This window comes from Gossypium hirsutum, chromosome D11 (assembly GCF_007990345.1).
Source record: "Gossypium hirsutum isolate 1008001.06 chromosome D11, Gossypium_hirsutum_v2.1, whole genome shotgun sequence".
NCBI classification, from domain to species: domain Eukaryota; kingdom Viridiplantae; phylum Streptophyta; class Magnoliopsida; order Malvales; family Malvaceae; genus Gossypium; species Gossypium hirsutum.
This window is the reverse complement of record NC_053447.1, coordinates 23022448-23094536: the sequence shown is the minus strand read 5'-3', so window position 1 is coordinate 23094536 and position 72089 is coordinate 23022448. Positions and strand designations below refer to the sequence as shown.

The window sequence follows — 72089 nt, the reverse complement described above, 5'->3', positions numbered from 1 at the left end:
TAAAATAATTTTTTAAATTTTATTCTTTTGGAAGTTACAATTATGTTTTAAGATTGTTTTTATTGTTATCAAATTATTACATTTTGATTCTTCGGAAGTTACATTTTATCTGCTTTTATTTTTTATAAGATTTATAGAATTTTTTAATACTTAGTATTGTTTGATTTTTTTTTATGACCACTTCATTTCTTCTTCTTCTATTTTCTTTTCGTTTTTTTAGAATTGTAGCATTGTCTTGATTGAAATTTTTTGGTCATATTTTAATATTTTTCACAAATTGTGATAATCTTGATATAATTAATTAACTATTTTTTTATTTATGATTTTATATATCTATATATAATAGTATATCTTTCACACCTTTAGTTATAAAATTTTACATTTGATTACTTTTTACCAAAATTTGGTATTTATAATAAGTATTTTATGATGTTAATTTTAAATTTTATTATTGCATTTTATTTTAAATATTATTTTATTATTTATCAATTGTTTCTTATAATGTTTAAATTTTTATGGAAGTTACAATTATGTTTTAATATTTTTTTATTGTTATTACATGGTTGTTAATTATCTTTATTACATTTTGATTATTTGGAAGTTACATATTTTTTTTCGTCTTTATAGGAGTTATAGAATACTTTTTGTATATATAGAGTGTTGTTTTTTTTTTTTTTTGGATGATCCTTTTTTAGAATTGTAGCAGTGTCTTGATTTTCTTTTGTCATTTTTTATAAATTATGATTATCTTGATCTAATTAATCTTTTATTATTATTTTGTTATAGGTTTGATGAAGTAAAATTGGATCAGATCCATATGGAAAAGTACACAAATCTTCTCACTTTCAAAAATATTATTTTTAATCAATAAATAACACTTTAATTTTTATTGTTTTGATATTCAACTATATTTTTGTGTTCGTAAGATTGTAGTCTTTTAATTGAGAGAAAGAGTTGTAAAAATCCTAGTATAGTATTTGCAAAAGGCAATCTCGTTTCAGAAATATATTTTTATTTTTATTTTTTTAACTTTCCAGGATTTGTTTAAAATTTAATATTTTTAATAGTTCAAAGTATCATTTGTTTCAATTGGTTTTTTATAGCCATTAATTTTATTTGTGTACTGAATCATTGTTTTTCTCTTCTTAAGATTTTAGCTCTAAATCCACTTGCAATTAAGGAGAAAAATTCATCAAATTTCAGATATATAAACTTATTAAAATTTAAAATCAAAATAGGGTTAATATACTATTTTCCCCCAAAGTTACACTCAATTTAAAGAATTTTTTGCATCACCCCAATTGGTATCAGTTTGCCCCAATCGTTGATGTCGTTAACAAAAAAGGTAATGTGGTGAGCTTCTCAAATAGTTCTAAAAAAAAAAAGAAAAAAGTAAACAATCAGAAAAATTCTAATAAAAAGTTATTAAAAATTAAAGAAATATAGAATTATAAAAAAATCAAGAAATTAAAAAAATATTTTTTTTAAAAAAATTCATAAACACAAAAAGATAGAAAATACTAAAACTTGTTAATCAAATTTAGAAAAATCTCTGAACAAATTAAATCAGAAAAAAAATATATGAAAAGTTATATAAATTTTTCATAAATTTTAAAAAATATTTTTATGTTTAAAAATAAATAAATTTAAAAATAAAGAGAGAAATAATACAAAATACAAAAAAAAAATCTAATTTTGGTGTGATTTTGGTTTTTCCCTTTATTTTATATGGAAATCTTTAAATTCGATTATTATATTCAAAATCTGAATATATTACACTTTGGGTGAAGTGAAAATAAATTGTTTTCAATATTTTAAAGTTTTCCATATTTTTTTTCTGATATTATAATATTTTTCAGAGGTTTTTTTTTGACAATTTTTGTATTTTTACATTTTTTTAAATTTATGTTTTTTTAAAAGAAAAAAAAACATATTTTATTAATTTCTATAAATTTTATATAACTTTCCATTTATTTTTTATTTGTTAAAATTTTTCGAGATTTTTTTTAAAAATTTGGTTGACAATATTTTGTATTTTCTCTTTTTTTTTATGTTTTATGTATTTTAAAAATATAAAAATATGTTATTAATATTTTATCATAGTGAATGTGTATCAAGATCAATATAAGTCTGATATACACGAGGACTTTAACGTTTATTAGAAATTAATTTTTATATCATTTATACTTCTTATGTCTATAAGTATTGATTTTGGAGAAGCATTATAGTTATCCATATTAATTAATAAAATACGCATTTCTCTTGTTTTTACTCTCTCTAAACTTTTATTTCATAACAAAAGAAGTATTTTTTTTATTTTTGAGATTTTTATATAATTCTCTCTCTATTTTTTTTCTAATTTTTTATTTGTCCTATTATAACGATTGGAAAATTCTAAAAAATAATAAATTAATATAATATATTTTTAAAAAGTTTTTTAAAAAATGATGTGAATGGGCCTAAAATGGACTTAGGTTAACCATTTATAAATATAAGTAGACTTGAGCAAAATTTTAAGTTAATATTTTAAGTCGAATCAAGCTTTATAAAATATAAAATATGTTAATATCTTAAAAGCTTTTTCAAAAATTCTCATACCATTGCGGGTGGTGAAGCAGAGGGAGAGGAGGCCCTCACCCCCGGGGTGTTATTTCCTACTTTAAGCTTGACCCGAATCTAATTCGACTTGTTTCATGAACATAAAAATAATTTAATAGAAAAATATAATGTTAAAATCTTAAAATTTTCACGTAAATAGCACCAAAATTTCATATTAAGCCTGATAACATAAAAAAATAATATTGATATTAGAAATGTGTGATTACATAATATAATTTAAATATCATCATATTTGAATTTTATGCTATAATAATGACATCGGTTGTTCTTTTAATCAAGGAAAAACAAAAGTAGGTTATTCGTCATTGGTGTAATAAATCATTTTGGATGATGTGATAAGAGTAATGATTGTACAAAACTGTGATTTTATGTCATTTTTATTTATTTTTAATGGGAGAATGATAAATCAGATTTTTTATCCTGATTTTTAGTGTTTTTAGTTTGATTTGAATTTTTTTTAGGAGAAAAAAACTAAAAATCAAGAGAAAAATCTGATTTGTCATTCTCTCATTAAAAAAATAAGAATGATGTGGAATCATAATTTCATACAATACTTTCTCAGGTGATAATCAATTCAAATTATATAATTTCATTAGTATTTTAAGTAAAACTGTAACGAATTTCACAAAATGTTGAATGTAATTAATAAATGTAAATATTGCATAAAAATTTACAGTCGAAGTTGTGTTGTTAATAGAGTACAAGCCAACCAGACATTCACGCTGCTTTCAAACTTGGCCCCCACCATTATATTTTACCTTCAAAAACAAACACTGTCGTTGAAACAAAAAAACCATTGTAGTTAACTAGCCATCCCAAGCTCAAAAGATTCCTCCGATCATCCACCGCTATGACCGCCGCAGTGACCTACTACCTCTCCCAACACCCTTCCATTGTCACCTTCCGTTGGAGCCACACACAATCATGGGGATCCACCTGGTCATTCCTAGTCATCTCCATTGCTGTTTACCTCGCCCTCTCTTCCCTCCTCCACCTCATATTATCCCTCTTCGTCAAACGTGGCAGCAGGCCGGCCCCACTCACTCCGGTCCAGGCTCTTCACAGCCTAATCATGTCCATCATCTCCGCTGTCATCTTCGCCGGAATCCTCTTCTCCGCTGCCGCGGAAATCAACGAAACCAGATGGTTCTGGCGCCGTTCCAAAACCCCATTCCAATGGCTCCTCTGTTTCCCACTCGGAACCCGTCCCTCAGGCCGCGTCTTCTTCTGGTCCTACATTTTCTACCTCTCTCGCTTCCTCCACATGCTCCGTACATTCTTCGTAATCTTCCAAAATCGGAAGTTAACCGTTTTCCACCTTTTCAACAACTCCGTATTGACAATCATGTCATTTCTTTGGCTAGAATTTTCACAGTCGTTTCAGGTGTTGGCGATCCTGTTTACCACCCTGGTTTACTCCGCGGCTTATGGATATAGATTCTGGACGGAAATAGGGTTACCGAGAGCTTGCTTTCCATTCGTTTTAAATTGTCAAATTGTGTTGTTAAGCTGCAACGTGGTTTGCCATGTTGGGGTTTTGATGTTGCACGTCATGAAAGGTGGATGCAATGGAATTGGAGCCTGGGTCTTGAACTCCGTCTTGAATGGGATTAGTTTGTTACTGTTTTTGAAGTTCCATGTTCAAAGTAGGAAACAAGCTCCGGTTAAGGAAATTGTCAAAGTTCTATAATTAAATATCTGAGTAGATTACTAGAAAACCCTTGTTATTTTGTAAGAAAAAAAAGAGTGAAAATAAGGGTTAGAACTATGACATATAGCATTAGCTTTAAATTCTTAATTATTTAATTGTTTTCTGCTTTAATTTTCACGACGTCTGATGTGATGTTACATTGGAGAACCCACACCAGGTGCTCATCCTAGGAGTAATAATTTGTTGTCACTTTAAGAACCAAGGTTGAAATTGTGGTGTTGTAGTTCTCCTTTCATCAATTTTTAATTTGTAACACCTACTCGTATTCATGACTTATATTACCATTTTTTGGCCAGAATAGACGGTGTCTTTAATTGCTAAAAAGAAAAAAACATAGGTAAAATATGAGATTTGTTGTCAGGTGCTGTCATGAACTATGTTACCGAATAATGCAGAAAGAAACAGTGTTTTACAATGGTGTAACGGTGGATCAAGAAAGGAATATTTTTTGCTGGATGCTTCACAGAGTACTGATAAGGATGATTGTTTTGGTATAAACAAAGCGAACCCTTGAGGTTAGTCTTTTATGATACTGATTGATGACATAAAAAAAGAGCTACCATGTTGAGTCTCTTGGGACCTTATCTCATTAGTTGCAAGTGGGTTGGACAACAATTTTTTATGCACACACCACTAATTTTGATTTTTTTTATAAAATTAGTTCAATTAATTGAATATTTATTAACGTAGGTTGGAATTTCAACTTAATCTTATTTCTGTAATATCATTTTCAGCTTTAAAGAGATGGGGAACAACCTGAACCTACACCTAAACTTTTTTTTTTTTTGATAAAAATAATTATGATTAGTTTTCGGACATCAGGTAGAAAATTAAGAGTTGGTAAGACAAATGTTGGTCTGCCATTACAAGTTCCGATATGCTGTGTGGAAGTTCAGAATTTGAAGATCGAAGTGCTAATTCAATAAACTACGGGAAAGTCGCCCTATTTTGTATTCATGCCATTGCAACTGCACACCGTTTGGCAATTGTCACATAAATCCCGCCAGAGGCATCTTTGTTGTTACTTAAGACATCTTTGCTAAGGATATCTTTTAAGATCTGATTTTACTGTCCCTCCATCTAACCTGGTTGGTCAATGATCTCTCGAAATTTGTTTCACCAGATTATTAAGAGTATACAATTTAATTATTTTGACAAATTAGTCATTTCGACAAAATATTTATTGCTTACCACTTATATATTTTACAATTTGATCACTTTGCATCGCATTATCAGCTTAACAAAAACTGATGAATGATAGACCAATCTATAAGGAAGCACCACATAGCTTAAAAGGCTAACCCATTTATATACCTTCTACTCCTTAACAAAGGGGGTTATCTCCTTTTCTCCCAACTTAAGCCTTCCTCTTTCTTTCTTTCTTTCTTTCTACTCTAGCACTTCCACCTCTATCCTATTACTTTCTACCCTCATAGGGTGAATCGACTTTCACCTTTACGCCAAATCCTCATATCAACAACTAGTGCGATGTACGTGGACAAACATGACTCATTCTGACCTATGTGTTCCTGTAAATGAAGAATAGTCATAGCAAAACCCACAAGCTCAAGCTCAACTTGAAACGACTCAAAGCCAACCTAGTTCAAACCAGCACAAGGTAGCAATATCCTTAACAATAGTCAAAACTAGATAGCTAGGTGCTAGGGTAGAAATATTGATCTATGATTCTAGGTATTATTTCTCTAACCTTGCAACTATCCACAACATTAAAGAAATAAAAGAAATGACGGGCAACAATATTAGCAATGAAGGTAGATTGAAAGAGCTTCTTATAATAGGTTTGAAACTTATACACCACTTCTTGCTTCGCCAACTTGTATTCTTAGCTAGATAGAAAATTAAGGAATCTTAGAAACACCTTCACTGATGAAACCTAGTTACTTTAGAAGTTAATCAATCGATATGTGTCAATTTCATAACGCTCATGGCCATAGGATTGAGGATTGTGTACACCTAAAAGATGCAATAAAAGTTAAGCAACTAGTAATGTGAGTTATAAATGTAATTGTGGATAGTAATGAGGATTGGGCAAGATCTAATGGTAAAATAAAGGCATATCTGAAAAGTAGGATGTCTATTAATGCTTCATTAAAGAAGCTTCACTTATGGTAGGCATGGAAACATAGGCTTGAAGAGATAAATGAAGATAAACTTTTAGATGCAAATAACTATGATCATTTAATGGTAACAACAACCATAATAAGGTCTCAAGTGAAGAGAATATTAGTCGATACTGGAAGTGCAGTGGAAGCCTTACATTGGCAAGCATTTAAGTATATGGGTATAAAGGAATCATCACTCAAACATATGAATGGGATCTTCAAGAAAAGTCATAAGTGGTTTAAGGAGAAATATTATCTGGAACTGCATAGGAATTAGAGTGCACAACTAAAGTGTGGTGGTTGGTTTGAAAGGAGGAATATTGCACTTTGTGGCTAAGTGCTTGATGTGTCAACAGGGAAATTTCAGGGAAGAAATTTCTTTTTAGGAGGGGAGAATTGTCACACCCCCAAAATCGGGTTAGAAGAATCGAGTTTGTGAAAACCAAGAGTAGTGACGCCCCAATTTATAAGGTTATCTTTGTGCGTTTGTAAGTAAATCAAGAGTTTGAAAAGAATACTGAAATTAGGGTCATAAATAAATAATTAAAGTATTAAAATAATATAATCAGGTATTATTATAATAATTAATCTAAAATGAAACATGATTACGAGGTTTAATTTGAAAATAGTATGTTTTAATTGAATTAAAACCTAATAAAAAAGGGGTAAAATGAATTAAAATATTAATCATGAGACTTGGCTATGAGTATTAATTAATGTATATAAGCAAAAATTGAAATGTGTTAAAAACTATAAAGTTAAATAAATTAATAAGGAAAAAATTTTGTAAATGTGTAAGCTAATTAAGAATATGTAAGTTGAGCTCAAAATAAATATATACAATTAAGTCACTAAAATAAGTAAGAAATAAGATATAGAATGAGTGGTTAAATGTTAGCACCTACATCTTAGGAGTTTTAGGTTCAAACCCCATTCCTCTAATTTCTTTTCTTTAAGTTTTAGCAACTTAGGATAAAAGTCACACTAAAACAAATATTATTTAAAGTAAAATCTGAACAAGAAATAAGTTTAGGTCTAATGGTTAGCACGCTGGTTTCTTTCCCAATTGACCTAGGTTTGAATACCTCATTTCCTTTCTATTTCATAATTTCACCAAAGACACTCCAAAACTTATCTATATGATTAAGAATTAATTAGAAACTTATCAAGAAATAAGCAGTAGCCCAACGACTAAGGCTTCAGTTCCCCCTTAGAACCTAAGTTTAAGTATCCTTCTATAACAACATATTTTTCAGTGGTACCGGAAATGACAGTTTCGAAACTTCGTATTTCGATGATTGAGTCAGTAAATATTATTCAATAATATTTACGAGTTTATTATAGTATTTTATTGAGTTTTGATCTAATAATTTTTGTTAATTGGTCAGTTAGTCAAGGTACAAGTGGTGTGTACTGAAAGCCAGTGGTTTTGGAAAATGAGGTATCGAGACCTTGTTTTCATAAATTTATCTTATAAATATTAGTGTTAAATGTTTACGAAGCTATTATATAAATAGATTGAAGTTTTATTCGGAAATTTTGATGATTTGATATTTAATTGAGGAAAAAAGACTAAATCGTAAAAGCTGCAAAAGTTAATCACTATTGATTTTTATTGATTAAAAGGTTTAATTAGTAAATGTTTAGAGTTTGGATTGGAAAAAAGACATTTTACCATGATGGTGGATGGTTAGTAGTAGATTTTCATGAATTATGTATTAAAAAGTTTAAGTTATTTTTATTAAATAAAAATGGTAAAACATAAAATAAGTATGAATTGTCATCATTTTCTTCTTTCTTATTTCTCTACCACTGAAACCATCATTTTTGGAAAACCAAAGAATCGATAAAGCATCTTTCTTGTTGCATGATTGGGATTTGAACCAATCGATAGATAAAAGTGGAAAAGAAAAAATTGCGGAATATTCTTTAGAGTCGTGTTTGAGGCTGTTATGGTTAGGTAAGTTCGTATAAAACTTACTATGTTATTTTACTTATATTTGAATTATATTTAGTGCATATTAATTTATATTGTATGTAATATTTTTAGTTTTGTCATATGATGGATTAAATCGTAAAATAAGGGTTATATGCTAAATACAAGTATTTTATGGAATTAAGTGGATAAGAAATATAGTATAATTGAATAGTACATATATATTGATGTTAGAAAATTTGAAATGTTACGAAACCGAAAAATAGTATTCATTGGAATTTAATAAGTGTTATCAAAGTTCAAAAGAATTGGGTGTTTGATTAGGGATTCCATGATCGATGGTTTGAGATCCTGCATGTGTTACGAATTCTCTGAAGCTTGTGTGAGTAGCATCGAATCATCGGATAACGATGGCTTGAGGTCCAGCATTTATGTTGATTCTCTGAAGCTTGTGTGAGCAACATTGAATTATCCTTTACCAATAGCTTGAGATTCAGCACGTGTTACGAATTTTCTAAAGCTTGTATGAGTAGCATCGAGTAAAGCATGTATTGTAACCCTGGTCTAAAGCTTGTGTGAGCAACCCAAATAAGAAAACAGTAACTAAACAAAAATGAAACGGTTGAAAAAATTGAATATGGAATTGTTCGCTAAGTTATAAATGAGCAAATTGAATAACATGAGATAAATGATATGTTTGTTCTTGTAAAGCTATTGATAACTATGATATTTTTATATTAATGAACTAATCTCTTAGTTATTTTTGTTAAATCACATATGTATATATATAAGAATGCCAGGGGGGATACCATGTCATGAATAATTGTGTTTCAATTACTTACTTTAGTAACAATTGTTAAGGTAAGTTAAGTTGAATTCATATGGATTTTCTAAGCATTCATAATGCTTATCTTGTTTGCTTTTCTGTATCTGAATATGTTATTTGGGGGAACATGTCGGTCGGATCAACTTATAGCTCACATTATCCAACCTCTGTTTTGGTAGTCTTTTATTTATTCCAGATTCGGATATGTGGCATGTATATACGATTGTATTTGCATTTAAGTTATTTTGTGTGTTCATGATCTTGGTCTAATGATGTTAGATGATTTGGTATTATTAAGAGATATGAAGTGACAAGTGAATAGCTAATTCAAAATGTGATTTACTCAAGCTAATGAATATGCATATGTAAATAGGATTATGGTATTGTATATGTGTATAAGCACTTTAACTATGCTCATGCCATTTTGAATGACCATGTGTATAATTATTCAAGCTTTGGTGGGTGCTTGGTTATTGGTTGTTGAAATTATTTGTGCAAGTTTAGTATCTTTTGTATATTTGGCTTATTGAGTGTGTACGTATGGTTTAAGTAGTTTGGATTGTTTTATTTGATAATATAATTATGCCAAGAGAAAATGAAGCATAATTTTTGTTGGAATGGATAGGAAATTTTAAGTTGTTCATGCTTGAATGGTTAATGTTTTTATGTTTAAATTTGTGGTGCCATTGATGGTATATTGGTTACACACTTAGGTTGGTTTAAATGAGTATTATACGTGTTAAATGTGTACATATATGCATCTATGAACTAAGTTTTAGGTTTGGGCATGAAGTGAACATTTCAACTTGTGATTTTTGACCATTTTGATAAAAGTATCGATAAAATGGGGCAAAGTATCGACACCAAACCAAATGAGCAGATTCAAAATAAACATAATACAAATTTGGTATCGATTATTTCAATTAGTACCGATATTTTCTAATTTTTATTGACACCTTGAAAATAATATCGTTACCTTGATTTGACAAAATGCCAAAATGGTATCGATAAACATTTTCATATTAATACTCTTTATAAAATATCAACACTTATTTACTTGGTATCGATATTTGTCCAAATATTTAAATTTTTATAATTTAGCCCATATTTAAGCTCAAGTCTAAATTTTATAGTGTTTTAAAGCTCAACATAGTTTTATTTTCATTCTTATTAGTTGATGTTTGTGTATTGATGATTAATTGATGATTAATTTGAACAAGTTTAATCTAGTTCGTTTGTAGCATCTCGTAACTCGGGTTTGGTGACCGAATCGGGTATGGGGGTGTTACACCTCTTCCGCTCCTATTATTTTAATTTCAAAATTTAAGCAAAATATTGGGAAAATTATAGGTGACGCCCCTAGCGTTTACAAACCCTAGGAATTGACCCAATTCTTTCCTAATTAGAATTCATACATTACCATTTCTCAAAATTCCAATATAATTAGAATTCTATCATCTTTTTTATCTTCTTTTCTTAATTAGAATTTCAATTTGCCCTTTTTCAAATCCTAATAGAACTTGCCCTCCATCCTTTTATTTATTCTCTTTTTATCTTCTTTCTCTTTTTTTAATCCATATTTTCAATTTTCTTGCTATTGATTATTTTACTTTCCCGGATTAACAATATCCTCCATTCAATTGTTCTTTTTATCGAATTTGTGATTGACGTCAATAACATCTCTATTCTTGCCAAGAATCAGTATGTACATCTTGTTTCCAAGATTTAAATCCAAAATTTTCGTAATATTACTATCCAACTCCAATCTTATGTTCGATTAATCAATCCTTTAGGGTTCTTGCTGAAATCTTCCATTAATCTTAATTGAATCTTGATAGCTAATGTTTTCTCGTGTATAAATATCACTTGGAGAACCTGTTTTAGGTACCCTCTATCAAATTTGAACATGAGGATCATCGCTCGAGAACCCGGTGAAGTAGTGTGTTCTTTTACAAGTGAATTGAGGCAAAGCTGTGCTTAGGATAGGGCCACACGGCCATGTCCCCCTGAAACTCAAGGTTTATCAATTCTCACACGTCTTAGGACCCTCCACACGGTCTGCCACATAGTCATGTCTTCCTTGTAGGTTGATTTTGGAAATACCACATAGCTATAGTCTGTCACATGACCTAACCACACGGTTGTATAACCCCTCCACATAGTCCGATCTCACGACCGTGTGTCCCCTATTTTTTAAATTTTACAGATTTACCTAGAATTTTTTTATTTGTTCAGCTTAGTCCTTGATTGATTTTCGGACTGTTTTAGTATGTTATATTACCCAATTAAGTCCATGATATTATGTATTCTGTTAGAATCCATAAACTGACTGGCCAAATTAATATGATGTTTATATAATTGCATGAATTGTGAACAATACACATATGATTATTGCTTCGGTGTTTGCGATTGTATGTATGGTATGCTTTATGACATTGTTAAACCGAACACTTAATAAGCATGGATTTTACTACTGAGTTGATCTGTTATAAGCATATTACTTGCTACTTTATTGAACCGTTATAAGCATATTATTTGCTACTATATTGAACTGTTATAAGCATATTGATTGCTACCGTATTGCTCTGTTGAAAGCGTAATTAAATATTATCGTGTTGATCTATTTGAGCTTGCTTTATTGCATTACATGGGGTGGGACAATATGTACGAAGGAAGTGTTAGCAGCTTGTCTGCACCGTTTAGTGGTTTATCCACACCATGTTAGTAGCTTTTATCTGCACCAATTAGTGGTTTACCCATATCGTCTTAACAACTATAATCTGCAAATGTGTTGTGCATCCACAACCTACTAAAAACTTGTCTGCAAAACTTTTATAAAAAATCTCAATGGTTTATCCACCGTTTTTAATTATTAGTGGTTTCTCCACACCGTACTAGCAATTCATCTGCAACGTTAGTGGTTCATCCACACCATGGTGTAAAGGTAGAGGAGTTCTGGGGAACTCATACTATGGAGTTGGGTAGGACCTATTCTAATTAATTGAAACTGCATTGCATTCATAAGGCATATATATGGCTTTAAACACTGAGATATTATGTTGATGAATTAATCTGATTTACTGATACTCTATATTGCTAATTAATTGTGATTTATTTTATGAATTGATATTCCGTATGTTTTGTCTACTATTTGCACTGATTTCCTCATGATTGAACTCACACTGAGCTTCATATCTCACTATCCTTTTATTTCTATCTTACAGATAACCCCCAGGTTAGGACGCGAACGCGAAATCTGGAGGGTCTCGGCTCGAAATATTTTATTTTTTTTTATTAAAAATATTTTAAGATTATTATTTGATATTTTTAGACTGTATTATTTTATTTTGAATTGTGACATGAGATTTAGGAATTGAGTTTTTACATTGTATGACATTTAATTGTAGGATAACAAGTTATGATTATTAATGAGTTAGGCATGAATCCCCGGGTTTTATTTAAAAACAAATGAATGTCATTTTTCCGCTGTCAACTTAAGATTAAAAATTGTGAGTAATAAATAAATGGAAAATTAACTAAAGTTTTTCTTAAAGAAGACACTATTACTTAGGAAAGTTAAATTTTTTTTATAACTCGCTAGTTTCTTTGAAAATAAACTAAATTTTCTTCTGAGATAAATAAGTGTTTTAAATATGATTGCATTGCAAAAATTCCAATCGCACTAGATTATCTCAGTGACCAATGTAATCTCTTGAATTCAAGTCTAACGTCTAGACCGAGATGGGGAGGTTATACTCCCAAAACTCTCAGAATTGATTTTTTGGGTTGCGACTATACAAAATCAGAAAATAAAATTATTATGGGTCACTTTTTTCTCAACAATGTTATAAAAAAATTGGGTAAAATAAAAATAAACCAATTCTTCTTGTTATCAAATTCTATGCTGCGAAAACCCAATTACTGCAAGAGTAAATTTCTCACTTTTCAAATTAGTTTATAATCCATAAAAATACTAAAAATCTAAATTTTATATTTTCATCCATATTTTTATATAATTTATTTTACCAATGTTGAAAATTTTCAAATCCGACACAAATTGATACCAAACTAATTGAAGGCGATGGCCAGGTCACATTCTTTGATCAACATTATTATTTATTTATCTTAAACATAATAAATAAAAATATAATGACGCATCTCTTAAGTAAAAAAAAAGTAAATTACGAAATGATTGGCATTAAAAAAGCATTGGCAATATGAGATGACTATATGAACAAAACAAAATGATTGAAGCGATGGTGAGCTTCCAAACAACACCAACCAAATATTATAACTAAATATCATGTTTAAAATTTGTATTATGCCCAAAATAACCTTTCAAATTATGGCTCATGGCATTGTAAATTTTGATGACTTCAATCTTCAAATACGACCAATAGCAATGGCGTAGAGTGAATCCAAAATACAAAAACCAAAAGCAACTTTTATTTATTTATTTATTTATTTTTACAAAATTAGGCAAATATGATTTATTTGTTATTTGACAATTCGTACAAGTGTTTTTGTACATTTTTATAAATTGGTAAAGCCAAAATTCCCATCTCACTGTGGGAGATTACTTGAGGTTGAGGAGTAAGTTTGAAGTCAGATTTCACAGCCCACAAGTTATGTTAAACTCAAAATCCATTTTCAACAGATCTTTCATGACCTTAAAATTGTAACTTGTTTATTGGGATAGAAGTTAGAAACACAAAAACTAAAGGTAAGTTAGTGCTATGGAGTTGGTATTCAAATTTAATGACAAAAAAACTTCATTTATTTCTTTTATAAAGGATAATGACTTAGGATATACAAAAGATTAAATTTGAGATTTGTGTCTCACCAAATTATTTCTTATAAAGCTAAGCCTTCCTTTGGGGTTAGGATTAACAACGAGTGAGAAGACTTTGGGCTTAGGCTTTGGTCTGGATTCCTGCAATTCAAGTGGGCCAACACCATTATTAAGTTCTAGGATTTTTATTGAATTTAATGAATTCATTTCGTTTTTGTACTTCAAAAAGGAAAATGAATTCATTTGATTTCATTATTAGATCGGTTATCATAAGGGTTTTAGAAAGAAAATATAGTTTTCATTTAATCTACTTTCAAATCCAGGTTTATTATGTTGGATTTGGTGCCCTGAGCATAGCATATTCGTTTGTAAATTTGTAATTTTTTCTAATAAATTAGTTAATAAAAAAATTTGTTGATTATATTAATATACTTTGTATATGATTGTGCTCATATGGTTTTTACACGCAAAGCAAAATGAAAGCAAATGTTGACTCACTTGTTGTCTAATGTTTAACTAATACTAAGCGGTATTATGTGGTTGGATCGTAATACGGAAAGGCAACTTGTATTAGCAGACTAACTTAAACATGTCATTAGTCTAATCGAAAATTAAGAAAATGATTGAAAGACTAATATGTCATCTATCAAGTCCAATTGGGAGATGTTTTGTCTTAAGCATCGAAGCGGATGACTACTAGAAGATAGAGACATAGATGTGACTAACTAAACTGACTGTACATCAGACTGGACCCAAGAATAATAGATCCTTAATCCGTTTATGGATTTACTCATTTGTGACATTCATAGTGTGGCATACCTAAGTCCTAAGCAGATGACAGACTATGTATGCGTGACTCGTATACTTTGATGTAAGTAAAAGCTTTAGTTCAAATAGATAAGGAATCAAAAGTTGGTGCATTGGTGTACAACTTGTGCAGTATTTAGTGTCATTTTCAACAATGGAATTCATAGCCCGATACATGGGTAAATGATATCCTCTCATTGGCATTACATGGTTGATGAAAACTAAATGTGACCACGGGTCGTTCTTTTTTGTAATGAATGACTTGATTACTATTTGATAGTAATTGACTTTTCATGAAAGAAGGTATAATGGTTAACATGAGATAAAATAGTATCATATTAGGAGAATGAATATTATCCCAAAAAGATCAAGGATATCCTATTAGGGTAATACACTTATAACAAGGTCATTGGACAAGCATTGATCGAGTTGCTTTCGTAATGGTATGCTGTTAAGGAGAGCTCAGTCACGATACTATAGTGGAATGACTTTGTGACTAAATGAGTTTATAATTAAAAGGCAAAAATCTGGAACTTAATTATAAATCATTTGAGCTCTAATCACATATGTCCAATCAGTCCATTCGTTAGCTCGTTGAAACTAGAAATGAATTGCATATTCAAATGAACAGAAAAGAATAGAAATGGTAGAAATAGAAAAATTGAAAACATTTGGAAATTAAATATTGTTTTCTCCAAAATGAAAATGAAAATGAGAAATAAAAACATTTGGAAATTAATGTGGTTTCCTTCAAAATGAAAATAAAAATGAAATTTTTTTTCGAATTAAATAAAGTTCGAAAATGGAAATAAATCATTTGGTCATAGTGAACCGTTGAATGTAGAAATATTAAATATATTTCCTTATAGATTCTTTTATGGAAAAGTTGTCATGATTTTAATAGAATTGAAATTGGGTTGAGAAGATTATTTAATTGGAAAAATATTGAAATGTTTATTTTGGGAAATAGAAACACAAATATCGGGTTGGATCAAATTATAAAGTACTGGGTTAAAAGTCCAAGAAGTACTTATAATTGGACCCGATACAGGAGATGCCCAAAAGCCCCTCATGTTAATTGAGGGGGACGACAAACCCTAGTATTATTAACTAAGGTTGTCGACCCCTATACTCCTAGATAGACTAGGAGTGCATTTTTCTAGTTGAGGTACATATAGTCTGTCACTTATTCAAGATTGAGGTAAGTTACATTATGAACGTCTCAAGTGAATTAATCCATAATTGGATCTAGGATTAATTCGACTTAAGTCTTGTCCAATGTATTGTCAATTCGGATAATCACATCTATGTCTTTTAGGAGTCAACCACTACGATGTCCAAGACAATATATCTCCCTAATTGGACTTGATAGATGACATAATTGTCCTTTAACTGATTTGCTCAATTTAAATTCATCAGACTATGGACCTTTTTGATAACCTACTAATACAAGTTGTCTTCCTACATTATGATTCAGCCACATAATGCAATTTAATATTAGTTAAACATTAGGTAATCAGTAAGCCAATATTTGCTTACATTTTGGTTTGCGTGCAAAAACCATTGAGGAAAAATACAAACAATATTAATGTTGATAATGGAAGTTTATTAAACAAACATGTTTGAAAAATTACAAGTGCAAATGATGAATAAAGTACATTTAGGGCACTAGAGCCTAATAGATATGTGACGTTATGCAGTTTAGCTTGGGGAGATTATATTCCAAGAAATCATCAAGCATCGTTTGTTGTGTATGTTCTCCTATTTTGTGGTTTTGTTCAAAATTTTACCAAAGAGGGAGATTGTGGAGATAGTTTTGAGCAGTGCCAAGTAGCAGTTCCCACTAGTGTACGACACTGCTCAACTCAGAAACTTTCCATGTTTAGTGTTAGCATATTTTGATAACAAAATCATTGGGTTTTGATTCTTGTTGGTATTTTGGATGATTGCAAGTCCATTTATGATATCCAGACCTTTTATTACAACATATCCTGAAGATTGGTTTGGATTGGTTCAAGGAAATCAACTTCCCAACTTTGATGAGATTGGATCAAACTAGGTAAAACTTGGAAGCATATCTTGAAGATTCAAGACTTATCCTAAGCTTATCGAAGATATTCTTCATGTTTATTATCTTAATAGTTTATGGGAGGGTTGATTGTAATTGGTACAATATGTTAGCAAGCCTCGGTTTAATTTCTTATAAATTGAGGAAACTTGTATAGGTGATGTACTGAACAGAGAGCACTTATTCTTGTTCATTGAGGAAACATTCTTGTGAGTTCATTGAGTGCGAAATCAAGTGTGTTACTTGGTTACTGTCCTTAAAGGCGAGTTGTCTAGATCTTAGGGAAAAATTGGTTAGGGTGTCAGTCCGGAGAGAGGGGTTAGATTAGTTAATCTGCAAATTGCTCAAAATCGGTTAAACTGATAGTTGAAATAGTTCTCTATATTTTTCAATTATTTTAAAAATTTTATGATTTTTAATAATTTATTTAGTTAAACCGGTTGAACCGAGAATCAATTATCCGAACAGTACTTTGACCATCAATTTGATCATGAAAACTTTGAAGAAAAAAACCTTCCGTAGTTGAGCATTAATCTAAATAAGGAATAAATGGATTGATATAGGAAGAAAACTCTAGTGAAAGATTACAGGGTTTAGAAGAAAAGAATTTGGTGCACTTATTTAGTTGCCAAATAATGGAAAGCTACGAAAAATGAAAGAAACTCTAATCTGTCTAAACACTATTCAAAACAAGCAAAGAATGGGGATGAATTTGCTGTAACCTTCATTGCCAATGTCTATTTCTCCTTTTGCTTTCTTGGTTCTTGGAATTTGTCAAAAATTTCAAGAAATAACTGTGAAATTCTGACTTAAAATGTAATGTTTTTATTTTCCTTCCTTTCATATTTGAGATTTGTGCACGATGCCATGATCTCGTTAGGGGTAATAACCTATCAAGCCTTTTGATTCACTTTTTATTTAAATACCACAACACGCATTATTTGGTGAAAATTTTATTTAAAAAATTTTAGTTTTAATTAAATTTGTAAAAATTATTGTGAATAAATTATATTAAGGTTATCTTAAAAGTTTTTAATTTGTAGGCATTAATAAAATATTATCACATTATCACTACAAATTCCCATTTCCCAGTTGTTTGCTTATAAACTTTTTTTCATTTTTTATTTTTTATTTTTTATTTCAGGATTTTCAATTTTCATATTTTTACATGTTTTTATCCTCATATATTTTCTAATTTTCAACATCTTTGCTTTTTTTTAAAACTAATTATTTTTAAATAATTTAATTAAAATTAAATTAAGTTTAAGAAAATATCATATATATATGAGTGTATAATAATACTTATATGTTTTTAAAAATTATTGATTTGTTACAATTGTATTGGTGCCTAAAAATTATATATTTTAAGATGATCTTGATTTAATTAATTTTCAAAATTGTTATGTCTTAAGTTTAAAAGCTCATAATTCTCATTGTATTTATCTTTTTAGATTTATTAAAATATAGAAAAATATCCTCAAAATAATATTAGTTGTTTTGTAAAAAGAAATAAACTTTTGGTAATTACACAATTGAGTTGAGACTAGACGTACTCATGGGTCGGGCTAGGCTGAGCCCAACAAAAAATTTAGGCCCGTTTGCTAGGCTCGAGCTTGACTCGGCCCAAAAAATGGGCCTAAAATTTTGCCCAAGCCCAGCTCGGATAAAAATGCTAAAACCTGGCCTGCATGTCTTAACTTTTTTTATATTATTTTTTATATAATTTATAAATATATATAATACATCAAAAATACTAAAAAAATTAAAATAAATATTTCCCAACAAATTGAGAATAAATGTTAAAAATATGTATACTTAATAACACTAGATACATACAACTTAACAAGCAAATGTCTCTAAAATAATAACAAAATTAACAATAAAACAAATGTTATACAATATCCAAATAATAACAACAAAATAGTAGTAACATAATAGTGAAATGATAGCAAAATACGGAGAAAACAACAAGAAAATAGCATTAAAATAACAAAAAATAGCAGTTTATTTTTGTATTTTTGTGAATTCGAGTCGGGCCGAGCCCGGGCCAAAATGGCTTACCTGAGACCAACCTATTTTTTTAAACAGGCCTTAATTTTTTTGCCTAAATCTATTTTCGGACTTATATTTTTGCCCAAACGCTCCCATTTTTCGAGCGGACGCAAGTCTAGTTGAGACTTAGTTAACGGATAACACCAATACAATTAAGCACATTATAATAGTATAGATATCTGAATTTATTTTTACTATAATAATTCTCTAACTAAGTTGATATCCAATTAATTTATGACTCCAAAAAACACATATAAATTTTAATTTTAAAGGCATAAGTATATAATTTTTCATAATATATGATATATAATCTTAAAAAAATTAACAAATTGTAATAAAAATACTTACAAAATTAAAATATAAGTTAAATGTTTTTATAAATTTAATGAATTATAATTAAAACTATTTATAATATTAAAACATACTTTTAAAAATATAAAAATAATTAAAGATATTGTTTAATGAAAAACCTGATATTTTCCACCTCAAAATCGGATTAAAAAAAACAGTTGATAGTTTGTGGATAGTAAAAAAGATGATTTCACTGTTTTTTTACAGGCAATTTGCTTAAAAATCAATGGGGATAAGGTTTTTATTAGTTCCAATCTTTCATATGTTTAAACAAATGAAAAACTCTTCAACAGAATGTTACAGAAAGCCGCGCCTAATCCTAAAACAAAATTGTGTTATTTTGTATTCATCTTTTTGTTTTTGCTTTTTAACATGTTTCGGATCATCAATGGTCCAAAGCACCAATCTGCATCTTTTCAGAATAATCAAAGGAGGCCGCCGATGAGACCTGTAATTCTTCTTCCACTGTGGATGGGAACATTGCCTTGAGCTCATTATACCTCTGGATATCAAAATTGTATGCCTTGATCAGCTGCCTTTGCTTTGTGCTGAACCTGCTCTTATAAAACCCTTCAAAAGAAGGTTCTTTGGACGTCCTGAGGAAAAATGCATATCCAGCCATGAAATACATGGAGGTGACGTAGAAACAGATGGGTTCCATCACGTCCCAAGTGAGTTCCCAAAAGGTTAGCCTCATGAACCCGGCTGTTTGGACCACCATGAATGCCAGGCCAAGCCAGAGTTCGCGACGGACCAGGGAATCGGCTTTTGAATCGATTATTGCTTTCTCCTTTTCTAACGCAGCCAGTTCTTTTCTTCTGGGATCATTCGGGTTTGATCTAGATAAAGGAATTAGACCACCAAGTGCTTTTGCTACCTGTAGTCACAAAGTGGAAATCTCTGTTGGCTCAACTTGAAAGAAACAAAAATTGACTCATTCTTACCAATAATTATGACTATGAAGGATGATGAAAGCAAGTAAACAATAAAAAGTGACTAATGCTTATGTCAGGTCAAGTTGAAGCCCATCCTTATCATATGAGGCCATTCCAGCCCCTATTCCTCCACCAACCATTTTCCTTGTTCGGCAACGCCACCTTTCGGCTCAATAGTTTCGTACATCTCCTCAAATCTAAACATCCAAACACATCTTCCCCAATTCGTTGCCAATTAAAACATAACTCCCATCATCACCCCTCACCCTCCACAGACTCAAAAGTTGGAGAATATGCATGCAAAACAAAATGTAGAAACATCCAAGGGCTTTATTTATAAAAGCCTAGGAGATGAACTGTGAAAAAAAGTTGTGATATTTGTGGTCACACTGTAGAAACATCCAAGGGATTTATTTATAAAAAATTTGGGTCCTCCAGTTCAATTCTCAGAAACCATCTCAAATGTGAGACGTTTCTAGAGACCTGTCGTAAAAAAAAAATTCCTGTTGAAATTAGCAGAAAAAGAAACCCAGAAATTCAGTTTTCGGTAGCTTCTAATGCTAATAAGTGAATTCCTGAATTCGGGACCTACTTTTCATCACCATCACGTTAAGCATGTAATTTTAATGTATACATATATGCTATCGTCTGTAAGCCAAAACATAAATAAGATCTTATCTGCTTTCAATATAAATTTTCAAGAGATAATAAATAGAGAAAAAAAATTTATCTACCTGTTCCGATCGTAAAACGACGATGTTTCCTAAAACGATGACGGTTCCTGATTCATCTAGCAATTTCGCGAACTGCAATCCTTGTTCATGACCCGAACAACTTTCTCCGCAAATCCGAAGAAAGTCGGAATAAGAAATCCAGATTTTCCCTGTCTCTCTCAGCTTCGTTTTCACCACCTCCAACTGCGCCACCTTTAACAACTTCTTCGCTTCCTGAACCGACAGTGCAGGCAGCTCCGAAACCGCCGATTTCGCCTCCAAGTGCGAGCTCAACCCGTCTAACCGGATGCGATCCCTGGACACATCGATTTCCCTTAATCTCTCCATTAAATTCTCCCCCATCGGTAACTTCCTCATCGGCGGTGAAGCCATAGATCCTTTATGAAGAAACCGCCTGAACATGCCATTGCCGTTACTCTTAGCATCTCCTGGATCCACCGTCATACCGGTTGCTGCTTTCCCCGTTTTTCTTGCGATCCGCTTCTGAACCGTCGGTGAGGAAATCCGGCAGTTAGTAACAGCTTGCGAAGAAATTTTCGAAATATTAAAAAGTTTCTCTGCCAAGGTTTTCCTAAACGCCATTGCTAGAAATTAAAGAAGCTAACTAATTATCAAAAAGTTGTTTTTTTTTTCTTTTTTCTGGGGTGGGGGGGGATAGAGTTTAGAAGATTTGAAAGCTTTGCTCGCTTGGTGTTGGCACAATCAATGAAGGTTTTGGCCCGTTTTATAGGGTCCAACAATGGAGGGAAGATAAACAGAAAAATAGAAATTTACAAAAAAAAAATGAAAATAACGCGAGAATTTGAGAGATTTGAAAACATACTTCGCACTTTAGATTACTCCCTGCCTTACATTTTCGAAACATGCTTATAGAATCATCTCGTTAGGGGCGATTCTTTTCAATTTATCGGAACGAGAAATTGGAGAACCGATTTCACGAGAGGAAATATCGAAGAGCATGAGCTAATCACACTACACGTGGAGGGTTGAGCTTGAACTACAAATGACCTTTTGAACCGTCAGATCATATGAAAATTTATCATTCGCGCCTTTCCTGATGTTGACTTTCATTTTGTAATTCATAAATACTGATTTGTTGAACACGTGTAGCATTATTAGCGGAAGAAATCTAGAAGGTGAGAGTAAATAGAAGGGTTTGGATTACATGGGAAAATTTCTGTGTGTTTGACGGCAGCGAAGACAGAAGTGGAAAGCAAATCAAGTTTCCTTTTTGGTGTTGGGTGGATGACTATAAACGTTCACACAAACGTGTCGCCACATATATTTTGGTATTTATGTAATAAACAAAATCTTTAAAGTTGTTTGCGTTCACGATAAATCCTCAACATTTTATTTTTATTTTTCTTTGGGTGACAAAATTTTCGTCAAGGAGTTGATTTAACGATTGCCACCTGGTGACCGTAAGATAAAAAAAAAAACACAGTATCACAGTCAAACCATTTCACGAGTTAATTAATAAGATTTCATGGTTAAAACTAATTTGAAATAATCGTTTTTATTTCACTTTTTAATCCCTTAATTATTGAACATTTTAACATAATTATAGCTCACGACTAATTCTAACTCAAATCCTCCCAAGCATTTGTAATCCGACCATATTCTTTTGGTTTGATTGTGGATTCCATATTAACTTAGTCCTTTTAATAACGATTAATGCTAACGATAATAATTTAGATGTACAAAATAATATTATTTGAAACTAAAATAGTAATGAACGTGAAAAGGTAAAATGCAGGTAACTATTGAGACTATGACCAAATTATTTTCATTATCCATCAAATGATGAATATATGTTATTTATTTAAGGATATAGGAAGGTGATGTGGTGCTTAGATTTTCCTTTTTGTTGTTGTTCAAATGTTGGGGTTTAGATTAGATAATAGATTATTGGCATAACCAAATTTGATTCTAGATTGGCCAAGTTTTTGAATTCAACACTTATTTTAAAAGATAACATAAAATAAAAAAGAATTTAATCCCATGATTAATGTTTTCATCTAAAAAATACATATTTTCTGCATAATTTAAGATAATATATTAAAACTTTATTTTATATTAATATTAACCTATCAACTTAACCAGATAACTCCTAAATAAGTAGTTGGATCACAATGTTTCAACAATATTTTAAGCAAATCCAACCCATTATAAAAATTATTTTAGGGCACATTCATGAATTAATAAAGTTTTGGTTGAAATTACAGTTTTGGGGATTTTGATATTTTATTTCTAAGATTGTTATTCTGCACGCTGTGAAATTTTTTAACTTTTTATGGGTATAATATTAAAAAATAACACTTGATTGACACATAAAAATCAAATTATATAATAAATACACATTTAAGATTATTTAAATAATTTAATTGTTAAACAAAAAAATAAAATTATCTAGGCACTTGCCAGCCCTTAAAATGGGACAATATATTTATATATTTATAAAATTATAAATTAATACAATTATGAAATTACATTTTAACTCTTATAAAAATTGAAGTAAAAATAATAATAGATTAATAAATAAAAAAGTGTAGATGGTAATTAGAATTAAAATTCATTATCCATTTCTTAACTGCTAACTAAAATATGAAGATTGAAAGAAAGGTATAAATGTCTTCTCGTAATGAATATATAAATGAGTTGGGCTCTTCAGTTGAAATGTGTGAAGAAAAAGATTAATTACCTACAAAATATTACTAATATTAAATCTAATTATTTCTTCACCTTATTTACGGAATGGAGTGGGAAGAGTATGATTTCCCTCTATCACACATTCAATGCCTCTGCCCTCCACTATTTAGGTCCCAAGATCCTTTAAATTTGAGGTAAAATAAAATTACTCTTGAAAACCTATTAAAGTTTTAAAGTTTTAACAAACCGTGTTTTTTTATTTTTTGAAAAAAAAATAATTATGTAAATAAGTTTGGATATATTTTTGGTGATCCTAGTGGATCCAAATTGAAGTTAACCCAACATATCATTCAGCATCATATAATCCTATAAAGGTGCAAAATCACTTTCCTCCTCCATCTAAATTTAACATATTTCGCTTAATTTTAATATATTTTCGTTCAACCATAAGGTAGTTGATTTCTAATATTATCAAAATTTATAATATTTCAAAACGGGAGAGATTATTGGCATATTTTCTAAATTTTAATAATATTTCAATAGTTATAAGTAAACATTATAAATATTGGTAATGCAAAGGGTTGTTGGTAAGTGGGTATATCCCACATTGGTTAAGTATAGGTTATTGAGAGAGTTTATACATAGCCTTACTTTTTACTCTCACTAAGTAATTAGGCTATAGGCTTTACACACGCACACTGTTGTCACTTGCTTGACTTGGTACGATAAATGTATTTCATTTTGGATAAAATTCTTATACTTTTTTTCATAAAATAATTTCATTAAAATAGTTTTAATTTTTCCCCATTTTTTTACTGTTACGAAAATCTGGAACAAATTATACTGTTGTGCGGAAATGGTGGGTCCAAAACTGTAATTGATCCTATGATTTTTACTCTTTGCCCTTGTATATTTACTATTTTCTCCTTCTGTTACTAGTATAAATAGAGAGTTGTTTTCCTCATTTTTCACACAGAAAGCAAACACAGCAATTAGAGAACTCTTTTCTCCTTTTTGCCTCATTTTTCCATTCCCTTCTAAAAATTCTGTCTTTTTTCCTTAAATTACATTAGAGAAAATTTTGCCTAGGAGCTTAGGTTTTAAGTGAGACCAATTGTGACCCTTCTAAACTTTCCTGAGAATTATCCTTGTGTGATTTCCCTGAGAAGAGCAATACCAATTGTGTTTCACCTTTCTTGTTCAGGTATACAAATATCGAAACGCTGTATTAACCTTAGGAGACAGCGTCCGTTGCACGATTACACCGATCATAATATGTATTCGTTTCCAAGGCAATGGTTCCTCCACAACGCAGTAAATTTTGATTTCTTAATTCTTGGTTTATTTTTCCAATCAGTGCTAACAAATTTATTTTGCAGTAGTATATTTTCCAACAATTTAGAAATGAATTACTATTGTTTAAACATGTTTACCCCGATCAACAAATACATCCCTAATCTCTCCAAGCTTGAACCTTTTGACAGGACTAACTACCGTCACTAGTCTCAAATGATGGTCATATTCTTCGAACAACTTGAAGTTAACTATGTCCTCTTCAATCCACCTGCCATCGAGAAACCAGAAGATTCTGCCACTATTTTTGAGGACTCGAATGTCATAGCTACAAAAGCTAAGTTTGAAAAATAAAAAAATGGTAAGAGGTCACATGCTAAGCCATATGGTTAAAAACCTCTTTGACCTGTTTGTAAAAAATATAGCTAAATCCATTTGAGATACATTGGAGAAGAAATATGGAGCCGATGATGATAGGGTCAAGAAATATGTTGCTGGAGAGTGGCTCAAGTTCCAGATGACCAATGATAAGCCGATTATGGATCAAGTTTGTATCTACGAAAAGTTGGTCTCCGATATCCTAGCGGAAAGGATGGAGATGTGTGAAATTCTCCAAGCAAATGTCTTGATTGAATAACTGTCAAAATATTGGTCCAACTACCATAATCTCCTAAAGCATAAGAAGCGAGACATTTCTCTAGAAGAACTGATTAGTCATATGAAGATTGAAGAAGTCAATCGTCTTAAAGATAAGGCTTTAGTAACCTCAACTCAATTTCCTTTAAAAGTTAACCTTGTTAAATCTGGTTCTACTCCTAAATTTAACAAGTTTAAAGGCGCCAAGAATTCAAAGAAGACAATAAAATTCCAGAACAAAAATGCTGTCAACTTTAAGAAACTAAAGAAGAATAAAAAGACCAACAACCAGGTGAATTGCTACATGTGCGGCAAAGCTGGACACAAAACATATCAATGCGCCCAACGTTTTGACCACCAGAATAAAAACAAACTATAAGCACATATAGTTGAAAATCCAAATGAGGTTATAGTCGATGTGGTTTCCGAAGTGAACCTAGTTGAGAACAATGTCAAGTGGATTGTAGACACATGCGTGATACAATCACGCCCTGCGAACGATCTTGGTCAGGTTTTCCAAGCGGGCGTTGCAATCGTTTTCTAGCTGTTCAACTCGATCCTAGTTTATTGAGCTTGAATCAGCTCGTGTTTTAGTTTATTGAGCTCAATTCAGCTCAATCTTAGCTCATTGAGCTCGATGCTATTTTTATTATTATTTTTAGTTTATGCATTCATTTAGCTGCTGGAATAAATTAATGAGTTAGTTACATTAGTTTGTTCAGCTCAAATAATTGTTAAGTATTTAATTTGTTAAAATCTGGACATTTTAATTATGTGTGTTAAATATGTTCTATTTTAATGCATGTTTTTAATATGTCTTAGTTAATACATAGCATAAATTTGTCCAGCTCATTACATCCAATTAACGTGTCTTGATGCCGATTTAATATGTCCTAGTCCAACTGAATTTAAAGAGAACTTAAATATGTCTTTACTGCTGCCGAATTTAATTTGTCTTAAGTGATTTAATATGCAGAATTAATTTGGTGCAGGTATCATGCATGAATTGGCATTAAAGAAAACTGTTGTTTCATTCTTTCATGTGACTATTCGTAGAGCTCAATGGACAAAGAGCTAAATTAAAACTCCAGCTACTGTTTTGAGCTTCTCCAAGTGGCTATTTGAAGAACTCAATGGACAAGGCTATTTAAATAGAGTCCATTCAACTGGTGGCTGATCAATTTCGTCCTTTCACACTTTGAGGTTGTTGGAGTTCATCGATTCACACTATTTGGGTTGTTCGTGCTCCAAAACTCCTATTAAAATGTTGTTGCACGTTCAGCTTCTAAAAAACTCCCATTAAAATGTTGCTGCATGTTCAGCTTCCCAAGGCAGAATCAAAGGAGCTCATTTAAGCACTTGGTTGAACATAGACATGGCAAACCAACTCCTAGCTCTTCCAAATAAATTCAGTTGACTTTCTTTCATCTAGAAGTTGTCCAATGGCATTCTAAAGAGCTGAATATAGACATGGAATTTATTTCGATTTATTCTAGAATTTTTTAGCTTATTAAAGCTGCACACAAATGTCCATTTAGTTGCCTTATTGACCATTCGGCTAGCTTAGGTTTGTCACTATAAATACATTGTAATCAGCTTGTTTTAGGGACTTTTGCCATTTTATTTGAATGAAAATTTGTTTCTTTGAGGTTAACTTCCTCTCCAATTTTGTATGAGTCTCGAGTGACTTATCTAGCGTGCTAGTGGCGTCATTCTGAACTTGTTTCCGAACTTATCACCAACCTTGGTGTGGCGTTCGTCCATCTAAATATACCTTCGGTTCCTACTATGCTAAGTAACGGGTCGAGGTCTATCAACCATTCTCGTATTTCACCTTAAGCCATTAAGTTCCGGGGCGATACTCGCTATAGTATCGAATTGTTCTTGACACTTGAGTTTAACTTCCGTTTTTCACCTTCTGTCTTAACTTTCTTTTCATATTTGTTAACCCAAATCCATCCATCTATCACCCAACTTTTAATCCTTTGTTAGCTGACTTATTCCATCTATCTTCTGGCCTTTTTGAACCTATTTCATTCTATTCCTCATACTTAACCAAAATACACCTTTCTCTCACCACCGAACGATACTTCCTCAACGACGATCAAGCAATTAGATCGACTCGACAAACAATACTAGGTCAGATTGCATCATTTGGTATTAGAGCTATAAATCGAGGAGTACCGATATTCGTAGCATTCCCGGAGTAGGTTCGTAAAAAAATTTCGAAAAAATTTTGAAAAAAGGAGATATATTTCGTGAATTCAAGTATTTCCATTGTAATTAGTATTTTTTAATTAACAAAAAAACAAAATTAAAAAAAAAGGAGGAGAAGTATTGAAAGATTTGTGATTGTATTCTTGTTTTCTGATCCAGCAAGTTTGACTTCTCTATCGTTTCCCATCAATTACCCTTCCCAACGCCACACTTGAAATCGAGAATTTTCTTTGTTCCGCCTACCTCCCCACCATATACAATCTAACCTTGTTAACCATTTTGAAACCGACCCCAAAAGTAGCAAGTAAGTCTAAAATAGATGAACTACAAAATCACGAGAGAAAGATCGAGAGGTAAAAGACAAAGTGTGTGAGAGCATTAGAGAGAAGAAAAGCCTTAAAACGAGTGTAAACACGAGAGTGAGTGAACATCCTTATTTTCTTTCCGAGTTTCCTATTGAGATTTTTTTTAGTGAGGTATTTAATTTTCTACTTTTGTTCTTTTAACATTTCTTCTTTTTAGTAAATAATCATGTCTCGAGAAGAATTTTCAGCCAATGAATTTCAATATTTGTTGAAAGAAATGGAGAACATGCTCGACCAAAAAATTAAGCCCATTCAAGACAAGCGAGAACCTCGAACAACATCCCGACGGAAGGAAATCCCACCAAGTCGGAAAACGAAGTCATGATCATCACGAAGACACATTTTCGATGACCATTTGAAAAGAGATTCTTATCGGGATTCCTACTCGTCAAGGAATTCGAGACATAGAGGAGAAAGCTTCGAGTCTGAAATCTTTCGAGACGACAAACGAAAAAGTACGAGTTATTCTTCGTATGCCTCAAAGAAGTCCTTTCCGGAGAATCGTTCACGAAGACTTGATCGAGATACCTATGAGAAGACTTTCTCTTTCTTTGAGCAAAACACTTATCTTTTTGATTTTTTTATCGTCCTCATGTTGTAATGAAAAAGAAAAAGAGATTGAAAAAGAAGAAAAAAAATTGAAAGAGAGAAAAGAATCGAAAAAGATTGTGAAAAAGAAAACGAAAAAGAAATTGAAAAAGAAAGTGAGAGTGAGAAAAAGAAAGACGAAATTGAGATTGAACAAAAATGTGTAGAGAAAATTGAAAAAGAAAAAGAAACGAGAGAAAAAGAGGCAAGCAAATAAGAAAAAGTGAGGAATCTGTTTACTAACCCATATATGAAATTGTCTCGTTGTGTTTCTTTTCAGGTTTCCGAAAGATCGAAAACTAATTTTCAACTTCAATACCTTCCTAATGAGCGACTCTTTCGCATGACTAAACAAGGTAAGGTTAAAGATGAAATCACACCACACTAGCCTAAACGTAAGCGAGGTAAGGAAATTTTAACGACCGAGTCACGACAAGCATGTTTGAAAGTTATCGATAACATTTTTGGTGACTTAGTTTTTAAAAGATTCTCTTATCTTCATCTGATTAGTTTCTATTCCTTGATTGTGGTTAACGAACTCGTTCCAAAGAAAAGCACAATGAGTTTTACTCTTGATTGGCCTTGTGAAGGAAACTTTGTTGATGTTGTTCGGTCTAATCGACAAACCATGAATTTAATCTTGCGTGATAATGAGTTTTCACGAAAAACACATAATTTGTTTGAATATGATATTAACGTGTATCCACTAAAGTTTTTTTGTGAAAATTTTGAATTTGTGCAAATCTGTTTCGATGATGGCAAAGAGTTCTGATTTTTTGTTCCTGTGTATGCAAAAATCCTTCTGGTTTGACATGTTTGATTTACTGAACCCTTTGCTACACTTTGGCATAAGTAATCAAACTCATGTTTTTAAACCCATAATATGTTTTGATTCGTTTTGCGGGAAAAACCAGCATCTTAAAGTTTGTGTGAATAATTTCTATTTGTTTGATACTTGGTTTTTAAATAAGGAAACGATGATTGACAAATTTGATTTCAATTTAAATTCGTTCCTTACGCCATTTCTGTGGTTGTACATGAAGTTCGCGTGTCATTCTGAAAAGGTTAACTCAACCACGAAGTTTCGACTACTCTATGCCCCCGAGGAGCGAAGGTTTATGTTGATCGAGCGATGTAAAAACGATCTTTATTTTCCTGCTCATAAAGGTAAGACAATTGAAAGTCTTGAAACGTTTTTGTTCTCTTCGGATGGTGTTAAAAATTGTGTTGATGATTTAGCTTTTGTAAAACACTTAGATCGTGACGTGCTTAATTGTTCTATTTTACTTGATGATGATCTATCTGTTTTGGTTGATGATAAAAAAGTTCTTGTTTTTGATAATCGTGATTTTGTTGGCAAGCATGCGATTAAATGGAAATTACAATGCCCAACTAAGCAAAACCATGAATCTTCTAATTCTTTTCGTTTGCTTGTTTGTGATGCCTACGTACATCTTTTGACTCATTACTCGCATATAGGCTATGATTTATGGAAGCCAATTGAGATTTTTGAATGTCTTACAACATATCTGTTTTTGTATATATCGTTTGAAGAGACATTGAAAAGTAAGATATTTTGTTGGCATGAAACATGGTATTTTGCATCTGTCCATTCGCATACGTTGTGCTTGTTTTGTTTTGATTATCCTTAGACTACAAGTTTGTTTGCGTTGCTTTTTATTAACGCATGGCTATAAATTTCAGATAACTCATTTGCCATTCGCCCCTTTCAACCAAGACAAGCCGCGTAAATGCTTTCGAGTAAACCAATGGCTTGACTTGAGGACAAGTCGCTTTGAAGAAGGGGGAATGATACGATCACGCCCTGCGAACAATCTTGGTCAGGTTTTTCAAGCGGGCGTTGCAATCATTTTCTAGCTGTTCAACTCGATCCTAGTTTATTGAGCTTGAATCAGCTCGTGTTTCAGTTCCTTGAGCCCAATTCAGCTCAATCTTAGCTCATTGAGCTCGATGCTATTTTTATTATTATTTTTAGTTTATGCATTCATTTAGTTGCTGGAATAAATTAATGAGTTAGTTACATTAGTTTGTTCAGCTCAAATAATTGTTAAGTATTTAATTTGTTAAAATCTGGACATTTTTATTATGTGTTAAATATGTTCTATTTTAATGCATGTTTTTAATATGTCTTAGTTAATACATAGCATAAATGTGTTCAGCTCATTACATCCAATTAATGTGTCTTGATGCCAATTTAATATGTCCTAGTCCAACCGAATTTAAAGAGAATTTAAATATGTCTTTGCTGCTGCCGAATTTAATTTGTCCTAAGTGATTTAAAATGCTGAATTTATTTGGTGCAGGTATCATGCATGAATTGACATTGAAGAGAGCTAATGTTTCATTCTTTCATGTGACTATTTGTAGAGCTCAATAGACAAAGAGCTGAATTAAAACTCCAGCTGCTGTTTTGAGCTTCTCAAAGTGGCTATTCGAAGAACTCAATGGACAAGGCTGTTTAAATGGAGTCCATTCAACTGGTGCCTGATCAATTTCGCCCCTTCACACTTGGAGGCTGTTGGAGTTCATCAATTCACACTATTTGGGCTGTTCGTGCTCCCAAACTCCCATTAAAACGTTGTTGCACGTTCAGCTTCTCAAGGCAGAATTAAAGGAGCTCATTTAAGCTCTTGGCTGAACATAGACATGGCAAACCAACTCCTAGCTATTCCAAATACATTCAGCTGACTTTCTTTCATCTAGAAGCTGTCTAATGACATTCTAAAGATCTGAATATAGACATGAAATTTATTTAGATTTATTCTAGAATTTTCCAGCTCATTAAAGCTACACACAAGTGTCTATTTAGTTGCCTCATTGACCATTCCGCTAGCTTAGGTTTATCACTATAAATACTTTATAATTAGCTTGTTTTAGGGACTTTTTCCATTTTATTTAAATGAAACTTTGTTTCTTTGAGGTTAACTTCCTCTCCAATTTCGTACGAGTCTCGAGTGACTTATCTAGCGTGCTAGTGGCGTCATCTTGAACTTGTTTTCGAACTTATCACCAACCCTGGTGTGGCGTTCGTCCATCTAAATACACCTTCAGTTTCTACTTTTCTAAGTAACGGGTCGAGGTCCATCAACCTATTCCCATATTTCACCTTAAGCCATATAAGTTCCGAGGTGATACTTGCTATAGTATCGAATTGTTCTTGACGCTTAAGTTCAACTTTCGTTTTCCACCTTCTGTCTTAAATTTCTTTCATATTTGTTAACCCAAATCCATCCATCTATCACCCAAATTTTAATCCTTTGTTAGCCGACTTATTCCATCTATCTTTTGGCCTTTTTGAACCTATTTCATCCTATTCCTCATACTTAGCCAAAATACACATTTCTCTCACCACTGAAAGATACTTCCTCGACGACGATCGGGCAATTAGATCGACTAGACAAACAACATCGGGCCGGATCGCATCAATGCGCCTCCAAACATTTTTACGCCAATAGAGAAATGTTCACCAAATTTGAATGTATAGCTGAAGGTGAACAAGTGTACATGGGTAATTCTAGCACTTTAGAATTACTCGGTAAAGGAAAGATTTTACTTAAACTTACTTCTAGTAAAACGTTGGCATTGAATAAGTCCTTTATGTACTTTCCATGCGTAGAAATTTGATTTGTTTAGGATTACTAAATAAGACAGATGTTAAACTAGACCTCGAATCCAATAAACTTGTACTTTTTTGAAATAGAGATTATGTGGGGAAAGGTTATTTGAATGGAGGTTTGTTTGTGATTGAGACTATATTTAATAATAAAGCCACCATTTCTACTTTTATTGTTGATCTTTTAACATGTGGCATGTTGGTTCGCGACGAAATGTGCAAGTATACACAGTCATTATCAAGTAATAAGTAAGTAAAAAGAGTACCATCTCCACACAGGTCGTGTTGAAATCAATAATTGTAAAATTAATGTTTACAAGTTGGTTAAGAAAACACAATATTTTAATGTGATGGATGTTAAAATTAAATTAATCAAATATATGCAAATGAAATGAAATAAAATGCAATGAAATGGTTTAGCAACAATTCACAAGTTTTGACAACAATAACATGAATAAGCTAGAACAATTTCTTTATCATGTTTAACAATGTTCCAAAAAACATTCATGGCAACTAGATCATTTATGAACTTGGAATCAAAATCATAAGCTCTTTCGAGATCTTAGATTTGCCACTTAGGAAAACATGAATATATCTATGTCATTATTTAACTCAAGATTCCTTAGAATTTATGTAAAGTAACAGGGACGGGTTAGGTTTGAAATAGGTTAATTACATAAATATAAAGTAATGCAAGGTAATAATGTTCCTTTGGAATTATTACGAACCTTTAATTCATTTTGGTTCAGATATGAATTAATCATGCATCTTCCAATTATTATGTCCATTAACCACCATCTAGTTTGGATTAAGCGATTAATTCTAATGCAGTCAAACATATCTTAATGCATGAAAAACATGAATGATTTTAATTGGAAGCATAAACGATTGAGGCACAGAACAATATAAACATGAATTGAACAAATAAAATCAAGGCATTGCAATAATTCTAACTAAAACAAATTTAAGTAATTATTATTAATTAAAAATAAATTAAATAATTTGCAATCATGTTTTTTAACTAAGAACAATTAAAAGAGAAAGGAAGAAGAAATTTTGAGATGAATTCGGTGATTTCCCGAAAACTATCTGTGGTGGCTTCCTCTGATTTTCGTTGTTGCTTTGATGTTGTTTAATGAATGATGAAGGGGTTTTGGCCTCTATTTATACACATGAGAAGGGGCTAGAAATAGAGATTTTCAGCCATAATCTTCTCTATCATGTGACCGGCCATGAATTGCAGTAAGGATGGATTGTTGGTTTTGTTATTTTAAGCATGATGCTCAAAGTGCAAAGCTTGAAAAGTGGAGGGTTGGAATGGATGAGTAGGAGAGTTTGAGGGTTGGTTTGCAAATGTTTAAAATCAGCTTAAAGAGTTGATTTGGGTAGCATTATGGTCGGTTTTTGGGTGTTGGATTTGGGACTTCCTTGGATGTGTAAAGCTCTCTTTCTTTGGGTTGCATTTTGGGCCTTTATCTTTGCTAGAAGTGATCCAATTTTTGCTACCCGTTTGCATCTTGGTCCTTCAATAATTTGAGGTTTAAAGTTACTTTATTTATAATTTCCTTAATGAGTTTTTGGCAGCTCGATTGATGATGCTTTTCCAAGCCACACTATCATGGCCTTAATGGAAGAGCTTCAGGATAAGACTATCTTCGGTGCGACAACTGCTAAAAAATAATATGAAATTAAGTAGAATTTATATGAAATTGAATAAAAATATATTTTTAACATAAATTATTCAATTTATTAATTTATTAATAAAAATCGCAAATCATTATCATTTACTCAGAATTTACAAGAATTTTGAGCTAGAAAGTGCTATAGATAACTCTATATTTTAGAGTTATCACATGATAGATTAGGACATGTGAATATTTATTCTTTAAAAAGCTCATAAAAATGAATCTACTTTCTAATCTAGATGGTAGTAGCTTTAATAAATATGAAATTTGTGTTGAAGCCAAACATACTAGACCTTCCTTAAAGACTATTTCTGATAGAAAAACTAAACTTTTAGAGGTAGTTCATATTGATCTAGTAGACTTTAGAAACACAGAAATGAAAAATGAAAAACGTTACTATATTACCTTTGTAGATGATTACTCTAGGTATACAAAGGTTTATCTTCTAAAAATAGAAGATGAAGCTGAACAAACATTTCTCATTTATAAAGTAGAAGTAGAAAACCAGCTTAATAGGAGAATAAAATGTCTTAGATCTGATAGAGGTGGTGAATATGGCATTAACTTTCTTAAATAGGTTTGTGAGAAAGACGAAATTATACATGAGTTTTTCACTCCCTATTCTCCACAAAAAATGACATAACTAAAAGGAAAAACAGAACTCTAAAAGAAATGATGAATGCTTTACTACTTAGTTCTGTTTTACCTGACCACATGTGGAGGGAGGCTGTACTTTTTACAAACCACATTCTTAATAGAGTGCCTTATAAAAATTTAGATTGTACCCCATACGAATTGTGGAAAGGTTATACCCCTAATATGCAATACTTGAAAGCGTAGAGGTACTTAACAAAAGTAGGCTTGCTTGCTTTTAAATAGAACACTATCAGATCTAAAACTGTTGATGTTGTTTTTGTTGGTTATGCGCTAAATAGTTCTGCAGATTCATGTTTTTGTATGATTCTTTCATATGTGAATCTAGAGATGCTGTTTTCTTTAAAAATAATTTTCCGTTAAAGAAATCTTACATAAATCCTAATATACAATTAGATGAACATGTTTCTTCTTCTAGTACACATAATAAAGATATTCTTAATGATGATGTAGAACCTAAGAGAAGTGAAAGACAAAGGGCTGCCACTAGTTTCGGACCTGATTTCTTTAATTTCTTTGTAACCGAGGTTAATGATTTAGACTTAATAAGTGATTCTATTGCTTATGCATTTTTTATAGGTAAGGATCCAAAAACCTATGATGAAGCCGTAAATTCAATAGATGCTAGTTTTTGGAGAGATGCTATTAATAATGAGCTTGATTCTATTATGTCTAATCACACTTGGGAATTAGTAGACTTGCCTAGAGGTTTTAGACATTTTAGTAATAAATGGGTCTTTAGAAAGAAACTTAGACCAGATGGGTTAATACAAAAGTATAAGGCAAGACTAGTGGTTAAAGGGTCTACTTAGAAATTTTGAGTAGATTATTTTGATACATACTCTCCTATGACTAAGATATCAACCATTTGTGTTTTGTTTACTTTAGCTTCCAATCACAATTTGCTGGTGCATCAAATGGATGTGAATACAACTTTCTTGAATAGTGATTTGGATGAGGAAATCTACATTGAGCAACCTTTAATATTTGTGGCACCTGGTATGGAAGATAAATTTTGCATTCTCAAATATCTCTATATGTTCTCAAACAAGCTCCAAGACAATCGTATGTGAAATTTCATAAGATTACTCTCAGTTTTAGTTTTATTGTTAATGGTGAAGATGTATGTGTGTATTCTCATATGTTTGGTTCTGATTGTGTCATCATAAGCCTGTATGTAGATGACATGTTAATTTTCAGTTCCAATATAGAATCCATTAATAAAACCAAGAATTCTTATCTACCAGATTTGAAATGATTGATTTGGGAGAGGTAGATGTAATCTTAGGAGTTAAGGTTACAAAATCAAAAAAAGGGATTTGCATTAAGCCAGTCTCATTAGATAGAGAAAGTGTTAAAAAAAGTTTAATAGCTTTGATGTAATCCTTGTGAGAACTTCTTACGATTCTAGCATACAACTGTTTAAGAACAGAGGAAATACTGTTTCTCAATTAAAGTATGCTAAGATTATTGAAAGTCTTATGTTTTTGATGAACTACACTCGGTCAGACATTGCTTATGCAGTTAGTAGACTAAGTAGATACACCCATAATCCAAGCAATGAGCATTGGAATGCTCTAAAGCGTTTGCTTAAATACTTTAAAGGTAAAATAACTTGAGAGTTGGAATTTATCGGATACCCTGCAATCCTTGATGGCTATTCTGATGCAAACTGGGTAACTAATAATGATGAGGTGAGCTCTACAAGTGGGTATGTTTTTACTTTGGGTTGAGCAACCATTTTGTGAAAGTCTGCTAAACAAACTTGTATTGCTTGCTCCACGATGGAGTCAGAGTTCATACCTCTTGACTTAGTCAGGAAAGAGGTCGAGTGGCTTAAGAATCTACTAGCAAAGATTCTTTTATAAGGAAAACTAGTACCTCGCATATCTCTATTATGTGACTCACAAACCGCAATTTGCGTTGCTAAGAGCCAAGCTTACAATGGTAAGAAGAAGTATATTCGAATAAGACATGAATCTGTGAGACATTTAATAAAAAAATGGAGTACTCGTGTTGGAGTACGTGAGATTTGAAAGGAACCTAGTTGATCCACTAACTAAAGGGTTAAGTAGGAGAATGGTTCTTAATTCATCGAGAGGGATGGGTTTTAAGCTCAGTGGTTGAGGAATTCATGGTGGATACCTAACATAATTTTCTAAGTTCAATGTGGTCAAATGAAACCATGTAAAGACTCATAGTGTACATTTTACCTATCCTTATGGTAAACGATATACATGCATAAGTTTGAGTTCTTACTCTTAATGAGTTCATAGCCAAGAGTTTGGGTGGTCCTATTGAGATAGACTTGATGAATTCACCGACTTGAGATGTTGAGTTTATACTTTTAATGAGTTCATATTCGAGAGTGTGGATGGTCTTATTGAGACGTACTTGATGAATTCACCGAATCTAAATTTGAGAGGATGAGCTTAATAAATGCTCCTAATGATTTCATAGCCCTAATTCAGGCGGTCTATATTGAGATAGGCTAGATGAAATCACCTACATAAGTGTGAAAGACTAGCCATCTTCTATGAAAAACATTTGGGTAGTTTTTCTGGAGCACTTACCAGCATCCCGAGGTGCATTGGCTAAAACTTGCTGATTTATCGCAGAATATCAATTGGATCTGAGATTAGATGTATATCATGAGTTAACTCCTATCTTAGCAAGTTCAAGATTCATTCACTTGTTAAAGAAAAGAATCACTCATTTCACTATATGCTAGTTCAAATCCGCAAGATACTAGTGCTTAAGCGACTAATTTCGTTATTGCTCTTCTCACATTTTAACTGGAAAAACCTCTACTCATTCTCGTGTTTACAAAAATGTTCAAATTTACTTTGCATTAGTGGGGGATTGTTGGTAATGCAAAGGATTGTTGGTAAATGGGTATATCTCACATTAGTTAAGTATAGGCTATTGAGAAGGTTTATATATAACATTACTTTTTACTCTCATTGAGTAATTAGGCTATAGCCTTTACATGTGCACGCCGCCGATGCCCAATACGATCCATGTCTGTGCCCATGTTAACACGTTTCTTCGACATGTACTTCATGTATTTCTTTTTTGATAAAATTCTTATATTTTTTCCAGAAAATAATTTCTTTAAAACAGTTTTATCCCCCCCACATTTTTTTCCTATTACGAAAATATGGAACAAATTATACTTTGTGCTGAAATGGTAGGTTAAAACTATAATTGGCCCTACGAGTTTTACTCTTTTGCCCCTGCATATTTACTATTTTACCTTTCTATTCCTAGTATAAATAGAGAGTTGTTTTCCTCATTTTTCACACAGAAAACAAACATAGCAATCAAAGAACTCTTTTCTCCTCCTCACCTTTTTTCCCATTCTTTTCTAAAAATTCTATCGTTTTCCCTTAAATTACATTAGAGGAAATTATGTCTAGGAGTTTGGGTTTTAAGCGGGATCGATTGTGACCCCTCTAAACTTTCCTGGGAATTGATCCTAGTTTGATTTCCCTGAGAAGAGCAATACCAATTGCGTTCCATCTTTTTTATTCGGGTGTACGAATACTAAAGCACCGTGTTAACCTTGGAGGACGACATTCGTTGCACGATTACACCGATTAGGGTAAATTCGTTTCTAAGGCAGTGGTTCTTCCACAATGTAGTACATTTTGATTTTTTAATTCTTGGTTTACTTTTCCATTCAGTGCTAACAAATTTGTTTTGCAGCAGTATATTTTCCAACAATAAATAATCCAAAAATTATCAACTAAATTATAAGTGATGAGTTATGGATTTTTTTTATGAAAAATGAACTATGTCTCTTAATTACTAAAAATTATATCTCTTAGTTATTAATTAAGAGGTGTTAGATACTTATTTGGGTAGCTTCAACTCTTACTAAAAGATGTGGCTATCCAAATATGTTTCTATTTGATCAGATACGAAATTTTTATAAATAAGACTCAAATTTCACTTGGAATGTCATAACTGAAAAAACTTGGAAACAAAATTTTATCATGTTCTTCAATCTTTAGATATTAATTGATTGTTCTATAAAGAATTACTATATAAGTTATTTATAAAAGTTGATACTCTAGTTATATATTGCTCAAAGCACTGTTTTGTTAGTGCAAAACTAAAAGAATTATTAGCCTTCATTAGATTCTTGAAGTTTATTTATCAATAACTTTTTTGTGCACCAACATTTATGATTTAAGTTATCAATAAAACTTTAAAAAATTAACATGATCATAGACCTTTCAAATATTTATTAACTAGTTCGGGCGGGTTTATTATTTATATAAATTATTTGAAATATAATATATTTGTATATTTTGAATATATTGCATGTATAGATTTTTAAATTTAACGGTTAGGCTTTCAAAGTTGATTATGTTTAAATATATCGAAAATCTTTATATTTAAAAGATGATTTTATAAGATTTAAAAAAGAAAAAAACAATGATGTTATTATATCTCATTGTTGCATGCAATATATTATTTTGTGATTTGTGTTGTGATTTTAGTTTTAAATTTTAATTATAATTTAATAAAAATCATATTTACAATTTAATTTAAAAAATAGGATCCATTTTAGATATAATTACAAAAAAAGTAATCTTACAACTCAAAGGTCTCGTATATGCTCTCATACCAACAGCATCTTCGGTAATTTCCGCAAAACAGCCAATGACTTTGGAATTTTATATTTGCCAAACTTCATTCAGAAATAATAGATGGAGTTTTGCTTGAGATTGGATTCTCAAAAGTAGATGATGTTGCTCTGTTAAATCCTTAGAGAACAAATTCCGTTAACTTGGTACAATGATTTCTAGGTTATGAAAATGACAATGATATCAGATTGAAGTAACCTCAACCTGCATTATTTCTCCCTATATTCTCGGGAAATTTATTGGCAATAGCTTGGGGTTCTTTTTCTAGTTTTGGATAAACGAGAATTTCATCAAATATGCATTCTTTTTATAATGTCAACGCCGAAAACATTTATGCTTATCGTTAAAAGTTTGAAGCTTGATCCATTTGTTTTTAAAAAATAATAAGCATGGGAAGCTCCTAACATACAAAATACAAAGGTCTCTACTCCTATAAAGAAGATATGATTGTTTATTCAAGTTTATAGTTTGTTTAAACTGATGAAACCTTGCATGATTTGGATGACTACATCAAGAACTGCGCCTGACATTCATCACTAAACAGGCCAACCCCCGCCCCCCAATTTGTATCGTTATTGATTAATTGCCTCTACTTGTGAAAGTTTGGTTGGATTTTGAATGACTCAAGCATGGCAATGGTTATCTCGTATAGTTGTGATTAGAACTTAGTCAGCAAACCCTTTCTTTGAGCTGGCTTCATTTAATTTCATTTCTATATGTTCTTCGGTTGTTCAAAGCTGGTTGGCTCCTGAATTAATCTTTTTGGTCTTACCAAACATAATCCTCATTTTTAGGGTATAAAATAATTTGGTCTATTTGAAATATTCATTGAAATTTAGTTGAATGTGTTCAATGCCCTTATATGGGCAGCTTTTGAAACGCCTACCATCAAATCCATCAATTTTCTTAGAGGATGGAGGATGCTTTGGTTTGGATGTCATCAGTAGCCCCAGTAAAATTTTCAAAAGTTTAAAAGTTAAAATGAGAATTTTTTTTAAAGAAAAATTTTAGGAGTGTAATTAAAAATTTTAAAATTTTAGTGAGATTAGAAATTTTCAAAAAATTTAAGAGAATTCAATTAAATTTTTTTTAAAATGAAAGGTATAATGATTACTTTCAAGAAAAAACTTTAAGAGAGAAATGAAAATTTTCTAAAATTTTGGAAAGCCTAATTAAAATTTTCTAAAAATTTCCCAAAAAAGTTTAAAATTTCCCAAAATTTTGGGGGGCCAAGACCCTAGACCACCATAATGGTCCGCCTCTTGTTGCCATCTGCAACACAAGAAGAATAGGAACCGAAGAATTAATTATAGATATGAAAAAGAATAAATGCCATAAAATATTTCCAGGAATAAGCCTGGTCATTTCATCAGACCAGCATTGTTCTTTCTCTTTGAATATATATATATATATTTCTCGGTGAGGAACATTAAAATGCTTAAACAGTAAAGTTCTAAAGGGTATAGATGCCTAATGTATCAATAATCGAAGACAGTTGCCTTTATTATGTTCTGATAATTGACAAGTTAACTTGATGTCATTGGCAATATTGGTTTCTTCATTTCCATTCAATTATTTTCATGCATCCAATGTGATGAAATGGTTTGATCTCAGATCATGATATGCATCTCTCTCAAGATCTATAATTGTTTTCAAACTGTATTTGAAGGTCAATAAAACACCATATTCCAGCCTACAATGGTCGTCACACAGTTCAAATCAATTTAACATAAATGATTTCCAGTTCCCAGGTGGTGTGATTATTTACAATCCTGGTCCCTGCTCCTTGTGCCTACAAATCCACCTCAATAATCCATTGTTTTCATAAATATTTCTTCTTCTTCTGTTTTTAATAACGACAAACTTTGGAAACATAAGATTCATTCAACCAAAGTACTTCTGCAGACAAACAGAACAATGCAGGCCTATCTATTGGCATCTTTGTGATGTTAGAGTGTTTAAATACAAATCGCAACAAAGGATAAAGGGACTAATTCAAAGCATTAACAGAAGATAAAGAGACTTGTTAAAAACAATTCAAACGATTGGAAAAAATTAACTTGGTGCAGGCTTTTGTTTCTCCAATATACTTCCTTGAAATGGTTGGTCACAAAGTCTTGTATGGTGTAGAGGGTAAAGAGGTTGGATTTTTTTTTCTTGTAAGAAGTGAAGGTGAAAGTGAAAGGCAAGGCGGAATCCTCAAAGATGCTTCTCTTCAGTAGAATTTTTTCTTGAGAAATATATTGCAAAATAAGGGCTGGTTTGTTTTCTTGTCCAACGTTTTTGTGCTATGGATAAATTAGCTATGCACCTGGAAAATGACAGAATTTACATGTTCATCAATCATTGAAACATTATATAGTATATAGTATATAGTATATAGTATATCAATTTCAGACCTCTCGAGAGTTCAAATGTTGTTTCAAAAAATTAATTTTACCGTCTTTATCAATTACCTTTCTATTTCTTTGAATATTTTATTATGAGAACATCTCACCAGAAAAAAACAACTACTGGAATGGGAAAAGATGCTTAGATTGTAGATTGGTCAATGACCAAATTGTTTACTATGCTGGCTAACAACAATGAATAAGAATCTTGAATAGATTGTAAGATAATTCAGTTCTTGGCCAAATGGTGACCCTAGTCCTAGGCTTTGATAATGCAGCCTAACCCCTGAAGTGAAAAGTCATTAATGGAAGATGAAGTACAAACATGAACTCAGCCTCAGTTGTTGACTTGCTGCAAGGAAGAAGAAAGATTGTGATTTGTTGAACAGTTAAGTGCCATAATCAGAGATAAAAACACTTTCAAGCATTCACAGTTTGTATCTGTGAAATTCAACTAATACTAGCACCACACTGATTGACTATTTCCCCAGCTTAAACCTTCAACAAGTACTGTTCAATTCTTTTATCTAGATAAGGATATTTGAAATGCATAGGCAAGTAGAATCAATGAAAGTTTTTAACTCTCCCAATTACCAAGAATCTCCCAAGAGCTACATATCACAGCAGACAAATCCCAGATTCACAATGCCTGCAGCAAGTGAAAGACATAACTTAAAAACCAAATATTGCGGAGAATATTGGCATTGAAGACAGATGGAGCTCGGTTCTTAGGTTTGCAACTCCTTGACTTAGTTGAATTGATTCACAGACTTGTTTTTATTTTGCAATGCTTACCTCAAAGATTCCACTACAAGTAACATAGATCATGTACTTGCTTATTATTTCTCCCTGGGGTAATCCTTTAATATCATAAGCAAACAAGCCAGAAATTTCCAGTACCAGGTATATAAACACTTGAAAACAAAGTAACCTGAGTATAATATTATACCAGAGCAAGCTTTGTTTCTAACTTCTAATCTTGTATTTTAACTTGATAGTTCCATACAGGAAAGGGTAAAGGACTTGCAAGGCAGTGCCAAAGCAGGCAGTTTATGGAAAGATACACATAACCTGGCACTTAATAAACTAAAATCTCTAGTTTTCATCCAGAATCTGTGAAAGAAAATTTCAGAACCAAAAGCAGGACAAAAACAAGTACATTCTAAAAAGTCATCAACATCGCATGAAACCAGAAAAATAGAGATCAGTATATATATATATATATATATATAGGAACTCATAAGACCAAAACAGTTAAAACTCCAACTGATTAATCCTATACGTTTCCATTTGAGAGAAAAGCAAAATTCTATTCCATTTGAGAGAAAAACAAAATTCTATCTTTATTATCCCTGTAGAATAATTTTCCAACATTAACACAACTCGCCTGCTTCCTTATCTAAGCCATTGTTTTTTAATCAAACACAACAAGAAACAGCGAGTGAAGGCCTTTTGTCTAATGAAATCAAGATTATAAATTATACAACAACAAGAAACAAGTTAGTTTTGCCTGTAAGCTATATAATTAGCCAAAGCAATCAAAGGAGCAGCTTTGGCAGGGTCAAATCCTTGAAGCAACTCTATCGCATCAGTCTTCAACTTCTCAGCAAACTCCTTTGATTTCTGTATCCCCATCAACTTTGGATAAGTCACTTTATCAGCCACCAAATCTTTCCCTGCAGTCTTCCCTAATTCCTTAGACGACTTGGTTACATCAAGAATGTCATCCACAACCTGAAACAAAAGCCCAATGCACCTTGCAAATTTCCTTAACTTTTCCACCTCCTCATCACATCCACCTCCAACAATGGCGCCCAAAACCACAGCCGCTTCGAGCAAAGCAGCAGTTTTGTGAACATGAATGAATTCTAAATGATCCAATCCCACATCTGTTAGCCCCTCACTAATTATGTCCACGACTTGACCAGCCACCAACCCCTCCCCTCCAATAGCTTTGGCTAATTCCCCAATAGCTCTTACAATCCTGGAAGGCGGAACACCAACTGTAGAAACAGCTATATGTTCAAAAGCAAAAGCTAAAAGAGCATCCCCTGCTAACACAGCTATATCCTCACCAAAAACTTTGTGGTTGGTTGGTTTTCCTCTACGAAGATCATCGTTGTCCATGCAAGGCAAATCATCGTGGATTAAAGACATGGTGTGGATCATTTCAACAGCACAAGCTGCGGGCATAGCCATGGATTCCCGGCCACCAACAAGTGCACAGGCTGCTAAACAAAGCACCGGACGTACCCTTTTTCCACCTGCTAAAAGGGAGTACCGCATTGCTTCATGGATTTTAACAGGGTCACGGAGTGAAACAGCAGATTCCAAGGCTTGGTTAACTGAACTTGCTTTTTGAAGCATGTAGGAATTGAAATCAAAGCTTGACTTTTGAGGGTATTGTTCTTCTTCCTTGACAATGTCTTCTTTGGTAAGGATTGAGGTAATGGAAGGAAGAGAAGAGAAGTTCACTTTTTTCAGGGTAGAAGATGATTGAGTTGTGAGAGGATTGAAGGGAAGAGATCTAGGTAAAGGAAAGGATTTGGATATGGAAGAAACTTGGTTAGACATGGAGTAAGACTGAACCCAATAACCCAGATTCAATGAAGCCATTTTGCAAGATTGGGTTTTTCAGATTTCAGAAGCACAATAACAGTTCGACGGGGATGAAAATAGAGAACCAAGAAACAAATAAAAGTAGCAAATTCTAACGTAATTTCCACTTTTCAAATACTTAAAGATTGAATTCTGCAGCCCTGCAATGACAAGTTGGACAAAAATGTTAGTACTCTTATGTATGAGGGAGAAGGAAAAGGGGGAAGAAAAGCTAAAATATTGATGGCAATGGCAATGGCAATGGCAATGGCAATGGCAATGGATGAGCATTAGTTTTTAATGAGAGCCAAAGAAGGACAAAGATTGGATTTTGGGATTTGGGTGGGCAACTGGGCATCTTGTAGCATCGGCATCTTTTCTAACGCCCCACCAATTATTTATTTATTATAATCCACAATTTTTTTATTTATCTTCAAATCCAATAATAAATTATGAGTTTTTTTAATTAAATAATATAATAAATAATACAGCGTTTATTATCGACTATATTACTACACAGTTTGTATGCCCCATGCAATGGCATGGCATATTATAATATATTTTATGTTAAATTATTGTATAATTTCAAATTTTTTAATAGAAAAAAATCATTTTTTAGATTTCATATTTTTAACAAATTTAGTCAAAATCCAACATTAAAAACATTCAACGATAACATATAATATAAAATCATAAAAACACAACGTAATTCTAAATACATTATCCTTTTATTTATGAGTTGAGTAAAAATTATGAATAATTCTAAACTTTCTATAAGAAAAATAATAATATAATCAAATAATATTTTTCTATAAAACATAAAATAATCATTTGATCCAACAAAACAAATCATTTGCTATCTCTAGAAAAGATGGGTTTGATAATTGAATTTTGTCCACAACCAAATTCTAAAAACAACAAAACTGCCCACTTGAAATCAAGATTCTCTAATTAAGATGAAGATTCCATTCAGAAAAAAGAAATTCAAGATTTCCTAATTTAAAAATTTTGTTTAAGAAAAGGTTATATAGTAGACTAGATTCTAGCCATACACTAATAAGATGAGAATTGAGATCTTGGAGGGATTTTTTTTCCTTTTTTATGACGAGAAAACATGCAATAATATTTTTTTACCTTAAAAGGGTGTAAAATTCACCATTTTACTAAAAAAGGTTCATTTCCTACTTTATTTACGAAAATAGGTCACTTTATTTATTACTTACTCGAATGGGCTGAAAATAGTAAAACGCATCTATATAGGAGCGTTTTAAGAGGAAATTCCAGCAAAACACGTCCCTGAAGGAGCGTTTTTGCCATGTCAGTAAAAAACTCGCTGACGCGGACGCGCTTTGCTGACATGGCAAAAGCGCTCTCTCAGGGACGTGTTGTAACCCGTGTTGTTGGCCCCCAACGATCATTTAAAATTTTGATCGTTAAGGGTCCAACGGCAAAAAAAAAACTATAAAACCCCCTCCTATTTTTTTCACACAAACATTTCTTCCAAAGTTTTCAAAAAAACTCTCAAATTTCTCCCTAAATTTCTCAAAACTCTCTTTAATTAACTATTTCTTTTAATTTTTTTGTAAATTAGTATTATTTTTTTCTATAACTTCTAAGATATTTGATCATGTTAGCAATGACCGGGGAATTAATTCGTCTCAATCATAAACATATCTCCGTCGAACAAATGAAAATGGTAAAGGTTAGTTTCAATTTTTTAATATTATTTAATATTTTTTTCATTTATGTAATTTTAATTAATTTTTATTTTATAATTTTTTCTAACAGTCTGTAGATCAGATATTACAATGTTACATTCGTAATATGTCTGATCTTCCATCACTGTTGATAGAAAATTACTTGAGGGAAGCGGGTTTTTGGCACGTGGCCAATATAGGCCGAGGGTGTAAGTTGGACCCAAAAATCATCAGTGCGTTCATAGAAAGGTGGAGACTCGAGACGCACACATTTCATCTTCCATGCGGTGAGTGTACCATCACTTTGGAGGACATTTAGTTACAATTGGAATTGCCGGTGGATGGATCCATACTCACCGGGTCTATTCAATCTGCTGATTGAGGAGCCATATGCTAAGATCTTTTGGGTGCAATTTTGGATAATATTTACGGAGGTCGGATCGAGATGGGCTGGTTCCGAGACATATTTCCGGAGCCGGGGGATGATTCAATTGAAGTAGAAAGAATACGATATGCTCGGGCATACATCCTTGAGATCATTGGAGGTTATCTAATGCCGGACTTGTCACGAAACCTTGTACATCTAAGGTGACTGCTGAAACTCGTTGATTTTAGAGCAGCTGGCAAACTTAGTTGGGGGTTTGTCGCATTGGCAACATTGTACCGGGAGATGTGCGGGGCGACGAAATCAAATAAAGTAAAAATTAGAGGTTGCCTATCACTACTACAATCCTGGGCTTGATTTCGCTTTCCATTTTTACGTCCTCGAGTGAACCACCCATATACATTCCCACCCATAACGAGGTAAAATTTATATTAGATTTTACAATTATTGCATAGATTTGAAATATAATTTTATGCTAAAAATTTAATTAATTAGGTGGAACCATTCGGCGAATTATGTTGGAATTCCTGCCGCTCTTGAAGATATATAGCTTCTATTAGACCAACGGTCAGAAGCGCATATAAATATTAAATGAAATATATATACATAACATAGTCGTTTCGTATTTAGTGTTTAGTATTATGTATATAACTAATTTTTTATCACGTTCATATAGTTTCAATGGACACCATACGAGGATCCGACAATTCGGGCAGTAATTCTGAATAAATTCTTTCAAAATCCAAACATTTGGCATGTTAAGGTCCCATTGATCAACTACGCTACTGTCGAGATGCACCAGACGGATAAAGTGTTGCGACAATTTGGACTTTAACAACCAATTCCCGTGACACTTGAGGTGCTCGATGATGAGCACAAAATCGAATTACGGCAATCGAATATGCATTGGTTGCTATTCTTTTAGGAATATATCAAAATATGGAAAAATCGATATGATCATATACCTACTCGCAAACTGATCATCGTTCTAGAGTTATTGTGCACGCCGGATTACATGCCATGGCAAGCCATATTTACTCTCGGAAGAGCAGAGGCGTCGGTAAATCCGTGTCGAAAGGGAATGACGGGGCCTTTTAAATTCAAGAAGAATGGGTGACGGAACGGGCCCATCAACAACGCCTACACAATCACCAGGCCCAACGCCTTAAGCGACGACGCCCACACCACAACCCCTTCAAATTATGCCAGGTGTGTATTCTAACCCTTATATGTATCCTAACTCTTATATGTTTCATTTTCCCAGTCCTATGCCAGGTTGAAATGCATGACCCAGTGCATCTTCTTTCTCGATCACTCCAACTCAACCAACGATATATAGGCCATCATCGTAGGAGGGATCGCACGAGGCACCATCGGGGAACTCATCTTATTTCTAATTCCCATCGCCTTATGGGATTCAAACACCTTCGTCATGGGTGATGCAAACACCTCCGTATTCTTTGTTCTATCAAGGTGGGTTATCCTCCCAACACCCACAACCAGAACAACCGCAACCCTCGCTAAAGCAACCACAACCCCCGCCAGAAGCTGAACTAAGAAGGAATCCAGCGCATAACTATTGACCACCCCCATATGGCACAGATTCCGACCGGTACATGCATTGATTTTTTTAATATATTTGTACAAATTATTTTTATATTATTTCATTTAATAAAATAAATGTTGTTTTGAATATTTTAATAGTCAATTATTTTTATATTTTGTCCTATTTAATAAAATAGAAGTTCTTTTGAATAAGGCAATAGAAATAATGCAACATAGTTTCATTTAAGCAATTATCAATTATTTCAATTAGGACATATTTGAATTGTATGACCTAGCTTCCTATACCATCCGTACAACTTCTGTTGGTTTTTTCTTTCTCGGATATCTATATTATCACGTATTCTACTCGAGTAAGGTCGACTTTTGATTTGTGACACAATTCTCTATCTGGTAACAACTTAAACGGAGCAAACGATACAGACGGCCACTTACGTTCATCTGGGACCGGTGGGAATACGTGTCTCCACACGTTGTATATGTATTCTATTTTGTACACTTCGTCGACATAGCTCATTAGATCCAAACGGTGATTCTGGCAAGCTGCAATTGCATGAGCGCATGGATAGCGAAGTGCTTCAAACGTCCTACAGTTGCAAGTCCTATTTCTTAGGTGCACATTGTTGGATCGCCGGCACCCCTACGGCGCAGCGGAAAAATTTAATAATCGGCGACCCTAACTACTGATCCATATGTGAGGAACGAATCGGGGTGAAAAGGGTTACAAAATTACCTAATGTTGTTCTGAGTAGACAGCAACTTCTCAACAACGTGTAGTCTGATCTACAGTCGAACTAAGCCGCAATCTATCGAGACTTCGACCTCTACGTGATCCACCCAGTTGACTACGAAAGGAAGAAATCCCCAAAATAGTTTCGAGAGTGAATTTTCTTTGACGGCTGCTAGACCAAAACAAAGAAAAACGGGATACTTAAATCCTTATTATTTATTTTTTAGGGTTTTTATTTATGAATTAAAATAAATATAATAATATTTTAAACCGAAAATTGTAATTACATTAATTATAATATAATTTCGGTAAACCATATATTTATTTAAATTCATATGCTAACCTCATTATGTGTACAACAACCTTGTACATAATGTGTTGGAAATCGAATTAAATTAATTCTATAATTAATTTAATTCAAGTGACACCTAAAAACAATACCAACTATGGTTTATTCTGTTCATTTTAACTATAGGGTGTGACACTGTAGGTTCTTGTAACGTTAGCAGTAATACTAGAACGATTCCAATGTTACAAAAAATGAGTGGCATCTAGCAATGCATCATTGCTACCTAAGTCACAAGAGATCATGATTCGACATAACCTTTTATGATTAACCTTTTATGCAATAATCCTTAAGTCCTTTATCTCTGGATTGGACACAAGTCATGGAATAGTCACACTTGTATAGTCCATTCCATGTTCCTTGATATTTTAAGCAGACTACGATATACAAATAAGTATGTCATCTCATATCAACTTATTTGAGCATGGCCATGCATTTCTAGCCTCACTTAATCAAGTGGCCTAAGATATTACTCCCATTATGTAGGAGGGACTTATTCTATATCGACCAACCATATCCCTCTACATCGATTGTGGTATATCCAACACCAGCCTTTATAGAACAACCAGTTACGGTGTACGTTTGACTGTATCAAAATATACTACTCACGATGTTGGGATTATGATGATCTCAAGTCTGAGGATCATATACATATTAATCACTATGAGTAATGTCGTGACAATTACATAATAATCCAAGAAACATACTCATAATGGGTCAGTCCAATATGTTGTTCTCTAACACACATATTCATGCATCGATTCTGATATTCCATATCAATGATAACTCTTTATCATCAATCAACTACATGTTAGTCTTAATGCATTATTGTTGTCCTATCCAACAATAATACTTGGCAAAGGATCTTTTAAGAATAATCATATTATTCTTAGGACATTATTAGAAAACAGTTTATTTATACACACAGAAAAGAAACTGAAATAATAATGGTAACGCCTTATATTAATAAACATGATAAATCAAGTATGTTATTACAACCATCTCATGATTGATCTTTGGGCATAGTCTAACACACATGATATTGCCTGCCGGTAATACCTTGGTTCGGTCTATCAAACTCTGTCACACGAAACCATAGGTTGTTGCAATCGTGACATACTGTGTACATGGTGTTGGCCCGCACATTCGCCTTATTAATTTCTTCAATTCCTTCCAGCACCATACATAACCTCCCTGCATTTGGCCTTTTTAACTTGCTGCTTGTTTTAGAAATAGTGTCGCCAAACAGAAACATGTCTCCTGCACAACTCAAGTTATCAGCAAATACCATGATCCTTTTAAAATAAAATTTAGCCAAGTTTGAGGTCATATGACCATATCGTAGGCCGCCATCGTATGCTTGTGTCCACTGATCGAAAGGTATGTTATAGAGGTAGTTTGTGCCTTGATCGTTAACTGACCGTAAAATCGCCAACATCTTAAGAAAACGGTCTTTATTGATATCGTACCCTGTCAATATAAGTTGATAGCAAAAATTATATACCACTCTTCCGTTCAAAATAAATTGAATATTACAAATGAAATTATATTAGTGGAGATTAAATACTCATGTTGGTCATTTGTCATCGTTCAATGGTAGACCAATATTGTTTGTAGTAGTTGGACACAACGTGCCTTAAACAATACCGATGGTGTGTGCGATCCCATAGGCTTTCCTGTCACTCAATTGCGACTAGTATTCTAGTGCCCTGATCTTATATAACACAGATATCAGGTTGGGGGCAGACATGCTTCCTCAACCACGAAAGAGAGAAATTTCAGTTATCACCTAACTCTCTCGGTGTTATTGCAAACGCAATTGGAAGGATTCTCCCACCGCCATCCTGTGTCATAGCTAGCAATAGCCGATGAGTATATCTACCTTACATAAAGGTACCGCCAATTTGTACCAATAGCTTACAGTACACCAATGTGTCTCAACATTGCTTAAAGCTCCAGACCAGATGCTTGAACACTTGGCATCCGCGGAGCAAGCGGTTGTTGTAGTACGTAGGGACCATTTCAAGGTTTGTTATGTAACTTGAGATGTACCTCTCCAGCACTTGACACCATTGCCACACCTCATTATATGCAACATCCCACCCACTATGCATATTTTCTAACGCCTTCTACTTAGCTATCTAGGCCTTGTGGTAAGAGGGCGTATACCTCAATCGGCTACGAATATTGACAATTAAGACTGACATAAAAGTCTTGGGATCCGCCTTCACCATCGGTAGTATTAAACCAGCTATCATATCTGAATCTATCTTGGGATGATCTTGTGAAACACCTGTTAACGAAGTACGTTAAATAATGCAACATTAAGTAAAAATAGTATTATTCAAAAACCCTAAACACTTAGTGATGCTGTACTGGCAACACACGACCTTTGTACTTCTTTATCTCCCACAACCCTGTCATTTTCCTAACCGAAGTCATGATTCTCCATGAACATGTACCGTCTAACACTGCACACTTGGCCTCGAACTTCTCAGATTTGGATTTAACCACGTGGTAGTTAACCCCGTTCATGATGCTATATTATTTCAATGCACCAAGAAAACTATCCTTACTAAAAAACTCATTACCGACTTCTAATTCACTCGAATCCAACGACGAACTCGTACGGTCACGCCTTCTGTATGGTAGATCTAGAAACTCTAACATATCATCTATTGATAGATCAAAATTCTGTATGTAGGCTGGAGACGAGTACACTGTGAATCACAAATCTTCTTCTTCTTTATTTGAACCGCTTTCATCGTCTTCAGGTTCGGTTGGAATAGGCTCTGGTTTAGAAAATAATGCAACTTCTGCATATCGGAGTCATCATCCAACCCACCATCATCTGCAACGTACGAGGTTCCCTCGCCGGTGGACGTTGTAGGGAGTACATCATCCCTTCTTGTGGAAATTTCATGATGTCCCTAATTAGATGTGGATTACCAACCACTAGAAGTTGATGTCATTCCCCAGTACGTATTTCCAACATTAATCATCGACTCACTGAGGTGCATGTCCCATCCACAAACCAAGTGTTGTGCAGGGGTTATGTTTTTTATACTGCCACCAAACATAGGCGCTTCCGTGTTCTGCCTCCCACTAAGAGAGTTTTAGACAGGGGTCGTGTATTTCTTTTGAGCAATAGTAGATGTTGAAGTCACAAATGCTTCATTTGGCGATGAAAATTGTACATATAACTTAAGATATTGTGACCTACTAGCTAGATGAGTTTGCACCATTTCCTCCAAGCTACGACCACCTTTGATATCAAATGATTCATATGTCACAGGATCAACCGAAGCACAAATCGATACTTAATAGATGAAACTCTCATTGGCATCGTTTCGAAGATTTTGCGCCTAATTCTTTTACGAAGTTCTATCAAATCTATGTCCTGGTTAAAAACTAGTCGCGTTGTGTTCTCTGATAAAAAACAACGCTGTTCTTGATGTCAAGGACCTCACCATCATAGTAAATAATAGCACTAATACATTCACTCATCTTAAATTTCTATTATGCTTAGCCTCTTTAATTTTTCTTACTATAACTTATGCAACATGAGAATGAAATTTGGCCCATTTATGACCTAAAGCCAAGCAGGAACTACTATAGAAAAAGAACGTCCACGTATGAGCTTTTTTCAGTAATTTTGCTGACAGTGCATTCTGCTTGAAGCATTTTTGAAACTATATTTTCAGAACTATCTTCTCAAAATTATTTTTTCAGGAACTACTGTAGAAAAAGAGCGTCCACACGGGAGCTTGTTTCAGTAATTTTGTTGACAGTGCATCTTGCTTGAAGCATTTTTGACACTATTTTTTCAGAACCGTCTTTTAGAATTATTTTTTCAGGAACTACTATAAAAAAAGAGTGTCTACATGGAAGCTTTTGTTAGTAATTTTGTTGACAGTGCATCCTGCTTGAAGCGTTTTTGACACTATTTTTCAGAACCGTCTTCTCAAAATTATTTTTTCAGGAACTGTTATAGAAAAAAAGCATCCATGTGGGAGCTTTTTTTAGTAATTTTGCTTACAGTGCATCCTGCTTGAAGAATTTTTTACACTATTTTTTCAGAACCGTCTTCTAAAAATTATTTTTTCAGGAGCTACTGTAGAAAAAGAGCGTCCATGTAGGAGCTTTTTTAGTACTTTTGCTGACAGTACATACTAATTGAAGCGTTTTTTACATTATTTTTTATAACCGTCTTCTCAAAATTATTTTTTCAAAAACTACAATAGAAAAATAGCATCCGCATGGGAGATTTTTTAGTAATTTTGCTGACAATGTATCCTGCTTGAAGCGTTTTTGACACTATTTTTTCAGAACTATCTTCTCAAAATTATTTTTTCAAGAACTACTGTAGAAAAAGAGTGTCCACGTGGGAGCTTTTTTCAGTAATTTTGCTGACAGTGCATCCTACTTTAAGCGTTTTTGACACTATTTTTTCAGAATTGTCTTTTCAAAATTACTTTTCAAGAACTACTGTAAAAAAAGAGTGTCCACGTGAGAGCTTTTTTTAGTAATTTTGCTAATAGTGCATGCTGCTTGAAGCAGTTTTCACACTATTTTTTCAAAACCATCTTCTCAAAATTATTTTTCAGGAACTACTGTACAAAAAGAGTGTCCACGTGGGGTTTTTTTAGTACTTTTGCTAACAGTGCGTACTACTTAAAGCATTTTTTACATTATTTTTTCAGAACCGTCTTTTCAAAATTATTTTTCAAAAACTACTATAGAAAAAGAGCGTCCACGTGGGAGCTTTTTTCAGTACTTTTTCTGACAGTGCATCCTGCTTGAAGCATTTTGTCACTATTTTTTTAGAATCATATTCTCAAAATTAATTTTTTTAGAAACTGCTGTAGAAAAAAAAACAAAATCCTTCTTGTCAATATAATTTTTTCAAGACTCAACCATTTTACAAAAGCCCTAAAACATAAACACAAAATTATTTTTAAAAACCCTAAATCTTAATTTAATTATTTTTCTTAAAAACCCTAGACCCTAATTTAATTAATTTACTTAAAACCCCTAAAACCTAATTTAATTAATTTTTTTAAAAATTTTAAACCTTGATTTATTTTTTAAAATCCTTAAACCCTAAACAAATAAATTCCTAATTTTTTTTAACAAAACCCTAACCCTAAACCACTAAAACCCTAAACCCATAAACCCTAGTCACTAAACATGCAAACAGCCCTAATCCTAAAAAAACACGGGCTAAAACGCATCCTTGAGGGAGAGCTTTTGCCATGTCAGCAAAGTGCAAGTCAGCATGTTTTTTGTTGACATGACAAAAGCGCTCCCTCAAGGACGCGTTTTCTTGGATTTTCCCCTTAAAACGCTCCTACGTGGACGCATTTTAGTATTTTTGGCCTATTCTAGTAAATAATAAATAAAGTGGCACATTTTCGTAAATAAAGTAGGAAATGAGCCTTTCATGGTAAAATGGTCGTGTAAAATTCTTCAAATTTTTTCAAAAAAAATAATTAAGCTCATGTTTTCTTTTACACTCAATTAGATACTTAAACTTTCCAAAAATATCAAAAAGGCCTTCAAATTTTTTTTTTAAAAAAAACTATTAAACCCCTACGTTTTTTTTACACTCAATTAGGTACTTGAATTGCCAAATGTATTAAAAAGGCCCTTTGATCGTTAATTTTAACAATTGATCGTTAAAGTTAACTACCATTAATTTTTTCTAGTTAAAGCCATCATGTGTCACAACCACATCATGATATGTGAAAAAAAATGATAAAAAATAAAAATCAATAAAAATTATAAAATTATTGAATTTTAATAAAAATATCAAAATTATTAAAAATTAGAGGAAAAAAATTATAAAAATCGTAAAATATATAAAAAAAATTGTAAAATTTATGAACAACATAAAAAATTATAAAATATATAGAAATATAAAAAATTATAAAATTTTATAAAGTCGTAAGTGTTATAAAATAAATAGACAAAGAGTAAAGAACAAAGAAAATATGGGAAGCAATGGAGAATGTATTTTATTAATCAATGGGGATGTTTTTCCAAAGTTTCTATTTATAGGCATAAAACGTATAAATAAAGTAAAGATCTACCTCTAATGACTATTAGAATTTAAAGTATATCAAAACTTATCTTGATCTTGGTGGACATTCACTTAACAAGATATTCATAACACTCCCCCTTGAATGTCCATTGGTAAATAATGTGCCTCTTTAAAACCTTACTGAAAAAAAAAAGCCCTATGGGAAAACAAATTCCTATTGAAGAAAAAAGAGTACACATATCTATAATACACATAATATACTGCCTCATTAAAAACCTTACCAGGAAAACCCAATGGGACAAAACCTCGGTTAAGGGAAAAAGAGTACAGCACGTATTTACTCCCCCTCATGAAAACATCACATACTTTCTCATATTTTACGTATTCAATCTTGAATACTAGTCTTTCAAATGACTATTTGTATTTGCTAAGCATTTATATCACAATTCTTTTGAAAGTCATGAGTGAGGGAAAATTTTGGGAAAATATATTTTTGATCTTTTCAAGAGTTTTAATAATAATCATAACAAACTTTAATAATGATTCTTCTATAAAAACACAAATAGGTATTTTGGATAATTTTATAATCCTTCTTCAACTACTATTTTGTAACACCCCAAACTCGGCCTAGACGTTATGGCTAGATCTAGAGATGCTACATAAAAATGTGTTGTTATAAAACCAGTTCTCGACTATTTTGGAATACACATAAACTTATGGTATTTTAAAAACCGTTTCATTTAGAGAACATGTTGTCATACCTGTTTAATTAAAACCATAGCTTGTTTACATTATCTAAATAAATCGAGTATCTTACAGTAGAAATTCCTTAAACGTTATATTTTGGAAAACCAAGTTTGTTTTCTTAAAAAAAAGTTGATCGTAGAAACATAGCCATTTTTCAAAAAAAAATCGTTTTATCATATGTCATGCCAAAACCCAAAATAAAAGTTCAAATCCAAAAATAAACCCAAATGTCCAGAGAGTCCAAAATTTCCAAAACTCTCAAACCAGAAATTTTTAAATAATTTAACTTAAGTAAAATTAAGTTTAAGGAGGAATGAACATAACCGAGCTCTCGTCGCACCGGCCCGCCTAATTTTGAGGGTTACCTAAAATTATCAGACAAACAGAGAGTGAGTTTTTATAATTCAGTGTGTAACTAGTAAGAAAATGGAGTTTCAAATTTAATCACATGGCAGAACAGATACAGCCATACATCTCCTACAGAATCAAAATCATGTCAGAGTAGTACAGATACAGATACATATAATCCTACCCCCATCCTCTGTACACCAGCTCCGACCATCCCAACACACCACGTGGGGTTTAACACACCCACCCAGCCCTACACACCACTTAGTGTCCTTACGACACTTTTCGGAATAATCACAGTAGTGCTGCCAGTATAATGGCGAGATATCGCCTCACATAGAACACTTTTTCCACATAGTATATGTCCCACCCCATAGTCAGATATAAACAGAAATAACAAAAATATCAGATACCGAGATTTACATATCATACATGCTCGTTTAACAGATGTAGAACATGCTTTATACATAATAGATCATACATATCTCATCACAATACATGAATTTAAATAATTACGTCAAGTTTCATACTAATAGATTAACATAATTCCTACTTAATAGCTTATATAACCACATACCGATCCCACGAAAGGCCCACTGTAACACCCTTAACATGTATTTATCGCTGGAATAGGGTGACAGAGCATTATCGAACAAACAGAATAGTAAACCTTTTGATTCATACATCAATGTAAAAATAGTCTAATTAAATTCAATTAAATTCATAACGACCCTTAATCGAGCCCTTGAATCCCTAAAAATACTTTAGAAACAATTCAGGACTAAATTGGAAACATATGGAAAATTTATGAAAAATTTAGAAAAATTAGACTGTAGGGGTCACACGGCTGAGACACACGCTCGTGTCTCAAGCCATGTAACAATTAAAATAGGGACACACGACGATGTCTTAGCCCGTGCCCATGCCCGTGTAACTCTCTGACCTGGGTCACACGGCCAAGCCACACGCCCGTATGCTAAGCCATGTAACATTCGAAATGGCCTCACACGTCCGTGCGCTAGGCCATGTAACTTTTGAAATACAACATTTACAACCTATAGGGGACACAAGGTTGTGTCGTTTGGCCGTGTGTCACACATGGCTGAGTCACACGCCCGTGTCTCAAGCTGTGTGGACCCAAAATGAACCTTAAACCACAAGTTTAACATTTCAAGCTTACTTGAACTTTAAGAAACTCAAATACCTACCAAAACACCTATTCAAAGTGACATTAAACAAGCCAAAAACATACCAAATCAACCTATTAAGTGCCTAACCAATGTACCCTTATTGGTACCACAAGTATGTACAATTGTATATCAAAATAAACCTCAAACACCACTTATCACTTTCTTAAACATATTATCTAATTCAATACCATCTCAAACGTACCATATCTTAGCTATACTATAATCATTTCATAACATACTAATTTGGTCAACTTAACATGCATCACATAGCCACTTAATACATATTATTAAGACATCAAAAGTATAAAAAAGGTATCATCTAGAACAACTTATCCAACCAAGTTCATACTTAACTATTTACATATCCAAAACATGAGTATCAACATTCAAACCTATTACATGCTATATAATCTGGAATAAACATTTCAAAAACTATCGAGTTATGCTGGATAGTGTGACTCGAGTGCCGATCTGATCGTCTAACCTTCCGAGTATATACAAAAACAAAGATTAACACAAGTAAGCTTAAAGAAGCCTAGTAAGTTCGACGTATTAAAACAATAAATCTTACCGAAGTAAATAAAGTAATTCACACAATAACATTTCAACCATGAAGGTTTCCTGTCATCCAAAATGTCAATAGATAAATCACATATGTTCAATTTAATACTCAAATGAATAGAAAATTCATCAAATTCATTAAACAATTACCTTACCGAGGTTTCAATTTGAAGAACAACTTACGGATAAGAGTACATCATCAGTCCAACCAAAACACGTCAGATGCTCACACGAGCCAATCACACCAATGCTCATAAGAGCTAGTCCAACTAGAACACACCAGATGCTCAACAGAGCTAGTCCCACCAAAACACACCAAATAGAAAGTATAACACGAGAGTTCGCAAAAAATGCTAAACCTCGATTTACTCAGCTAATATAAATATACATCACTCTAAGTCCATCTCCATTCCAATCCCCTATAACACACCAAATCACAATTGCACTCTATCCCGCGTTCAATCCAAACCGAGCATCAAATTTAAAAAGTATATCTCAAATAATCATTCATTATCAACAATTAATATATATGTTGTACCATGTTATTATACTCATCAATTCATATAGATATGAAATTCTAAATCGTACGAACTTACCTGAACTAAATTGTAGTAGCAGAAGTTTAGGGACTATTCAGTTATTTTTCTTTTTCCACGAGTATCTACAAGATCTTGATTTAAAATGTAAAATTTCTCAATTATCAGCTTACATTCCACATTTAAATTCATTTTACAATTAAAAACCTTTTACTTTTTGAATTTACACATTTACCCCAAACTTTTATAATTTTTTCAATTTAGTCCCTTAACCCGAAATTCATCAAATTAACCATTTATCTCAAATAAATATTCCATCCAAATATACTAGGCCCTAAAATAGTCCCTAATGATATTAAATTTACTATCAAACCCTAAAATTTTGACATTTTCACAATTTAATCCTAAAATTGAAATCTAACAAAAAACCACTTTACAAAATCATCAAACAATAGAGGCAAAGCTCCAAATACATGGTATTCATCATAAAAATTCAACATTCATCAATGGAAACTTCCAAAATTTTTAACAGATTCAAAAACGAAGGTACGGGCTAGCTGGACCTAGTTGCAACGATATTAAAAACATAAAAATTACAAGAAATAGAATTAAAACGGACTTACATGCAAGGTTCCTATGCTACCCGAATATGAAGCTTCAAAAATGGTGAAATGCCTTAGGTTTTTTGGTGGAACATCCAAAAAGATGACGATTTTTGGTTTTATTTAATTAAACTTTAATTTATTTACTAAATTACATAATCACCTTTAATTAAAACTTTATAAAACCACAATTTAAAAGCCTATTATGGTCCATTAATATCCAAATGGACCAATTATTATTTGAGTCTCTTTTCATTTCATATTTAAACTATCAAATCTATGGAAATTCAAGATTTACTAAATTTTGCACCTTTTTCAGTTTAGTCCTTTTTCCTAAATTAACTATCTAAACCTTAAAATTTCTTAACCAAAATATAATATGACTCTAGTGACTCTATAAATATTCTAAAAATAATATTTACGAGTCAATACGATGGAAATTTGTGGTCCTAAACTACTATTCTGTTAACACTAAAAATCGGGCTGTTACACCCATAGTCGATCGAGATGACATGTACGACCCTAGGGAAAAATTCTAGATTTTGGGCTCATATGCCCATGTGGCCCACATGCCCGTGTGGTCCACATGCCCCAAATTGGCCTAGACCGTGTGTCACACAGTTGTGTGTCGCACATAGCCTACCACACGGCCTGACACACGATCGTGTGGCGTCGACAGGCCCCAATTTTGGCTTTCGTCGTTCACTTTTTTTCAAGTTTCTCGTTACACACCTGATCTAGATTTGATACGAGCACTCCCATGAGACAACCAAAACCTTTGAACGAACAATGCTTCCCAAATCCTAACTCACCGAAGAATTAAACGCTTCTTGCGCTTCTCGATCCGGTCCAATTGCCCACTAATTAGCTAAAAGGACTTGCCCGATGATCAAAACAAAAGAATGGCAAGAATTGTCATTTGAAGCAAAAAGAAAGATAAGAATGTGTGTGGAAGTTGAGAGAAGAGGAAAACAACAAAAAAGAACGTGACTTGTGCGGAGGTAATTTTGGGAATATAAAAAAAAAGAAATAACAAAATAACCACCAATTAATTATTTTAAACAATAAAATAGGATAAATCAAAAATAAAATCCCACAATATCCAGAACTTACCATCTAATAACTACCCACTTTCTAAGAGTTCAAAACCCACACCAACTCCACCATCTTAATAGCAGAGTTGAAACCATCAAAATAAAATCATCCATACCCCTACTATGATTCGAACCAAGGACCTCCACCCATACTGACGCCACTCAACCATGGAAACTAATACTCATTTACGACAAAATTTGTAAAAACAAAATTTAAGAAGTCAGTGCGTTACATATTTACCACATATGTTCAAATTATTTCAATTCATATAAATGAACATTTTTCCTAAGAATTTCAATATGCTTCTAGCATCCTAAATCCTTCAAGGATTTTAATATAAACTTTGCTATATAGTGGTTCATAAAAGGTTGTAGCAACAACCATTAGACGCAAGTTAAATCTTTTATGAATTGTCAAAATAATATATCTAAAGGTTATTGCATCCACCATAAAATAATATTATATCTTTTCATAAAAACTTCATATTTTTATTCCGCTTTTGCAAAACTACTTCATTTTTACCCTTACTGGCTTTATACATTTAGATATTTGGACTACTGGTCCAAAAACTCCATAAATTTAATTATACTTGAGTTGCGTCTTTCTATTTTGATCAATTTATTCCATATCTATATTTCTCAATAGATTTATTCAAGATCCTCCTTTTATTTCATTATTTCAATAGTAATATTGCATGCAAAATTATTGTCAACAACTTTTATCATTTGGTTCCACATTTTCTCGAATTGACATAACTTATTGAGATCTCTTATTTTCATTATTTTAAAATTCAATTTCTGGTACCTGAATCTCTTTTGGAGTTTTAATTATTAGTTATGTCTTAGGTCTCTTCTAGAGCACCCGCCTGCACTATATGACCATATAGAATAATTTTCATCTTTGGAATCGATCAATCTATTATTTATTCTAACTCATAGTTCGACTGGGAATTTGATTCAAATTAAAATATTAACTTGGTTATTCTCATTAAGATTGTAAATGCATCTAACAGTTAACTTATAATGAGTTATCCTTGTTGTTGAACTTCTGGTTCAAATTACTCTGCCCCTAACTTATTACAAGTTATTATTTCTCTCTCCCTAATGTTAGGAAAACTATCGGATCAAAATTGTAATCACAAATCATGTCATAATTGAATCTCCAACAAATTCAAAACATCTAATAATATACAAAGACTTGTAATTAATATATATTCTCAACTTTCTTTGAGGATTCACTCATCTTTGTGCGCTGTGGTGAAGCAATTGGAACATATATGCACATAAAAAAATTCAAAGATCAGAAATATTTAACTCTTGATCAAAAACCAATTGTAATAGGAAGTTTAGCTCTCATAAGTAATAGTTTAGAAATTAATCAAAGGCATTCAATCAATAATTTCTCTAAACCTTTATGTGCATAAATAACAAACTTTTACAAAAGTTTTTCAAACTCAATCAATAAAAGACTGAGATATAAACTCATCAGTATTGGCAAGATGAATTGTCTTAATTGCATGATCTGAAATTAATTATTTAAACAAGCAATTTTGTAAACGATAGGTTGCAAGTTGATAACACATATGTGATTATTTTGTAGATTCATCTACCAAAATCATAGAATATCAAAACCATCCACATGGTGTATGAATGTGCCCATATTCATTTTAGAAATGCAAGACATTAAAACTTAACTTTAGCTAGTGAGTTTCTAACAATAAATTTTCGTTGAGAACAAGCAACAAATGAGAATTCTTTAAATTAAATAATCTTCTGATATTTTAATGAATGTCCATATGAATTCTTAATTAATTTTCGCATCATATATAATCCAAGGTGGTATAATTGGTCACGCGAAGTAGTAAATGCATTTGTATCAGTAAACTTCTGGTTTACTTTAACATGTGTTTCAATTGTACTAAGTTGTAACAAATTGATAATTTTACTATCATTCCTTTTACTTTGTATCCACATATAAGTACTATTGTGACATTTACTACTGAAAATGTCTAAATCAATGTGAAGTCTATAATGCCACTAAGTTAATAAATATAATTTCTAAATAATTATATGCAATATTCGCTTCAGAGAATATGCCAAAATCTTCAAATGCAGGGCATTTGGTCTAGTGGTATGATTCTCACTTCGGATGCAAGAAGTCCCGAGTTTGATTCAAAATACTTTTAAAACCCTTTTAACAAGTGTTTTGCATAATCAATTAACTACCAAGAATAACTACCTAGGTCATGTATAGAAACAAGTCTATACTAAATATATCAATAAACGTCACATCTCAAACATAAAAATATGACATAATGAAAACTAGAAATTTTTTTTAGAACCATCATCGTGAACATACATGATATTTAATTGAAAATCCAACCATTCAAGCTCATAGAACTTTTCATTTACAATTGCTCATGTTTTAATCAAATATATTATTTGATTTACTAGATATGTTTTAATCAAATATATTATTTTATTATAAAACCTACTATAGCGATATAAATAAATTAGTTAATATTCATTTTCATGAACAAATGAGATGCTTAATACAATATGTAACACATGTAATCAAAATTTAAAAAGAAGACCATCTCAAAATAATTAAATCATATATCAAGTTGATTTAATATTTAAAGACGTACCTTTTTTTGTTCTACGTTGAGTCCTGACGATAAAAAGTAAGCAAATTAAATTTCAGTAGTAGATTTTTAATTCAATCAAAATATATTAATAGAAAACTTTGAAAGTGGATCTTAGAAACTTTGAAATTGGATCTTACTTTTTCTGGTAGGATTTCAAAAGATGATGATACATACTAGTTCCACCATTATTGGATCCAATTTGGGAATTTGAATTAGGTACCATATTTGAAATATGAGCCATGAATGTCTTATATGTTGATTGTTCATTAGGAAGGCATTGTACCTGGCCATTTGGTAATTCCAATATGTGAAATATGGGTGGTGGTCTATTTTTGTGGTGAATTTGGTTAGAAATTTCTTTAGGGTTTTCACCCCAATCTCTTGGTCGAAGAATTTAACTATTTGGGTTGTTGAATGAGTGATAAAATTTGGATCTTTTGTGTAACGCCCTAACATTTCAAATTTTATTCTTGTGAAAATATGACACAAATATCTGTCAGCTTTAGTGGTTATGTGTTTTGGGAGTGTTTGGAAGGTCCCAAGTTCAAGCCTTCTCTTGCGCAAATTTTGGTATTTTGAATGAATTAGGCCTTATTATTGTTTAGTAGGCTTTTATTTGATCGTTGGGTAAATTACATCAGAATGGGCCTACTGGTCTGGTGGTTAAATGGTGTGTTATTATGGTGGAGGTCTTGTGTTTGAATCCCTATGCAGGAAAGGGTATTATTTTTTGCTCAGATTTCGGGATAGAGTTGTGTAATAAGGGGATTCTAAGTAGTCGATGTGTAATGGAAATTAGGGGAGAAGATTAAGGGATTTTTGAGGTTATCGGGATTTTATTTTATTTTTTCCCATAACTGAATTTTGACTCTCTTTTCCAAAAAAAATTTTGCCGTCTATTCTTCTCCCTCTCCTCTTGATTTTTCCCTAATTCATTTATTTTCCTTTGTTTTCGCACGCAGATAGTGCTCGCTTAGTTTTGATAAGTGTTTCTCTTTGTTTTTGTCATGAATCTCTTAACGACTGAAGTGGTAATGTTTTTTCTCTGAGATTTGGGCGTAGGGGGAGGCTCGGACTGGTGAATTCAGTGTTCTCGTCTTAACAATAGCTAAACGGAGGGTTTTCGTTGGTAGTAAGTTGGGTTTCTGTTCGTTCTCGGTTGTCAATTCGCTTGTAAATCCATTAAATTGATGTTGAGCATATTGATTATAGGCTTTGGAGTGCTCGAAGATTGTTTTAGCATCAAACAAAACCAAGTGTGTACCCGAAACACAAAAAGAATGAGAGATTCGATAAAAAGCCGAAATGGCTTGCTATTTGGACAGCAGCAGTAGGCTAATTTTGAAAAATCGTCATAAATTGTGGAAATCAAATTAGGGGATGAAAAAAAATATAGAATTAAATATTATTGAGTATAGTTTCTAATAGAAGAAACGGTGTATGTAATGGAACTGTAAATCGTGAGGTATAATAAACTTTGTAAGACAATGTCAGATTGAATTCGGGTTCCCCTATTCTGACTTTGGAAAAACATCAAAAATTGGAGAAAATTAATTATGGGTTAAAATTTACATGTTGAAATTATTAATGAGTCTATTTTCAATATAAATAAATGGAAACATCATCCAAATTTTGTACTAAGAGATAATTGATTTTTAGGAAAGAAGGGACGAAGCTGTAGACACCAGAATAGGGGTAAGTTTGAGGATTTTACTATACTTATTGGCTAAATCAAAAATTCTAAAAATTTTATGGTAGAAAGGTATTTAAGTCTAGTTTCAAAAAAATCAACCAGATCGTAATTCGAAATTCAGTAGCTCAAGATATAAATAATTTAGTAACAGAGACTCAAGTAAACAACTATGAAGGAACATATAAGTAAATAGTGAAAATATATATGAATAATTAACTAGCACAAGTTTCATTAAAAATTGATCACGTGGCCAAGGCCAATTTGGGCCGAGTGGGCTATATGGGTGTGTGAGCCCATTTTTCTTAAAATTTCTGTAAGGTTGCACAGGTTGCCCAAGTCGACTGTGGACCTACTGTAGGGTCGGTAAACGTTACTTAGACCCCATATGTGTGATCTGTCTGTCTAATTTCTATACCAAGCATGACTTATGATATCTAAATGTATGTACTATTAATTGCATAATGGCATGTCATATTTTGTATGTTGCATTGCATCGGGGTGGGTTGATGATAGTTGGAGGAAGTGTCTAAAAGGCTATTAAGCCTGTTATCTAGCAGCTCAGCTGCAACCTTCTGATTATGTGCCGCATTTCGGTACAGAATGGTGTGTAGGGATAGGTGAGTTGATTTAATACCCACATGGTGTTTAGGGTTGGACGGAGATGGTGTGTAGAGGCTGGTGGGTAGGATTCTGACTTACTGTATCTGCATTCTGTATCTTAGATGGGCCAAGGCCCTAATGTATTTCTAAGACTGTATCTGAATGGGCTAAGACCCAAATTGATTATGTAATGGGCACGGGCCCTAGACTGTATCTAACTGAATTTTGTTGATTATCTGTATGCATGTTTTCTGTAGGGATTATACACTGAGTTTGTAAAAACTCACCCTTTTTCTGTTCAATCTGTACAGGTAATCCCCAAACTTGACGGGTCAGTGCAGTAGAGGACTTGGCGGTAGCCACATGTAAATTTTAGACTATTTTCCGTTAATGCCTAGAATTTATTACTTATTTGGGGGTTTTTGATGTATCTTCTGGACTATGGACTGGTTCGCTTTAAATTTTGGACTTTATACCGTTTTTTATGGATTTTTTAAAAAAACTGCAACTCTACAAAACACGTTCTTTTCTTCTAAAAACTAAGGTTTTTCGTAAATAGAAACGATTTTCCCTAAATTAATTGGTTAGAAAAGCTTTCTCTAAGACACAAATTTTAAAGTAAATCAACTAGTTTTTTTTCTGAATTAAATAAAAGTTAACTTACTATAACGGTTTTTAAACTCGACAATCTTGTCTTCAAATCCCTTTCCATGTGACATCGCCAGATTCGACCATAACGTCTAGGCCAGGTTTGGGGTGTTACATTTAGTGGTACCAGAGCCAGGTTGCAAAACTCGACTGTGGATTTAGGTTCTAAAGCTTGGTTTTGAAGAGATAATTTTTAAATGGTTTGAAATATTTTTGACTGAGTATGTGGTACACTGAGTCTCTGGTGCCAATTCTGTAAGTGTTCTGAAAACTCTAATAAGTTTTTGAAAATATGAGTAGCATATTCTGAAACTACTATAGGTAGTACACTGTACTGAGAACACTGTAGATAGTGTATACTGAAAACAGTAGCAAAACTGAAAACTGTAGTAAGACTGCGATTCGTGATAACAAACTCTAAACTTCTGATACTATTTTGCATAAAATATCTACTAATAGATATCGAAACTGTAACTAATTCATAAAACTATTAACACAAATAAGCTACGAATTCTACGATGAGTGCACGAGGTATTCAGGGATGGGGTATTAGAGGCAGAGGTAGAGGCCGTAGAGGGGCTTGAGCTAAGTCATCATCGTTAAGTAGCATGTCAAATCTGGATACGAACGAGACGCCGGTTTCACCTTCTACAGAGACTGGGTCTCATGATCGTATGGCTAGAGACGATGCCTTGTCCCAGGCTATGCTAAGAATATTAGAGAGGGTCACTGGGCCCAACACTGGATCTGGCGACCGAGGTTCGGTTACGGAACAACTCTGGTCTAATAGAGTGGTAATGGTACAGAACGCCTTGTCCCTAGCGTGGTCGAGTACTGGATGGAGGCCACGAAAAGAATCATGGATGATTTGGACTTTACCCCTGAACAAAAATTGAAAGGGGCTGTTTGCTTGCTTCATGATGAGGCATACCAATGGTGGCTGATCGTTAAGGAGGGCACTCAACCTGAACGACTGACTTGGGATTTCTATAATTCTATTTTTCAAGGTAAATATGTGGGGGCAAGCTATATTAACGCTAGAAGATGTGAGTTTCTGAATCTCACGTAAGGGGATCGTTCAGTAGCCGAGTATAAGGCCAAGTTTTTGAGATTGAGCCGCTATGCACGAGGCATTGTGGCAACTGAATATGAGTATTGTGTCCATTTTGAGGATGGACTCAGGGACAGTGTGACTTTTCAGCACTGGTAAAGAAGGCGAAGATCGCCGAGGATGTGAAGCGCGCTGAGCGCCAAAATTGGGATAAGAAAAGAGGCAAGAATAAGAGGGATTTAGAGCCCTCGAGTTCTGCGATGAGGCCTAAGAAAAAGGTTAGATCTGGTGGGCTAGTTAGAGTTGGGGCCCCTATTACGCCTACTAGGATTACGCTTTGTGGGCTTGTTTAAGATGCGGGTCTACTGAGCACCGTGTTTGAGAGTGTCCAATGAGAGCCGATCAGGTGCAAGCTGCGGGTTTTGGTACTGCACAGCCATTGGGGGTAGTTTAACAGCCACCTAGGGGCCGTGGTCAAGCTAGGGGTGGTAATGGTATAGGTTAGAGACAGAGAGCACCGGGCAGAGGTGCTGGACAGGCTTAGGCGAGACAGCCGGACCTAGTATATGCTACTCGTCGTCGAGAGGATAGAGATGCTCTGGACATTATCACGGGTACGTTTCTTATTTTTGATGTGCCTTACACTGCATTGATAGATATAGGATCTATGCATTCCTATGTTGTCTGTTCTGTTTCCAAAAACCTAGGGATTCCGGTAGAGAGTACTTTTAGTGAAATGACTGTGTTGATCCCGCTGGGGCAATCTGTTAGAGTTACCAAACTGTACAGGGATGTTCCTTTAGAGGTTCAAGAAACTGTATTTCTGGCTGATTTGGTGGAGCTTCCATTTGGGGAGTTCGATATGATATTGGGGATAGACTGGTTGGTCAAGCATCGTCTCAGTTTGGACTGTGCGACTAAGAGGGTCGTATTGAGAACTGAAGGGGGGTAATGAAGTAGTTGTGATTGGGGAACGTCAGAATTACTTGGCTAACGTGATCTTTGCACTGGTAGCTAAGAAACTGGTTCGTAAGGGATGTGAGGCATATTTGGCCTACGTAAGTGTTTCCACTTTTGGGGACTCTATTGTTAAGGACATCAGAACTGTGAGGGCTTTTCTGGATGTTTTTCTTGAAGAGCTATTGGGTTTACCTCCGAATCGAAAAGTAGAGTTTGTGATTAAGCTTCTTCCTAGTACAGCTCCGGTGTCTATCGTTCCCTATTGAATGGCACCGAAGGAGCTTACGAAGCTCAAGGCTCAAATTTAGGAGTTATTGGATTGTGGGTTCATCCGCCCTAGTGTGTCCCCTTGGGGAGCACCAGTACTGTTTGTTAAGAAAAAGGATGGATCCATGAGGATGTGTACTGACTACCGACAACTAAATAAGTTGACTATTAAGAACAAGTATCCACTTCCGAAGGTTGATGATTTCTTTGACCAGTTTTGAGGGGCGTCTGTGTTCTCCAAAATTGACCTGCATTCTAGGTATCATCAGTTGAAGGTTAAGGGGGCTGATGTGCATAAGAAAACATTTAGGAATCGTTATGGTCACTACGAGTTCCTAGTGATGTCATTTGGACTAACTATTACACCGACAGCTTTCATGAATTTGATGAACCGAGTGTTTCAGCCCTACCTGAATCGATTTGTAGTGGTGTTCATCAATGACATATTGGTTTATTCGAGGACTGAGGATGAGCATGACGAGCACCTTAGGACTGTTCTTCAAATTTTGAGAGAAAAGCAGCTCTATGCTAAGTTCAGCAAGTGTGAGTTCTGGTTACGTGAAGTAACATTTCTCGGTCATGTGATGTCTGCTGAGGGGATTCGAGTCGATCCTCAAAAAATTGAGGCTGTATTGGACTGAAGCAGCCTAAGAATATGTCTGAGATTCGAAGCTTTTTTGGGCTGGTAGGTTATTACCGACGGTTTGTGGAAGGATTTTCACTGATCGCAGCACCCTTGACTAAGTTATTACGTAAAGGTGTATCGTTTGACTAGACTAATGCGCAGCAAGAGAGCTTTAAGAAGCTTAAGACTGTACTGACTAAGGCTCCTATTTTGGTACAGCCTGAAGCTGGAAAGGAGTTCACGGTTTATAGTGATGCATCACATGTTGGTTTAGGATGTGTGTTGATGCAGGATGGTAAGGTGGTTGCATATGCTTCTTGTCAGTTTAAGAAACACAAGGTGAACTATCCGACGCACGATTTGGAGTTGGTCATCGTAGTCTTTGCATTGAAAATCTAGAGGCATTATCTGTACGGTGAGAAGTGTATTATATACACTGATCATAAGAGTCTCAAGTATCTCCTCACTCAGAAGGAGTTAAATCTTAGGCAGCGTAGATGGGTTAAGTTGCTTAAGGATTATGATTGTACCAGTGAGTACCATCCCGGCAAGGCCAATGTGGTGGTCGATGCGTTGAGCCGTAGGGCTATGATTGATCTGAGAGCGATGTTCACTCGACTTAGCCTATTCGACGATGAAACTCTGTTGGTAGAACTTCAGGTCAAACCGACATGGATTGAACAAATTCGAGGTAAACAGTTGGGGGGATAAGTCTCTCAAGTTGCGTTTTTTTTAGGTTGAGAATGGTGGCACTACTGATTTTGGGATAAATGGTGATGGCGTACTTTATCTCCGCGGTCAGATTTGTGTGCCGAATGATGAGAATTTAAGGCAATCGATTCTAAGAGAGGCTCATTGTAGTCTCTATACTATGCATCCCGATTGGAACAAGATGTACCGAGATCTTCAGAAATTGTGCTAGTGGCCTGGGTTGAAGCGTAAGGTTACCGACTTCGTTTCTCGCTGTTTGACATGTCAGTAGGTTAAGGCTGAGCATCAGTTGCCTTCGAGTTTGCTGCAGCCGGTTAAGAAACTGTTATGAAAATGGGAGCGAGTAACGATGGACTTCGTTAGTGGGTTGCCTCTAACACCCACTAAGAAAGATTCTGTCTGGGTTATCGTAGATCGATTGACCAAGTTTGCTCACTTTATCACGGTAAGGACAAACTTTTCTCTTAAAAATTAGCTAAGCTCTACATATCAAAAATAGTGAGATTGCATGGGGCACCTGTCTCGATTATTTCTGAGCGAGATCCTCGTTTCACGTCTCAGTTCTAGAAGAAGCTTCACGAGGCTCTGGGTTCAAGGTTAAACTTCAGTACTACTTTCCATCCTCAGACAGATAGTCAGTTGGAGAGGGTGATTCAGATACTGGAAGACATGTTGAGGAGTTGTGTTATTGATTTCTGAGGTAGTTGGAGGGAGTATTTGCCGTTAGCGGAGTTTGCCTACAACAATAGCTTCCAGTCTAGCATCCAGATGGAACCTTACGAGGCACTGTACGGTCGTAAGTGTCACATTCTTTTATGTTGGATTGAGTTGGGCGAGCGACGTGTTTTGGGTCCTGAGTTGGTCTCTAAGATAGAGGATAAGGTTAGATTGATTCGGGATCGTTTGAAAGCTGCTTCTGATAGGCAAAAATCGTATTCGAATTTGAAGAGGCGTGAGATCAAGTATTATGTGGGCGACTTAGTTTTTCTCAAGGTCTCGCAATGGAAAAAGGTTCTGAGGTTCTGTCGCAAGGGCAAGCTGAGCCCTCAGTTTATTAGACCTTACCTCATTTTGAAACGTGTGGGACCTGTCACTTATCTGTTAGAGTTACCTCCAGAGTTGGACCGCATTCATGATGTTTTTCTCGTCTCGATGTTGAGGCACTACCGCTCTGATCCCACACATGTTGTTTTTGTTGAGGAGATTAAGGTTAGGCCAGACTTGACCTTCGAGGAGGAGTCGGTTCAAATTTTGGAGCATGATGTAAAGGTCCTTCAAAAAAAGTCTATTCCCTTAGTTAAGGTTCTGTGGCGTAATCATAGCACTAAGAAGGCTACGTAGGAGCCTGAAGATGCGAAGTGTCAGCAATATCCTCATCTGTTCTGATCAGGTAAAATTTCGAGGACGAAATTTTCTTTTAGGAAGGTAGAGTTGCAACGCCCCAACATTTCTAATTTCGTTATTACGCAAATATGACACAAATATTTGTTAACTTTAGTGGTTATGTGTTCTAGGAGTGTTTAGAAGGTCCCAAGTTCAAGCCTTCGCTTGGGCAAATTTTGGTATTTTGAATGAATTAGGACTTACTCTTGTTTAGTAGGCTTTTATTTGATTGTTAAGTAAATTACATCAGAATGAGTCTGCTAGTGTGGTGGTTAAATGGTGTGTTATTATGGTGGAGGTCTTGTGTTCGAATCCCTATGTAGGCAATGATATTATTTTTTGCTCAGATTTTGTGATAGAGATGTGTAATAGGGGGATTCTAAGTAGTGGATGTGTAGTGGGAATTAGGGGGATTTTTTTATTTTATTTCCCATAACCGAATTTTGACTCTCTTTTCCAAAAAAAATTTTGTCGTCTATTCTTCTCCCTCTCCTCTTGTTGGAATTCTCTGAGTTTTTCCATTTTTCTCTTCTTTTTCTTCTGCTTGATTTTTCCTTAATCCATTTATTTTCCTTCGTTTTCGCATGCAGTTAGTGCTCGTTTAGTTTCGATTAGTGTTTCTCTTCGTTTTTCTCATGAATCTCTTAACGACTGAAGTGGTAAGGTTTTTTCTCTGCGATTTAGGCATAGAGGGAGGCTCGGACTGGTGAATTCAGTGTTCTCGTCTTAACAATAGTTAAACGGAGGGCTATTGTTGGTGGTAAGTTGGGTTTCTGTTCATTCTTAGTTGTTAATTCACTTGTAAATCCGTTAAATTGATGTTGAGTATCTTGATTATAGGCTTTGGAGTGCTCGGGGACTGTTTTAACATCAAACAAATCCAGGTGTGTACCCGAAATGCAAAAAAAAAGAGATTCAGCGAAAGGCTGAATTGCTTGCTGTTTGGACAGCAGCAGTAGGCTAACTTTGAAAAATCTCCATAAATTGTGAAAATTGAATTAGAGGATGAAATAAAAATAAAATTAAATCTTATTGAGTCCAGTTTCTCATAGAAGAAACGGTGTAAGGAAGGGAATTTTAAATCGTGAGGTATAATAAACTTTGTGAGACAATGTCAGATTGAATTTGGGTTCCCTGTTCTGATTTTGGAAAATCATCAAAAATTGGAGAAAGTTAATTAGGAGTTAAAACTTACATGTTTAAATTATTAATGAGTCTACTTTCAATAAAAATAAATAGAAACATCATCCAAATTTTGTACTAAGAGATAATTAATTTTTAGCAAAGAAGGGACGAAGCTATCAGACAGCAGAATAGGGGTAAGTTTGAAGATTTCACTGTAC

At 33.2% G+C, this 72089-nt stretch overlaps 3 protein-coding genes and 1 long non-coding RNA gene across 4 annotated transcripts; 2 read left to right on the top strand and 2 right to left on the bottom strand.

Annotated features, from left to right (window-relative positions):
- The first annotated feature begins 3270 nt into the window (after nt 1–3270).
- On the top strand, nt 3271–4652 carry LOC107961204 (elongation of fatty acids protein 3-like). Its single transcript, XM_016897406.2, has one exon. It carries the CDS (start codon nt 3470–3472, stop codon nt 4307–4309), a length of 840 nt encoding a protein of 279 aa, XP_016752895.1. The 5' UTR covers nt 3271–3469; the 3' UTR covers nt 4310–4652.
- A 14844-nt stretch (nt 4653–19496) lies between these two features.
- Nucleotides 19497–21660, bottom strand: LOC107957431 (calcium uniporter protein 2, mitochondrial). The gene is made up of 2 exons (XM_016892949.2): nt 20955–21660; nt 19497–20162 (listed from the first exon to the last, which is right to left on the bottom strand). The coding sequence occupies exons 1-2, from the start codon at nt 21534–21536 to the stop codon at nt 19671–19673; spliced, it is 1074 nt and encodes a 357-aa protein (XP_016748438.1). The 5' UTR covers nt 21537–21660; the 3' UTR covers nt 19497–19670.
- A 2936-nt stretch (nt 21661–24596) lies between these two features.
- LOC121223828 (uncharacterized) lies at nt 24597–27186 on the top strand. The gene is made up of 2 exons (XR_005921269.1): nt 24597–24917; nt 25088–27186. It is a non-coding gene; the product is annotated as an uncharacterized lncRNA (long non-coding RNA).
- Nucleotides 27187–43037: 15851 nt separating this feature from the next.
- On the bottom strand, nt 43038–44693 carry LOC107957430 (geranylgeranyl pyrophosphate synthase, chloroplastic). Its single transcript, XM_016892948.2, has one exon. It carries the CDS (start codon nt 44334–44336, stop codon nt 43221–43223), a length of 1116 nt encoding a protein of 371 aa, XP_016748437.1. The 5' UTR covers nt 44337–44693; the 3' UTR covers nt 43038–43220.
- Nucleotides 44694–72089: the final 27396 nt, after the last annotated feature.

Bases quoted from the DNA above. Each gene is read 5' to 3' on its own strand.
- LOC107961204 (XM_016897406.2), top strand. From the start codon at position 3,470: ATGACCGCCGCAGTGACCTACTACCTCTCCCAACACCCTTCCATTGTC.
- LOC107957431 (XM_016892949.2), bottom strand. From the start codon at position 21,536: ATGGCGTTTAGGAAAACCTTGGCAGAGAAACTTTTTAATATTTCGAAA. The intron at 20,163-20,954 runs GTAGATAAATTT...TTGTGACTACAG, and splicing joins TCGTTTTACGATCGGAACAG to GTAGCAAAAGCACTTGGTGG.
- LOC107957430 (XM_016892948.2), bottom strand. From the start codon at position 44,336: ATGGCTTCATTGAATCTGGGTTATTGGGTTCAGTCTTACTCCATGTCT.